Source organism: Spinacia oleracea, chromosome 4, assembly GCF_020520425.1.
Source record: "Spinacia oleracea cultivar Varoflay chromosome 4, BTI_SOV_V1, whole genome shotgun sequence".
NCBI lineage: Eukaryota > Viridiplantae > Streptophyta > Magnoliopsida > Caryophyllales > Amaranthaceae > Spinacia > Spinacia oleracea.
Window position 1 is genome coordinate 146,655,921 of NC_079490.1, and position 71,777 is coordinate 146,727,697.

The following is a 71,777-nucleotide window of genomic DNA, read 5'->3' on the forward strand; positions in this document are numbered from 1 at the left end:
ATCCAGTTCAGAGGTCTTTAATGTACGTCCAGTTTTGAAGTGTCAAGCACATAAACAAATCCTGGTAAAAGTAGCATTGAAATTAAATGATCCGTAGACACAAAAATTATATATAGTCCATAACTAGGCCCTTACCATCAAGGTGACCCTTCTGGCTCAGCCTATATTTATTTTATAACTTGAGACAGATTAAGCACATTTAAAACTCATGTAAAGGTATGCATTTGAGGCAATTCCTTTCCAAAAAGCCTTTCATGACCTATGCAGCAGCAAAGGTACAAGCTATGCAAGCCACAACACTATCATTGAGTTAATAACAGCATTTTGGAAAGTTTTACTAAAAGGGAGTTAAGATTTTACTAACCTAAATATCTTAATGATAAAGTTGATTTCTATAAAGAAGTACACATACATACGGAGTACATGAAAATGAAGATCCACGTTCTTTTTCACAGCTTGGGTCATGACTAGAGCACTAGACCCTTGAAGGCCTTGATCCAACATTGGGGCGTCGTTAGTTAAACATCCAAGGCAAGCTTAACTGAGCAAAATAAACAATTCAATTGGATTTTGTTTTAAATTGGATTGCACTTGCGCCTGTTTTTTGTCTTAAATAGTGAGACTTTAAATTTGGCCAATATGAAAGTTTTTACTTTAGATGGCCCAGAACACATGTTTTATTTTAGACTTGGAGAATTAATGAGTTTTTTCTATGCAGTGTAATAATATAGACAATTTTTTTTGTAATTGGATTGAAAACGGGGTTTTGCAGAACAATATTAGTAATGAGTATTCAGATTGGATTATGCAAGACTTTGTAAAAAGGTCTGGATTTGGATTCTGAATCTAAGACCAATTGTTTTGGTTTTCATTTGGACTTGGAGCATGTACAACACATATCCAGACCAAGTAGTCCAAATTACACCCTTCGTTCAAGCTCAATACAAAACCATGTCAGGCAGTGAGGCCGGGTTAGTCAAAATATGCATCTTATAGAAACATTACAGTTGAATGGCTTCTCCTTTTTAGTTAACATTGTTCCCAATATCTCCCGGCTTTATTTCTACCCCAAATGTAAAAAGACAAAACTATCTACCCACTCGATACTATTCTTATAAAGTGAAATGAGGGAATAGAGAAATCTACAAGACTATATTTGGATTGCATTCTACCAGAAAGCAGAGAGAAAGAGGCCTGCTGTGGAGGAGAAGGGGATGCCTGTGATCCTGGTTGGTGGTTGTTACCTTGTTATCAGGTCACAGTGGAGCGGTAGGCTGATGTGGTTTTGGGATTGGTGGTTGGTGATTGAAAGCAGTGGTTTGAGCTTCAACCCTCACCCCTGATGGGAGCCCACCATCTTTGCTCCAATACTGTAGGCGTTTACGTTGAAGTACTTGATTTATAGGGGTACTGAAAAATTTGGAAATCCTTTAATAGATTTGTGGAAGTGTTAGAGTTCTGGACGATGGCTTTTCTCTCTCTCCTGTTTTCTCAAATTATAATCTTCTATCTTCGCATTTTCCTAAATCCTAACTTTTCTCTTCTTTTTTGTCCAAATATATTCAATTTTAACCTTTGGCAGATCTTATGCCAAAATTCAGTGGCTAAGATTAAAACGCTACAACGGTTGTCTTTGTAAGGAACCCACTTTAGACCCTTCATCAAAATTCTTTGTATAACATGTTTCCTTTTATATTTTCTTTAATATTTATAATTGTAGAAGTATACAGGGAAATGGGCATGCACTATATGCTGAGGTGTAAATTGTAAATATTCCATTTTCCAAGATAATTACACCTCTTATTATTCAGGTATGATCCTAAGTTTTAGGAGTACCTTCTCAAAGTGATCCAAAGTGCTATTTTTCTTAATAAACAACAATCATCAACAACCAATTAAGAAAAAGAAGAAACACTTGGGATTATTTTAAAAGCTGCTCCAAAAACCTGACACTATTACTGAACGATCAAAAGACAAAAGGTACTACAATTCTTAGAAGTTGGGTGAAACTTGAATTTTAATACAATGTTTTTCCTAATTTGAGAAGATCACGCTAGCTAGGCAGTTCAGCGATATAAATAAATAACTATTTTTTTTTTTTGGACAAAAAAAACCTTGTCCAAATGGAAACAAAGCATTAAATTTAACCCCTTGCAATCATTAAGCTAAATATTATTCAACTTAAGGTGCTTAAGATGACGTATTACCTGGCTGGCAGAGAATAAGTATACTTCATGTGCTATCCTGAGGTTGGCGTTTTATCCGTGAGCGTAACTGATCTTTGGAGGCCAGGGAAACTACTGTAATCTTCACTGGCTTTTCTTTCAGAGGTCTCTGTTGGCCTTCAAATTTTCCCTGTTTCTCCTCATTTTCAAGACAGTGCTGCTCTTCTTCCTGTTGATTAGGCTGGTTGTCTGAGGCAGCAGTCATTGCTCTTGTTTTAGGACGCTGAACTCCACTGTGCAATTTTTGCTTCTTTGGCAATTGATGAATATCTTCATCTGAGGGTGGCATAGCCTGTCCAGTTTCAGGTGTCCCGTGAACTTCACTTTGCGATTTATCAGGTTCAGATGACTCAACTTGTTGCTGAAGATGCAAATTTGATAAAACTGCAGCATCTTCCTTGGAAACTTCTATTTGTTTCCGTGTCCTTCCTCGGCTAACCGTTTCAGGCAGTTTAATTTTCTGCTGAGAATGTTCCCCAATCGCTGATTCAGACAACCATTCTTGTTGAGGAGCATGTAAATTCAAAGAGGCCACTTCATCTTCATTGGTTGGCATGGTTGCTTTTCGTTGTTTCCGAGGCCTCTCAAGGCTTATATTTTTCACCTGTTCGGTATGTTTCTCAGATTGCAGACCAGTTGATGGTTCACATGAATCTTGCGGCTGAAAATGAAGTTTTAAAGAGACTGGTTTATCTTCCTTCGTAGCTTCTATTTTATTCCGTTGCCTTCTTGTGCCACCTTTCTTTGGTTGTTTGATTTTCCATTGAGAATTCTCATCAACTAATTTCTCAGACATCCCTAGTTGCTGAAGATTCACATTTGATAAAGCTACTGCACTTCCCTTGGTTTCTTCTGTATACTTCAGAGGTCTTCCTCGTTTCTTTGGTTGTTCCCTTTGCTGCTGAGAATGTTGACCAGTTGCGAGTTCAGACAATCCTTGTAACTGAGGTTGCAAGTTCAGTGAATCAACAACCTCCCCTGTGGTTCTCTTTTTGGTACGAGGCACTCCCCGGACTTTCTGCTGTTTGTTTTGTCGCTTCAGATTCTGGTAAGATGCAGGTTTAGACATCCCTTCTTGCTGCTGAAGATGCTCATTTGATGAAGATACTACATCTTCCTTGCTTAGTTCTAACTGTTTCAAAGGCCTTTGTCTAATTTCTCTCTCCTCCAGTTTGATCTGCTGCTCAACATTTTGATAGGAAGTACGAACATTTTCCTCAACAACAGTAGCCATAGTTGCTTCTAGATCCTGAAGTCTATCAGTTTGACTTTTGTCTTCTTGGTCTTCTATTTGATGCTGCAAGGGTGGTACAGAGAAAGGTGATTTGGTTATGGGCTGCTTTTGGTGTTTTTCTTGCTCCCTTTGCAAAATTTCTGATGCCACATGTTCTGTAACAACAAATCCTGATTGCATAACCTGTGGAAGAACACTCCGGCAATCAGTTACCAGTTCATGGCTGCTGATCTTATCAACCTGGCAAAGCACGGAGGATGTCTCTTTAATAATCAAATTGGTTGCTGATTCTGATGGTCCTTCAACAATCAAATTGGATGCTGATCCAGATGGCCCTACCTGTTGTTGAACATATTGAGGCTGCAAAAGGAAATAAGTGGCAGTTGTTACCTCTTTTGCCTCCTTTTGTTGGTCAATGAACTTCTGATAATCATGATCCTGTGTTGACACTTTTTCCTCCATTAAAGCAGTTGTTACCATTTCACCTATATATACTTCGTCTTCCTTTCCATTCAGATGCTGAATTGGAGAAGACTCTACTGTAGTTACTTCAATTGATTGTTCTGATTCACAAGGAAGATCATGGTCGCTCCTTGTCTGTTTGTTTTCTTCCCAACTACGACCTTCATCACAGAAAGCAAAAGTTTCAGCAGTTAGTTTGAGATGTAGAGAGCTTTCTTGATCCTGACCTTGACCTTTCTGTTGGTGCTGATGCACCATATCAACATTTTCTTCTGCAGAATCTACAGGAAACTTAGGCTCATGTTCTATGCGCCTCTGCCTGTTTCTCCGTTTTTCCATTTTAAGCAATGGTGATGTCTTGCTTCCAGTTGCAGCAGCAGTATCTGCCTCAAAACTACAATGCTTTAGATCTTGTGGCTTAAGCTCCTGCCGCCACTGTTGTGGTGGTTGTTTTTCTTTGTTCTTAGCCACAGATTTTACTGAAGTCGATAGGTTTAATTGTAATTTTGAAGCTGATATTAATGATGCCTCAGTCGGTAAAGGAGTATTTGCTGTCAGTAATTGTCCTGCATGCTTTTTTCGCTTACCACACTTCTCCAATACCTGTTGAAGGGGTAAATTCTCTTCATCTGCAACTGTTATAAGGTCTTCGAGGCTCCTTGGGTAGTGTAGAGGGTCCAGAGACTTCCGTCTTTCCAGCTGTTTTATGGAACCATCTTCAAGCAAAGAAGTACAAGCATGTTGACTTTGACCAGAAGGTAATTCCTTGACCTTTGGAGACTCCAACAGGGTTGCACAAAGCTGTAATATAAAAACAAAATATAAAGCATCAGCCATAAATAAAAGGAAATTGGGGGGGGGGGGGTGTGGAATCGGCACTCAGCAGTGTCAACAGCTATTTTTCCTCTAATTGACACCATCATTATCTTTACCATATTTTATAATCACCCTTTATTCCATTTAATATTTGTATATTTCATAGCACAGCATACGTATTTTTTTCCTTTAATAGTATTTTTTTTATCAGAATGGACGTAGTATCTTCTGGTTTGATTGGTGACAATGACGATCTCCTACGACGATTCATGTTAGCCGACCCCAAATCATTTTGGGACTAAGGCTTTGTTGTTGAATGGACGTAGTATCTTGTTGCCTGGAAACATAAAGGTACATTTTACATGATGCTCCTATACATAAATTTATGCAGAGGACATAATTTTTTGAATCCACTAAATATCCTAGAGTTTAGGAGCGAACTTGATGTTTTACATTACTTTGACCATCAAGTGATGAGGTGGCATTTTCCCCTTGAACATCAATTTTTAAGTGTTAGCAATAACTTCCCAAAATTAGCTAAATGCCTTTCCCACTAACAAAGCAATAAAGTAATTTCTGACATATAACTAACTCAGCTGATGAGGTGTATTAAATGCAATACCAGAGTTACCCTCCTCCTAACATAAGTGATCCACTCACCTTCTTTGGCCTGATTCTTTGCACAGATTTGTAACACAGTATGAATCAGTATCACGAGTCAAGAATAAAGATTCATTCCAGTCACACATGCACGTGAATAACAGAGGAAGGGCTGACAAACACATACAAACCATGTAACATAGAATGACAAAATCACGTGTTCAGTCTAAAAGGAAGTATCAAATGTGCAGAACAGGAACCTTAAATAAAATGAAGTGTACTAGAAGTGCTAACATAGCACAACCGCCCAAATAAAATGACAAAAAGAAACACTTTTACAAATTTCCCTGCAACGAATCACTAAAATCAATTAAAAGGCTGATTACACCATTATTAATTTATTAGCCCAATGTCTTACTCAGCATTTTTTTCCCTTGCCTAAACTCTCTCTCCTTCCATCCATTTTCTTTATCATCATCGGACATTTTGTTCTCCACTATTCTCACCTCTCTTTATTTTTTCAAGGCAGAGAACACCTCTCCCTTTGAACTGAAAAGTGAAAACCACCACAAACCTCCTTTTTTCAGAAGAGATGTCAAATCAGTAATGCATCACCTATACCACAGTGGCCCGTTTTCAACTGTCATCTTATAGATCTAGTTATCACCGCCACATCAGACTTCTTCTCTCCGTGGCTCCTCCACAAGTTCACATTTGACCACCAGTCCCATTCTATAAGCAATGATGCTTGCACTGTTACTAGATCAACCAAATTCTCTTCTACCACCACTACCTTAGTCTGTTTTCAGCATTGCTGCATGCCTGCATTTTGGCTGTTTCCATTTTATTTTGGAGAAGTCATAACGAAATCTGTTCAACTCTTCATGTTGCGCAAAACAATTTTGAGTGCAACACTGTGTTATTACCAAAACTGAAAGAGAAAACCACAAAATGATGTTTTCTCTTACGTTATTTTTAGGAAGCACAGAGAAGCTAAACTGCTACAGTAGCCGCCAACTGCCATTCCTTTTTTATGTGTGGCAACAATCCAACTGCCATACCTATTTTCTGGACTCTTTGATGCCCATTAAATCGTAATCAAAATCTAGATTCAAAATAAACGAGTTAACATGTAGGAGACTTCACTATTTTACTTTTAACAGGTAGGGGTTTTCTTTTCAAATTTAGATTTTAAAAGGCACTTTCATTGTATATTATATAACCATTTCTTAAATTTTAACTCGATTTCTTTTTTATTTTAGAGTTTTCATTAATTTATTTTTAGGGGATCTGGGCGTACGAGGATTTTTATTCAGGATTCCCTTCACACTTGGATGACCCTCTTAAGATTATTCCTCTCTTCATTTATCTATTTGGTTTATGAGCTTTTTAATAGGATCCTGAATTCTAAGGTTACAGTGTTACACTGCTTTTTAATTTTGATAACCCTGTGAATACGATCAAGCTCCTATTCATGGTGTGCTGAAGATTTCAATAGCAGACAAAGAAGAATTGAAAAAAGAGAATGGAACAGAGAAATTTTCGGTACAGGATATGTGACATTTAAGAACGTAAATAGTTGTTTACAATATGGGGTAGCTTCATCAAACTGTCAGTAGTTGCTCCAGGAGTAAAAGCCTTTTTTATTTTAACTAGATCACATCAAAATAAAATACAAGTACAAAGGCGTAATATTGATTTAGTAAAAGCAATAAAACTAAATCAGTTTTCTGTTTTAAAAACTGAACCTGAAAACTAAAAATGATTCTGGACAGGAACGTAGAATTTGGTTTGTGATCTAGGGAGGGTTTGACCCATGGCATCACAATAATACCCTAGAATGTTTTAACAGATAAGGTTCATTGATACAAATAGTACTATGAACTCAGATTTTGAAAGGTCTATGTCCACTTTGCTTCAGAGGATTTTTCAGCATTAAATTCCAGTAAGCTACAATAGTTGTACAGGAGTCGAGTAATGTGATTGAGCAGCAAAAATGAAGTGGGGTAATTTTGAATTAAATATAATACAGTTTAGGGAACAAGATTAAGTAATTAATTAGTGAAAGTTAACAACAATTGGTTATGGTATGTTTTAGACCAATAGAAGCAAATGACATTACTAGTTAGTTCCAGAAGAAAAAATACGACTATGACTTCATCTGTTCCGTAATCAGTTATCGTGAATCGTGATACATTTGCAGACATCTAAAAAGCTTTGTCAAATTTTCTTCATTAGGAAACAAAAGCACTGAAAAACAGTCAAGACAGGAAAAGCACTGAAAGTCTGAAACGCAAAAGCAGTAAACAAGCCGGATGAGGATCCCTTTGAAGTTCCCATACACCCCAAAAAATAACAAAATTTATAGAAAAAGGCAGCATACGGTTAATAAGAAAATTTTAATGCCAGTTAAAATTGTACCAAACTAATAAAATCACAATAACTAACCTTCGGCCCTCGTATTCATGCCTAGTCTAGATATCCTATCATAAGTCTTCTTTGTTTTACTTTTGTTAATTTTTTGTTTTCTTCTTATTTTAGCTTCCTTCTTCCCCAGATTTCTGATGCTACTTTTTAATATTTATCCTGTATCCAGGTTCTCAGAAAGTAACAATGAGTGTAGTCATTTATGTATATGAAATCGCACATCTGTAATCACCAATTCACATGGATACGCCCCCACAAATAAAAAGGTGCATAAGGGTTAACGGAATAGATCATGGGACGATACTTCTAAACAACGGAAACAACTCAGGCAACTCTTCCAGCCAATACTGACTACTGCTAAGTTCAAAGATATGAAAATAACATCTACAGTGTGGTTGGATAGCAAGATAGAAGGGAAAGGAAGGAAAGAGAAAGAGGAGAGAAAGAGGAGGAAGGGGAGGGTTAAGAAAGAGAGCGAGAAGGTGAGCTCCATTTTCCCTTCAAATCTCTCCAATTTTGGAGGGATGGTGTTTATTAAATAGGGAGAGAAAATGGATCCCTCCCTTTCCTTTCCCGAATCTTTTATCCAAACAAGGGAGCTTGTTCCCCTCCCTTTCCCTTCCGTCCCTTTGCATTTTTGCTTATCCGAATAGAATGCTAAAGTTAACCCAAAAAAATGCGGAGTAGCATCTAAAGTTACCAAGTTCTGACAAAAAAAAAAACAAGCAGAGGGTTTTTGAACAATATCCACCATGGCATGCGCTGGTATTATATGGGATGCCAAACTAATAGGTAATCCAAAATAACCAAAGCATTAATGAGCAACAATAAACATATCATCTAGGGACAGTAAATCAGCTGCTAACCCAAATATTAAGCAATCCTCATCCTGGTTCTGCTTAATGGAAACATTAAATAAAAGGAGGTGATTGCAAATTGATCCAACAGATTTCAAAATTTTGAACTTACCTTAGGCTCCACACCTCTCCGAGAAGAAAGTTCATGAAGAGGGAAATGATCAAGCAGATTACGACCCACAGCTAAAGCTGGTTTAGATGGCATTGATTTTGAAGCGACTTTCATCTTTCTTTGGCAAGCTTTGAACCTCTTTTTGGAGGAATAGACCTGCTTTTTCCTTTTTGGTTGGTCTAGATCTGGGATTGACAAACCACATACAATTATGTTATCCCCTCTCTCTGTATTTATTTCAGCATTAACAGCAGATATTGGAGTATTGTCCACAATAGGTACAATCATAAGCTCATTTCCTTTCAAGAAAGATTCTTCTACAGCCGCCTTAGGTCCATCAACCCTAACATTCGACACCGTATTAGTGTTTAAGGAAGACTTCATGACATACTCAACAGGCACATGCACCGGTTCAGCAGCAGACTTATCATCAAGCATGCTCACCAAATCATTTTTATCTTCACCCTCAGGTTCAGCATGCAATAACGGAGTATTGTCCACAAAAGGTACAATCATAAGCTCATTTTCCTTCAAGAAAGATTCTTTTACAACCGCCTCAGGACCATCAACCCTAATATTCAACACCATATTACTGTCCACGGATGACTTCTTGACACACTCAAGAGGTAAATGCACCGATTTAGCAGCAGTCTTATCATCAGCCATGCTCACCATTTTATTTTTATCTTCACCCTCAGTTTCAGCATGCAATACTCCCACAGATAATGGAGCCAATAACTCTGGTTCAGTTTTTTCTGCACACTCGTCATCATCTAATGAAAGGACTTGACTGTTAACTTGACATTGGAATTCTGTCTGTGGCTCCTCAAGCACGTCATCTTCACCAACTGTGCCAATACCACCCAATTCATCAGATATCTCACTAGCTTTCCCAGTTACATCATCTCCATCTTTTACCCCTAACGCCTCATTACACTTCACAACCACCAAGTTTTGGCTACTTCTATGATCTCCTCTAATAACTGTAGCTCCGCCACCTACATCATCGTCTTCAACAACCATGCAACTCCACCTTTTCCGCTTTGGCCTGCTCCCTCCAGTTACTTCATCTCCATATTCTACAGCCACCGCCTCATTACACTTGTCAACCATCAAGTTTTGGCTACTGCCAACAATATTATGCTCTCCTCCAACAACCGCAGCTCCCCCAATTTCATCATCTTCTTCAAGAACCGCGCATTTCAGCCTTAACCGCTTTAACCTCCTCCTTCCAGTTACATCACCTCCATCTTCTACCGCCACTTCCTTGTTGCACTTATCAACCCCCAGGTTTTGGCTACTGCAAGTGCTGGTAACAGTATTGTCTCCTCCAACAACCCAAGCTCCCCCAACTTCATCATCTTCCTTGACAACCATACGACTCCCCCTTCTCCTCTTCATCCTGCTCCTCCCAAACACCTTTTCCTCTTGAAACCCCTTCACATCTCCACTCTCTTCAACCTCAATTTCTTCAACTGAATTCCCCTCTTTAATCACAAACTCTTTTCTTTTCCTTCCCAATCTTCGCCTCGCCTGTTTACTTTTCATATTACGCTTTTCTATTAACCCCGGTGTAGTATACAATTTACTAGAAGTACATACAACCTCACCGTTTTCACACATTTTCCTCAAATGATGACTTACATATATACTATGTGCCCATGGCAGACTATCATACTTTTCTTTAATTTTCTTCGTAATAGACTCCACATTTGACCCATCTTCTTTCTTCAATTCCTCAATAGCACTTTCTATCATCTACATCACGATAAATAATTTTTTCAATAACAAATCCTACAAAATAATCAAAAAATTAAACTACAAAAACCCTATTACATTTTCAGAAAATTAGTAACCAAAAACTTGGGTGTACTGATTAATTTGATATTGGAATTCATTAGTGTGTTATCGGTCTACTAATACACTGCTAATTAGCACCGATAAGGGTCACAATGCGTTAAGCCACGTTTAGAAACCCTCAACAAAAGTAGGCAGCAGCAATAACAAACAACAACATCGAAGCCTTAGTCACAAAATGGGGGCACCTACATGGCTACATCTATATGAACCATGATCTCATCTCCGGTGATCATCAACCCGAATCCAGAAAGGCAAAATTACATAATTAAGAACAAACACCAACAAAAATAAACCGAAAAGTAAACTGCAAACCCCAATGAAAGATGATAAAAAAAAAACAGAGATTAAAAATCCTACAAAAGAGATAAACATATATAATGCACATAAATCCATAAAAAGTTGCAAAATTAACACTACAAAAATCCAATAAAACGACAAAAAAAATTAGCAAAATTAAACATGAAACTTACAGAAGAATAAGGGGGGTGATTAGGAGTGTGAAAAGCAGGGAAAGTTAAGCGAATTTTCTGTTCAATGAAGGCAATTTGAGAAGGAGGTAAGGGATTGTTTGGGTCAGAATTAGCGAGTCTGAAAACTGAATGTTTAAAATTTTCCGAAATTCGACTGTATTTTGAGGAGCGAAGACAATGAGTAGAAGGAGGAAGTTGAAATTTATGATCCTCCATTGTTGACATTGCTAAGGTCTGCTGTTGAGTTGCATGAGAAAGGAGAGAGAGAGAGAAAGAAGTAGGGGTAGTGTTGAATTTAACGTTTTTTTTTTTTTTTTGACGGGGAATTTAACTACTTAACCGAAGTTTTTACTCGTATACTCCACAATCTAATCTAATATACATGTATAAAGAAGGCATATTTGCTAAAATATTAGAGCGCCACCTAGGATTACTAATGGTTTCGGTCAATGAAAAATAAGATTTCTAATTAATTTTTGAATTAAAAAAAATCAAGTGCCACATAGATAAATAATTAGGTGTCAAGTAGATATTTTAATTAATTAATAATATATACAATTCCATCCAAAATCAAATATTCTAATAATTAAAATAAATCTATAATAAAATTTAATCCAAAATCTACAATAAAAATTTGTCCAAAGTAAACACTAAATAATAATAAAATGAAAATTACATTATAATTAATAGTAATACTTATATAATAAATAAAATAGATCATTAAAGAATAAAAATGAACACAATGTCGTTCTTGTGAATTGAACTGAATGGAGCTGGAAAACTTTTGGTTCGGGTTTGGTCATACCAACTATCGGGATCTATACGTACTTAGGCTATACGAAGGGGAAAAGTACCCAAAGCAAAGAACTTAAACCCAATATATTAAGGTTATAAATAAGTGGGAGTATCTCATTATTGTTATTCACATCAAATAAAATCATGACAAATATCTCAATAATAACTAGAGTTATACTTTTCTAATATTGTCTATTTTCTAATACGAAGTATACTATACATGCTATAGTGTTTACAATATAATATAACGCTCTAAATAAAGCGTTAATTAAGCACACCAATAATAATAGTACTCCGTAGTTGATTAAAACTTCACTGAATAAGTAAAAATCAATCATGATAAATAATTGACTATGATATGCTAAAGTACAAACAGACTTCCCAATTTTTATCTTATTACTGGCTAATTGCATAGTAAATAAGCCGTAGGAGATTTTACTAATTACTCTACTACTAGAATTATGAATAGATACATTCTTCATAGTTACATTCCTTTTCATACTAAAATACATACTCTACTAATAAACAATCATCTCCGATTGTAATTATTAGGAAAATTTGTAAATATTAATCCAACCTTTGCCCGATTTTCTTTAATTAAGCCAACCTATGCAATATTTCTGAATAATCCAACATTTATGACCCAAGTACTATTATTAAGCTTGTGTGACCGGTTACCTGTTACAAAGTCAACATTAAAAACGTTGACAACCTGAAGTTGATTTTCCTCCTAAAATTTTGGACACGTCACATCACGTGCCACCTAAACAGGATTTTCTATTTTTTTTTTTCCAAAAAACCCTTAACCCTTCTGTAATCCCCCGTAAATTTATAATTTTTATTAATATATTTTAGCGTATATTATTTATATTTAAATAGAATTTATGAATTTTAAGTAATGAATATATAATTAACGTATATTCATTTTATCTTAAGTATGTTCTAAATATTTAACGATTTTTGAACTTTATTATATTTATATATTTAATGTATATTTAAATTCTTTTAAATATATTCCAAATATTTTAACGGTTTGCGCAATCAAGATTTATTTTAGAATTTTATGTTGAAAATAATTTGAATTAGGAAAACTCGTTGAATTCGAAAAAAAAAAAAAACAATTCTATTCGGTTTTGACTCAAACACTAAAATCCAAATCTTAATCCTAGCCCACATGGGAAAAGCCCAAAATAAAAAAAAAAAAAAAAAAAAAAAAAAAAAAACAAAAAAAAAACCCATACCCCTCTTTTCTAATTCACGTGAAACCAACCTCACCCAAAACCCCTTCCTTCCTCTCTTTCACGTAAAAAGGAAAACTCAACCCTCAACCTCCATTGCTTGCTTGTTGCCCAGCCGCCACCACCCTGCCTGACCGCCGCCTGTTCCTCCGCCGTAGTCCCTCTCCGTCGCCGCACGGTAACATCTCATTCTCTCACTCGTTCGTTCTCCTTCCCCTTCGTTTTCTTGCCTTACTTGTTTCGGTTTCTCGCAGCAACCATAGCAACCACCGCAGCCCGCCACCGTACCCACCACCAGTCGCACAACCACCTTCGTCGTTCCCTCCACGCTGCGCCGCCACCTGCAGCGCCGCTGCTGCACTGCACACACCAATTCTCTCCTTCCTCTTTCGTTGCTTGCAACCACCCGCAACAACCAGGTGCGCCCACCGCAGTCACCACCTCCAGCCGCGTCGCCCGTTCTCCGCGACCACCTCCCTTGCTGCCGCGCCGTGCACCACCGCCCAGCCTCTCCTCTCCTCTTTAGTTTGGTTGATTTTCTTAAACCCTAAGTTATTTAAATGTTTTAATTAAGTTTATTAATTTAATTTATGTTCCTTGAATTGAATTAAATTTATGATTTTTATGATTAAGTTATGAAATTTCAGATTATATGTTGTTGAAATTAATTTAATTATTTTCAGATTATATATTATGCTTAATTAATAATTTAATTTTCAGATTACATAATTGAATTGAAATAAGATTTTTTTAATTATTAAAGCATGGATTTTTAAGGTTTTAATATTCCAAAATCATAATAGAATGATTATATATTATTAAAGCTATTATTTTTATGATTTTAAGAACGTTTGATTATGTTTTGTGGACGTTTGAAATTATTCTATATTGCTGGAAATTTTAAAAGGGATGTTTTATTGGAGTTTAGAACGTTTTGGGATCATTAGTTTAATAGTTATTATGCTTGGAGGTTATTTAGTTAAGTTTCGATATTTGGGATGGTTCAAAATATGTTTAGGATGTATTTAGAATACTTTAGTACTGCTGTAAATTGTTGGATATTGATTGGGGAATTTTATTGGTTGTTTTTAGGCGGAGAATTCTTTGTGGGCGATTTTTGAATTCGTTAAAGTGGCCTATCAGTTTGTTTACACAAGGTACGTACATACCTGTGTGCTTGGAATGAGTGTGATTTGTGGAAACCATGTTGAAATGATTCATGAACTTCGTTATGTTGAAATGATTAAGGAACTTGGTTATGTTGAAATTGTTGATGAACTAGATTATGTTGAAAGTGCATGTTTAATATTGTTGGATGGACATGTTAAGCATATATATTTCGTTATGAGAATTATAGCATGTTGGTATGGATGATTGATGCGAACATGTTGGTTGGGAACATTAAATTATCATATATGTTGATTCAGATCGATTGTTCAGTGTTCCCTTTTAGCTTTTCACTACTTTATAAGGGCCGAGGACCTTGTTTAGTAAGTTGAAACCTTATACCCATATAGAGGGGTTTATCAGTATTAAAGGAAAGGTTGAATTAATTGGAATAAGTCTTGTGTGACGTCTCTGTGATCACTTGTTTAATTCAAAGATAAAAGAAGTTGCGTTTACTTGTTGAATATAATATTTATGTTTGATGAGTCATAACCAAGTATTAAAAGTTAAGTCATGTAAAGTGAACATGAGTAGCAATAGCTTTAGACTGTGCACGTCTAAAGTGTCGGACAATCAGGAGTTGGGGTCATGGGTCGCCTATGGCTTTTTCTGGGGCCGGATTGATCACCGGTTCTATTTCATTCAAAAGTCCCTCGATATCGCAGGTCATTGGGGTTTACGGAGTCGCGCCCGTACCTCGTCTTCCTTAGTGAAGAAGAAGAAGTTTCTAGTAGACAACTCAGTCCATTGACTATTTCAATTAAAATAATGTTAATGATACAAAGGTCTAGTTCAGTCAAATATAGTTTTCAAGTCAATATATCTTGATTATCCTTGCTTATGTTTTATTGAGTACCATGTTAGGTTGTTCGTTTAATAGAATCATGTTAGGATTATTATTGATTTAGTATGTAGTACTCAGCTTTGCTGATTACGTGCTTTTGCTTGTGCATGTTGATCATGGCTATGCCTTATTGATCCTGTGATGACCCAATCTTTGGTGAGCAGTCTCTAAGGATCAATAAGCATTGTCCATCTGCAGGTTTGAAGATGTTGCATCATTGGGATCGGGAATAGAGAGCTTGTATTTAGTTTTGATTTGCTAAGTTGACTTGGGTTTGTTTAAATGGACTTTAAACTTGTCATACTATTTATATTTCCTTATTTTCGTTGGTTGATTTTTGAGACTAAACCTGTAATCGATTATTTATAAACCTAAAGTTAGTTTTATGTTTTCCGCTGCAAAATTCTGAATAAGCCGTTACGTTTTCACACGGGCGATAACGCCTTGATAATTCTCTATGTTTTATATTAAAAGGTTATTTTAGAAAAGAGAGAATTGTCGGGGTGTTACAAAGTGGTATCAGAGCCAGGTTTTACTTTAATAAATTTTTAGGCGCCTAACTATCTAGTTATTTAAAATAAATTTCTTAAAAATCGAGATTCTACGTATTATAGTGTTCAAAAATTGGTACTTTTTTTTTTGGGGGGGCAGATCTCCTTTTATCTTGTTTGAAAGTATATAATATTTCTTATTTAAGTTCGAAATCAAATTATTTATTCGAATTAAATTGACTTTCGAAATTTTTATTCTTTTTCTTATTAATTATTATTCAAAAAAAGGAGTACAATTTTTTTTTTTAGAAGTTCAATTTTTTTTAAATTGTTTCAAGAGTTAGAATTCGTTATTTAAAAAAATATATATATATAAATCTTCTTCGAATTAATAACTTTATTTTCGAATTTATTCGCTACGCATTTCCTTAATTTATTTTACTTTATTTATTTTATATTTTTATTCTATGTTATAATTTTATTATATTATCGTCCTTTTAATTTGTTATTTAAACTATTTCAATGCTTTAGTTTATGAGAGATGGGTAGTATAAGAAGGGCATATAAGATAGAATTATATGTGCATTAGTAGCTAGTCAATGCTAGCATAAGAAATTGATTGTTATGTACGTGCGTATGCTAATTGTTTAATGTTACATTTAAATGTGCATAAAGAATTGTTTGCTTCCACCAAACTTATTGCATTATTGAACTTTGTTTATGATTTGGCTGGAAAATCGTTAGTGAGACCTTGAATTGTTTATTTCAGGAATAAAATGTTTCTTTCCAAGTATACCAATATAGGATCCTTCGAGAAACTTGATATAGAAACCCCAGATATTTATGTGAAGAAAATTGTGTTTGGATGTGAATATTATGCTAAGGTTCAAGGGCAACCTATCTTAATGAGAAAGGATATCATAGCAGCCACTATCATTAATTGCTTACCTAACAAATTTCCGTACCTAGAACTCAAGGAAAAGTTTAAAGACATGCATTCTGATAATGGAACTCCAAACTTGGTTAAGTATGGAACTTGGGATGGTAGATGGAAATATGATTCAGAAATTCTGACCACCATTATTGAAGCAGCAGAAAGTGGATTTAGAGACGGTAAAATCGTAGGGAGTCATGTTGGGGATTCAGTTACAGAAGAACCTATGGGAATAAGTGTAAATAATAACCTAGAGGAAAATGATGTAACTGTGGAGAATGAGAATGTAGGTGTTGAGGCAGAGAATCCTAACCTAGTGGCCCATGAGCCAACCATTGAAATTTCTAGTGATTCAGATGTAGAGCTCGAAAGTGAACAGACGGCAAATGAGCCTAATCAAGATGAAGATATGGAAGAAGATGAAGACCCTGAGGAAGAATTTGATGATCTTGAGATCTAAATTTCACTCCGCAAGTCTCAAGAGCAATGGATAGGCAAGAGGCCACAAATATTTTGAAGTCATAAATAGTTAATTAGCTCTTTTATGTTTTAAAGAATAAGTAGCAAAGCTACAACTGTTTAAGGTTTAAGTTTATTGAAGTTTGAAATGTTCTTTATTATTTTCAAGGATGTAATAAACCTCTATGGAGTTAGCAATAAAAGTTAAAGTTTTCAAGGAAGTGTTCTTTATTCTATTTTGAGGATTCCATAATACTCCAACCTCTAGGTAGTACGTCATGGATTAATTGTTTGCATACTCAATGTGAATTGTGAATCAATTTAATTGCCACAATAATATTAAATGATGAGTACATAAAGGAAGTGAGGGCCAATCTAGACCCTCATGACCAATATAATTCAAAATGTTATGCCTTACGTGCAGTGTGAATGTCTTTCGTGAACTATTGAGGATGAGTATTTTTTTTAATGATTATTGCATCTTGTAGACGATCGTTGCACATTTGTAAACGATTGTCGTGCCTTCGTAAATGATGTGTATTAATGTGAACATTGTTGGTTGAGGCGATCTTTATGGCCAATTCAAGTATTAAATTGTATGGGATAATGTATAGGTGATGTTTCAAACCTAAAGTAGAGTATACTAATTGCAGGTCGCGTTCTAGAATGGCCAACAACAATGATCTAGCTGCTGCGATTCGCCTCTTGGCGGAAAAGCTAACCCAGGAGAGAACTGAGCACCCCGATTCTGCAGGGGAAATGTTTGAAAGACTTTCTAAGGTTAAGCCACCGTATTTCAAGGGACAAGCAGACCCTACCTTCCTGGAAAACTGGATTAGGGAGTTTGAGAAACTATTTGAGGCTGTGAGTTGCCCTGGGAGTATGAGAGTAAGTCAAGCTGTCCTATATCTAAAAGATGAAGCCGATTTGTGGTGGAAAGAAAATGGAAATAGACTAAATGCTGTTGAGGGATTCAATTGGGATTCATTCATAGTTGCCTTAAGGGGGAAGTTTTATCCTCCTTTTATGAGAAAGCAGAAAGCGCAGGAGTTTATCAACCTTAGGATGGGGAATATGACTATTGCTGAATACTATAGCAAGTTTATAGCTTTATCGAGGTTTGCACCTGAGGTGGTAGCTACTGAGGAGCTAAAGGCTCAAAGGTTTGAGCAAGGGCTGACTGATGAAATTCAATTGGGATTAGGTGGAGAAACCTTTACTTCCTTAGACATAGTGTATGGGAGAGCTGCTCATATTTATGGGCTACAGTCTAGAAGGGAAAAGAAAACTGTGGTAATTGGGGAAAAGAGAAAAGATTTTAATGCTGGGGGTAACCAAGAAAACTTTAAAAGGAATAGAAACGGAAATGGGAATGGAAATGGAAATTTCCAAGGAGGAAACAATCAGGGGCACCACAACAACTCGAACCCATCTGAGAGAGTGCATCATTGCAAGATGTGCAGTAACAATCACCCTGGTAAGAACTGCAAAGGAGAATTAGTGACCTGCAACTATTGTCAAAAAAGGGGACATAGGGAGTATGAGTGCTTCACTAAGCACAGAAAGGAACAAAATAGTAATGGAGGTGGAAACCAAGTGAGGTATAACCAGTCTGGAGGTCAAAATTCAAAGCCTGGAGGGGCACAAAACAACCAAGAGAACTATAATAAGCCTGCAAATGATAACAACAACCCGAATAAGGCTCCAGGAAAGTTGTACATGATGAATCAGAATGAGGATGAACGATCTGCCGATATAGATTCTGGTACTTTTCTATTAACTCTGCGCAAGTTAAGCATTATTTAATTCGTGGCGACTTGTCCTTTTGTTTCGTCGTCTGTTGTGAAAAGTTTAAAGTTAGTAGTTTTAGTAAAATAGGAATTTTGAGAATAGAATTCGTCGAAAGAGAATTTTGGTTAGCTATTCCCTAAGGTGAGTTACGAGGGCGTAACTCGTTTTCTTTAAGGGGGGTAGAATGCGATAGAAATTCGCGCTTTTTACTTATTTTATGGTATTTTTATGAATTTTATGCTTATTTTTTAGCAACCTTTAGAAGTTGATGCAAAGCAAATAGATTCTCCGCAAAAGAAAAGGTGTCCATGAGTAACACAAACAGCTTTGAGTTGGCAAAATAGTGCACCTAGGTGGCACAAATACTTCTCTAAGAGAATAAGTTAAAAGCTTTTGGGGAAAATGTTGGAAATTTCGTGTCAAGTTTCGGGACGAAACTTCTTTTAAGAGGGGTAGATTGTAATCCCCCGTAAATTTATAATTTTTATTAATATATTTTAGCGTATATTATTTATATTTAAATAGAATTTATGAATTTTAAGTAATGAATATATAATTAACGTATATTCATTTTATCTTAAGTATGTTCTAAATATTTAACGATTTTTGAACTTTATTATATTTATATATTTAATGTATATTTAAATTCTTTTAAATATATTCCAAATATTTTAACGGTTTGCGCAATCAAGATTTATTTTAGAATTTTATGTTGAAAATAATTTGAATTAGGAAAACTCGTTGAATTCGAAAAAAAAAAAAACAATTCTATTCGGTTTTGACTCAAACACTAAAATCCAAATCTTAATCCTAGCCCACATGGGAAAAGCCCAAAATAAAAAAAAAAAAAAAAAACAAAAAAAAAACAAAAAAAAAACCCATACCCCTCTTTTCTAATTCACGTGAAACCAACCTCACCCAAAACCCCTTCCTTCCTCTCTTTCACGTAAAAAGGAAAACTCAACCCTCAACCTCCATTGCTTGCTTGTTGCCCAGCCGCCACCACCCTGCCTGACCGCCGCCTGTTCCTCCGCCGTAGTCCCTCTCCGTCGCCGCACGGTAACATCTCATTCTCTCACTCGTTCGTTCTCCTTCCCCTTCGTTTTCTTGCCTTACTTGTTTCGGTTTCTCGCAGCAACCATAGCAACCACCGCAGCCCGCCACCGTACCCACCACCAGTCGCACAACCACCTTCGTCGTTCCCTCCACGCTGCGCCGCCACCTGCAGCGCCGCTGCTGCACTGCACACACCAATTCTCTCCTTCCTCTTTCGTTGCTTGCAACCACCCGCAACAACCAGGTGCGCCCACCGCAGTCACCACCTCCAGCCGCGTCGCCCGTTCTCCGCGACCACCTCCCTTGCTGCCGCGCCGTGCACCACCGCCCAGCCTCTCCTCTCCTCTTTAGTTTGGTTGATTTTCTTAAACCCTAAGTTATTTAAATGTTTTAATTAAGTTTATTAATTTAATTTATGTTCCTTGAATTGAATTAAATTTATGATTTTTATGATTAAGTTATGAAATTTCAGATTATATGTTGTTGAAATTAATTTAATTATTTTCAGATTATATATTATGCTTAATTAATAATTTAATTTTCAGATTACATAATTGAATTGAAATAAGATTTTTTTAATTATTAAAGCATGGATTTTTAAGGTTTTAATATTCCAAAATCATAATAGAATGATTATATATTATTAAAGCTATTATTTTTATGATTTTAAGAACGTTTGATTATGTTTTGTGGACGTTTGAAATTATTCTATATTGCTGGAAATTTTAAAAGGGATGTTTTATTGGAGTTTAGAACGTTTTGGGATCATTAGTTTAATAGTTATTATGCTTGGAGGTTATTTAGTTAAGTTTCGATATTTGGGATGGTTCAAAATATGTTTAGGATGTATTTAGAATACTTTAGTACTGCTGTAAATTGTTGGATATTGATTGGGGAATTTTATTGGTTGTTTTTAGGCGGAGAATTCTTTGTGGGCGATTTTTGAATTCGTTAAAGTGGCCTATCAGTTTGTTTACACAAGGTACGTACATACCTGTGTGCTTGGAATGAGTGTGATTTGTGGAAACCATGTTGAAATGATTCATGAACTTCGTTATGTTGAAATGATTAAGGAACTTGGTTATGTTGAAATTGTTGATGAACTAGATTATGTTGAAAGTGCATGTTTAATATTGTTGGATGGACATGTTAAGCATATATATTTCGTTATGAGAATTATAGCATGTTGGTATGGATGATTGATGCGAACATGTTGGTTGGGAACATTAAATTATCATATATGTTGATTCAGATCGATTGTTCAGTGTTCCCTTTTAGCTTTTCACTACTTTATAAGGGCCGAGGACCTTGTTTAGTAAGTTGAAACCTTATACCCATATAGAGGGGTTTATCAGTATTAAAGGAAAGGTTGAATTAATTGGAATAAGTCTTGTGTGACGTCTCTGTGATCACTTGTTTAATTCAAAGATAAAAGAAGTTGCGTTTACTTGTTGAATATAATATTTATGTTTGATGAGTCATAACCAAGTATTAAAAGTTAAGTCATGTAAAGTGAACATGAGTAGCAATAGCTTTAGACTGTGCACGTCTAAAGTGTCGGACAATCAGGAGTTGGGGTCATGGGTCGCCTATGGCTTTTTCTGGGGCCGGATTGATCACCGGTTCTATTTCATTCAAAAGTCCCTCGATATCGCAGGTCATTGGGGTTTACGGAGTCGCGCCCGTACCTCGTCTTCCTTAGTGAAGAAGAAGAAGTTTCTAGTAGACAACTCAGTCCATTGACTATTTCAATTAAAATAATGTTAATGATACAAAGGTCTAGTTCAGTCAAATATAGTTTTCAAGTCAATATATCTTGATTATCCTTGCTTATGTTTTATTGAGTACCATGTTAGGTTGTTCGTTTAATAGAATCATGTTAGGATTATTATTGATTTAGTATGTAGTACTCAGCTTTGCTGATTACGTGCTTTTGCTTGTGCATGTTGATCATGGCTATGCCTTATTGATCCTGTGATGACCCAATCTTTGGTGAGCAGTCTCTAAGGATCAATAAGCATTGTCCATCTGCAGGTTTGAAGATGTTGCATCATTGGGATCGGGAATAGAGAGCTTGTATTTAGTTTTGATTTGCTAAGTTGACTTGGGTTTGTTTAAATGGACTTTAAACTTGTCATACTATTTATATTTCCTTATTTTCGTTGGTTGATTTTTGAGACTAAACCTGTAATCGATTATTTATAAACCTAAAGTTAGTTTTATGTTTTCCGCTGCAAAATTCTGAATAAGCCGTTACGTTTTCACACGGGCGATAACGCCTTGATAATTCTCTATGTTTTATATTAAAAGGTTATTTTAGAAAAGAGAGAATTGTCGGGGTGTTACACCTTCTCTCCTCTTAACCCTTAACCCTTAACCCAGATCCAACAGTTGATTGGTTTAACCCAGTCATAGCAATTGCTGATTATTTTTGACGAACTTCGAATGGAAAGGTATGAGGGATCAACAATGGTGGAGAAGAGGTAGAAGAGAAATGATGAACAGAGGAGAGAGGAACGAAAATCGCAGAGATGAAGCAATTAAATCGCAGAGGAGAGAGGAACGAACATTAGAATAACAATTAAAAGAGAGGAGGGGGAAAAAATTGTAACGGTTATATTGCCACGTAAGGGTGAATACCGGTTACAGCAGGTTATTAACTTGCTAGGCTTAATAATAGTAGTTGGGTCATAAAGGTTGGATTATTTAGAAATATTGCATAGGTAGGCTTAATTAAAGAAAATAGGGCAAATATTGGATTAATAATTACAAATTTTCCTAATTATTATAAGTTACCAAATATTTAAATAATAAATCAGTCTTATATTAGAAAATATGTTTCCAATTTAAAATATATTATAATTTAATATTTTACCTTTTAAGTAAAATTCCTCACCGACGGCGTAGAGTTTTCCTAGAACTCAACCTCTCATTCCAACCTAAATACTAATTTAATCTATTATATAAAATATAGCAGTTATAATAGGAGTTTTATTTTAACTTAACGATTTAACATCCGTGCATCGCACGGGCTAAAATCTAGTTTACAACAAAAGGAAGTGGATCGCTATTCGACGCCCTCATACGTTAAAAACGCCCGTATTTTTTACGTAAAAAGACAATTTTACCCTTATAAAATTTATCCCATGATAATAATAATAATAATAATAATAATAATAATAATAATAATTAAAAAAAATGTATGCCCTTATAAGCGCCATGTTCTGCTTGCTCCAGGGTCTTTGCGGGAGACGTCTTTGGTGATCATGCGGTGCCATGTGCTGGCATCGTGAGTATTAAACATCGGCATAATGTGGTTCGGGATACCGTTGTTGATGTTTGTTATCGGTCTAGGATTTCGGGCCGGAAAGAGGTGGATATTGGCCTATCTGGAGGGAACGATGGAGCTCTTCGTCCAGCAGACGTGTTGCTCTACTCTTGGGATCGGGGATGTGATGTGTGTGTTGACTTGACGGGATCTTCTCCTATGACACAATCTGGGTTGTCTGGCTTTGTTCCGGGCCGTGTGGTGACTGATGCAGCTATTCGTAAGCGGGTCAAGTACGAAGCGCGTTGCAGGGCCATTGGTTATGGATTTCTTCCGTTCTCTTTCTCTTCTTTGGGGGAGCTGGATAAGGATGTTGTTGCGTTGTTGAAGCGGATTCAGAAGTTTTCTAGGACTCAGGATATTGGGGCTCGTGCTGCTGCTCATATTTTCACCAGGATAGGTTTTGCTATAGCCAGAGGAATGGGGGGCCAGATTGTATCTCAGCTTCCCACTAATTTTTTGTAGATTAATAACTTTGTTAGCATTTGAATAATAATAATAATAATAATAATAATAAATAAATAAATAAAAATAATAATAATAATAATAATAATAATAATACATTGGGGCACGGGAAGCTGCCCACATTTTCAGCAGGATCGGGTTCGCTATAGCTAGAGGTGTGGGGGCCCAGATTGTATCTCGGCTCCCCTCCAACTTCTTGTAGTTCACTTGATCTTTGTAGCTTGTTAAGCTTGTAACGTTTTGGTGTTTTCCCATAATAATAATAATAATAATAATAATAATATTAGGTCTATCTCTTCAGGCATGGTACTTGGACGATGGCATTATTGTTGGTGACACTTTGGTGGTTGGGCAGGTCTTGGAGTTGATTTTGGAGGAGGGGCCTCGTTTAGGTCTCCATGTTAATGTTGGGAAGACGGAGGTTTTCTGGCCTTCGGAGGACCCACGCTGTCGTCTAGAGGGTGTCTTTCCTACGGATATTGCTCGTCCTGAGCTTGGTGTTAAGTTGCTTGGTGGCCCAGTCAGTACGGATTCTTCTTTTTGTAAGGAGGTTGTTTCGCAGCGTGTGTCGAAGACTGTTGTGTTGATGGATGCTGTAGCCAAGCTTAATGATCCCCAGTGTGAGTTGTTGCTTCTTCGTGCGTGTACTGGAGTTTCTAAACTCTACTTTGCTATGCGCACTTGTCCGCCTCATCTTTTCGAAGCGGCCCAATTATCTTTTGATGTGGCTCTGCGGGCTTCTTTAGAGCGCATCGTGGTTGCTTCGGGACCTGGGTTCGGTGACTGGCAATGGCGCCTTGCCACCTTGCCTTATTCTTATGGAGGATTGGGTGTTTATTCAGCTGGTGATGTTCGACATTATGCTTTTCTTGCATCCCGTTTGCAGTCTTCTGGTTTGCAGGATTCGCTTCTTCGGCTTTCAGGTGTTGAAGGTCCGGGACCGGCCTTTGATGATGCTCTTGGTCTTTTCAACAGGACCGTGGAGACCGACCTTATGCGTAGCCCTAGTGAGATCGCTGCCCCCAGACTCATGAAGAAATTGGCAGACATATATTTCACGAAGGTTATTGCTGATGCGGAATCCGCCTACTCCTTATCTTCACGTCTTGTTGCCCTATGGAAATCTCAGCAGGGGGATCACTCCTCAGCTTGGTTGCGGGCAGTCCCCATCTCGGGGTTAGGCCAGACTATGAACGGTAAGACTTATCGTTCGGTTCTTTGCTATCGGTTGGGTATTCCGTTGTTCTCTGATTCGACGCCGTGCTCTGCTTGCTCTCGGGTTTTCGACGGGGACATTTATGGGGATCATGCCGTGTCTTGTGCTGGGATTGTGGGTATCAAACATCGTCATAATGTTGTTCGTGATACCCTTTTGGATATTTTCTATCGGTCGGGGATTTCTGCTCGCAAGGAGGTTGATGTTGGGCTGACTAGTGAGAGCGATGGAGCTCTTCGTCCTGCAGATATATTGCTTTACTCATGGGATGGCGGTCTAGATGTGTGTGTTGACTTGACTGGGTCTTCCCCTATGACGCAATCTGGGTTGTCAGGCTTCATTCCGGGTCGGGTTGTGGCGGTTGCAGCTCAGCGGAAGCAGGATAAGTATGCGGCACGTTGTAGGGCTTTGGGTTACGGTTTCTTTCCTTTTTCCTTCTCTTCTTTTGGGGAATTAGAGAAAGGGGCTGTTTCTTTGCTGAAGCGGGTTCAGGCGTACTCCAGGGCTCAGGACATTGGGGCACGGGCAGCTGCCCACATTTTCAGCAGGATCGGGTTCGCCATAGCTAGAGGAGTGGGGGCCCAGATTGTATCTCGGCTCCCCTCCAACTTCTTGTAGTTCACTTGATCTTTATAGCTTGTTAAGCTTGTAACGTTATAATAATAATAATAATAATAATAATAATAAACACAAAGGTTCGGCGATTATTATGGCGATTAGGGCCGATTAGGGCACGTCCATATTCCGGCAGTGGGTGCGGCGCAGGTCCGACGTGGGGTGCGAAGGTTCGGCGGTTTCAGGCGTCTTTCCAGGCGGTTACACGGTGGTTTCTAGGCGGTTTCAGGCGTCTTTCCAGGCGGTTTCTTGTGCGGTTTCAGGGCATTTTTGGGTCAGGGGCCGCGGCATTCTCGGTTCAGTTTTCCGGCGTGTTATATTGGGGTTCAGGCGGCAGAATTAGACGGCGGTATTGGAAGGTTTCAGGCGGGATTGAAACCAGTTTCAGGCGACATTTTTGGCGGTGGTTCTGAAGTTTGGTGGTGCTGTGTTTGTCGTTATTCGTCAGTCACGGTTATTCTGCTCTTGTGGGTGGTTCTCTCTAGTCAGCGCCGTTCAGTGGTGTTCGCGAGTTCTGAAGCGCCGTTCAGTGGTGTCCGGCAGCGGTGTACGGTGTGCGTTGTTGTGCTTGAGAGGCTGTCTTGTTTGCTTTGTTTTTGTGGCAGTGTAGGTGTTGGGTGTTTGGAACTTTGCGGCTCAGTTGCAGTGTTTGGTGTTAGGAAGTTGCGTGTCAGTTGTGGTGGTCATTGCGTGGTGGTCAGTGGTGTTTGTAGTTTGGAAGTTACCAGCAGTGGCAGTGGCAGTTTCGGTGAGTTCCGTTTCAGTTTTCAGTGCGGTTGAAGTGCTTTGATATGGCAGCTTCCGTGGAGAAGTTTCATTGCCCTTTTGTGGGTCTTAGCGGGTGCCAGGATGGAGGTGGGCGTGGTTTGGTGAGGAGTTCTCTGATCACTCACTTACGTGATCGTCATTGTTGCACTGATGTGCGGGATGTAACCCGTCATTCCCTTACTACCAATTTGCAGGTTTTTACTACGGCTGAGGTGACCTTTCGTCGTATGGGAATTTGGCTATGTGGAGATTGTTTCAAGACGCATACTCATCGTATTAGGTGTCGACATGGCAGTGGTTCTAGTTCGGTTTTTGTGGACCCACCTGATTCTGGGGATGGTACTATTCGTTTTACTCTCTACGGTATTCAAAAACCACAGGCTCCTTCTTCCGAGCTGTCTACTTCTGATGCGCCTCGAGAACATCATTTTTCTTTTGATGTTGCTCTTCTAAACACTTTATGGTCTAAGCGGCTGCGTTCTGTGAAATCCATCCCTCCCAAATGTCGTTTGGGTTTTTCGCGAGTTCTGAAAGGGGCGCTTGATAAGGTGATTTGCAGACCAGATGACATCGCTTGTTGGGTTCAGTTGCTCGTGTTACCTCTTTGTGTCCTCAAGACTTTTTCTCCACGAAGTAATCGTGAGTGTTCCTCCGGTGTTAGGCGGCGTCAACAGGAAGAGAGTATCACCTCTGCTATTCGTTCTTGGGGTGTGCCTGGTGGTTCTGAGCAACTTGTCATAGACACATTGGCTAGCGTGTCTCCCCCTCTATTGGATGTTGACGACGACCATGATTTGGCGGAGCGTAATATTAAGCAATGCAAGAGAAAGATTTCTGACGGTCACTACACTGCTGCCGTTAGGGTTCTTTCTTCCTCAGGTCTTGCCCCTTACAATGATGCTACTCTTGCAGATTTGCAAGCAAAGCACCCTTCCGTTCCGGTCCCTACCTTACCGGATATCCCTGTTGATCATCACCTTATTGCTTCCTCCGCTGTTGTTTTGGAGCAGATTAAGGGCTTTCCGCGTGGTACTTCGTGCGGTAGAGATGGCTTGCGTGCTCAACACCTTTTGGATTGCTTGGGTGGTGCTGCTGTAGCTGTTTCTGATGAGTTGGTGGATGCTATCACTCAGGTAGTTAATCTCTTTCTTGCTGGAAAGTGTCCTGCTGAGCTTGGAGGATACATTGCTAGTGCTCCTCTTACGCCACTTATTAAGCCTGGTGGGGGTATTCGGCCTATTGCCGTGGGCACTATTTGGAGGCGCCTTGTTTCTAAGGTCGGGGCTGCTTTGATTGGTCCGCGTTTAGGAAACTACTTTGGAGGTCTTCAGTTTGGAGTTGGGGTTCCAGCAGGTGGTGAGGCCATTCTCCATGCTGTCAATCGGTTGGTTGAGGCTCGTGGGGCTGATGTTGGCCTCTCTATGTTATTGGTGGATTTTCGGAATGCGTTCAATTTAGTTGATCGATCGGCTTTGTTGCGTGAGGTACGGCTACATTGTCCTGCTCTTTCGCGTTGGGTTGAATTCTGCTACTCTTCTCCAGCGCGGCTGTATTATGGGGAGCATACCTTGTGGTCTTGTCAGGGTGTGCAGCAAGGGGATCCTCTCGGCCCTTTGCTTTTTTCTCTGGTTCTACATCCATTGGTGTGTCGAATCAGAGACTCATTTGATCTATCTCTTCAGGCGTGGTACTTGGACGATGGCACTATCGTTGGTGACACTTTGGTGGTTGGACAGGTCTTGGGGTTGATTTTGGAGGAGGGTCCTCATTTAGGTCTCCATGTTAATGTTGCGAAGACGGAGGTTTTCTGGCCTTCGGAGGACCCCCGCAGTCGTCTAGAGGGTGTCTTTCCTACGGATATTGCTCGTCCTGCGCTTGGTGTTAAGTTGCTTGGTGGCCCAGTCAGTACGGATTCCTCTTTTTGTAAGGAGTTGGTTTCGCAGCGTGTGTCGAAGACTGTTGTGTTGATGAATGCTGTAGCCAAGCTTAATGATCCCCAGTGTGAGTTGTTGCTTCTTCGTGCGTGTACTGGAGTTTCTAAACTCTACTTTGCTATGCGCACTTGTCCGCCTCATCTTTTCGAAGCGGCCCAATTATCTTTTGATGTGGCTCTGCGGGCTTCTTTAGAGCGCATCGTGACTGCTTCGGGACCTGGGTTCGGTGACTGGCAATGGCGCCTTTCCACCTTGCCTTATTCTTATGGAGGATTGGGTGTTTATTCAGCTGGTGATGTTCGGCATTATGCTTTTCTTGCATCCCGTTTGCAGTCTTCTGGTTTGCAGGATTCGCTTCTTCGGCTTTCAGGTGTTGATGGTCCGGGACCGGCCTTTGATGATGCTCTTGGTCTTTTCAATAGGACCGTGGAGACCGACCTTATGCGTAGCCCTAGTGAGATCGCTGCCCCCAGACTCATGAAGAAATTGGCAGACTTATATTTCACGAAGGTTACTGCTGATGCGGAATCCGCCTACTCCTTATCTTCACGTCTTGTTGCCCTTTGGAAATCACAGCAGGGGGATCACTCCTCAGCTTGGTTGCGGGCAGTCCCCATCTCGGGGTTAGGCCAGACTATGAACGGTAAGACTTATCGTTCGGTTCTTTGCTATCGGTTGGGTATTCCGTTGTTCTCTTATTCGACGCCGTGTTCTGCTTGCTCTCGGGTTTTCGACGGGGACATTTATGGGGATCATGCCGTGTCTTGTGCTGGGATTGTGGGTATCAAACATCGACATAATGTTGTTCGTGATACCCTTTTGGATATTTGCTATCGGTCGGGGATCTCTGCTCGCAAGGAGGTTGATGTTGGGCTGACTAGTGAGAGTGATGGAGCTCTTCGTCCTGCAGATATATTGCTTTACTCATGGGATGGCGGTCTAGATGTGTGTGTTGACTTGACTGGGTCTTCCCCTATGACGCAATCTGGGTTGTCAGGCTTCGTTCCGGGTCGGGTTGTGGCGGTTGCAGCGCAGCGGAAGCAGGATAAGTATGGGGCACGTTGTAGGGCTTTGGGTTACGGTTTCTTTCCTTTTTCCTTCTCTTCTTTTGGGGAATTAGAGAAAGGGGCTGTTTCTTTGCTGAAGCGGGTCCAGACGTACTCCAGGACTCAAGACATTGGGGCGCGGGCAGCTGCCCACATTTTCAGCAGGATCGGGTTCGCCATAGCTAGAGGAGTGGGGGCCCAGATTGTATCTCGGCTCCCCTCCAACTTCTTGTAGTTCATTTGATCTTTGTAGCTTGTTAAGCTTGTAAAAAAAAAAAAAAAAAAAAAAAAAAAAATAATAATAATAATAATAATAATAATAATAATAATAATAATAATAATATGTGAATTCATGATTCACGTTATAGTAATCTACTCCTACATTTATGGAGTTAGTTGACTATAAGGATTCTAATTGTGCTATAATTATGCTAATTAAGTTATACTCCTACATTTACGCTTTTACTAAAGAATAATTAAGTCATATTTACGTTAATTATACTAGGGAATATCAACTTATTTGCTCCATCTTCTTCTTCACGTTTGCTCCTCCACCCGTTCAAAGATAAATCAATTTTTTTTAAAATGAACATTGCCGCCCACCATTGGTGGCCATGACTATGGTCCAGCCGCCCATAAACAGTGGTGGCGACCATGGCTCAGCCGCCTTTCTTGGGTGGCTGGACCATGTTTTTGACCGCCATTCCTGGGCAGCACTGCGGTAAATAGGTAATTAAAAAAAATGAAAATGTAGAGGTGCCTCCAGAAGAAGAAGGCCCAAGCCAAGGTAGAGCCGCTCAAAATTAGTGGTTGCGACCATGGCATAGCCGCGTCAGATCTGCGGCTGGGCCATGGTCATAGCCGCTAATTCTGAGCGGCTTTACCTAACGGCGGCGGCATGTCATCTCTCCTCCTCCTCTCTGTTTTCGGGTGGCATCTCTCCTTCTCCTCTCTGTATTGGCGGCATCGAAAACCTCCTTTCTGGTTTTGCGAAGGCGACAGCCGGTTGTCATGGGGAGCAGCGAACGGTGATTTTGGAAGGGGGAGGGGCTGAGGCCATGGCTCAAAGGGGGAGGGGCGGCGGCTATGGCACAAAGGGGGAGGGTGAACCGATGAAGGGGGTGAATGGGAGAGGGGAGGTTTTTTATATATTAAAGGGTAAGATTGTCCATTCATGTAAAATACGCGGGCGTTTTTAGCGAACGAGGACGTCGAATAAAAACCCCCCAAAAGTAATATGTATTTAAAATATACTCCCTCCATCCCGAAATCAAAAGCAGGGAATTCGCTGGAGAAGATGATACTGCCGCAACTTTATTGGTAAGTCCGTATGAAATACTGCTACAGAAAAGGTAATAGAGAAGCAGATAAGCTAGCAAATATAGGTGTAGTTGAAGTAGAAAATGTAATGTTTTTTTATAGACCCTTTAGAGAAGTAGCTAGTCTCCTTAGGGAAGACTATATAGGTGTCATGAGACGTCGCTTTATTGCTTAATTTTAATTTAATTGTTCAGGCACCCTGTCTCTCTTTTGCACCAAAAAAAAATCTTATTATTTAATTAGATGGTAGTTGATAGTGTGATGTTTTTTTAATATAGATAAGGGATATATGTCAACTTTCAAAGGAGTATGGGGTAGGGGGGAAGGTGCATGAGATCACAAAATGACATATGAATGGGTAGTTGATATAATATTAATAAAAAATTGTCATTTATAGAAATGGCACAAGTATTCCGGGACAGCTTTATAAATAAAGCGGTGCAAGTATTCCGGGACGGAGCGAGTACTAGTTTTAATATCGTGCTATGCACGGATAAATATTTTAGCCAAATAAAAAAAATTTAATTTGATATACAAGTTGAAGGGATAATAAACTAATCAATTTATTCAACTAATGATGAAATAGGATGTTATGAATGTAAATAAATAACATTAATGAAAAACATATGGAGAGTCATGCGTATTTTTATTTTTTTTAAAAAAAAAATTAGGGTTTCAAGAGTAAATCAATTACAGAAAAAGAAAATTTCAAGAAATGGACACGTGGCAAGTAAAATATTGTGTTTTCAAATATTAGTATAGATTTTCCATTATTCGTCAAAATAAAACTTATTTATCAAACTACCATTCACGTAGGATCGGAGCTACGTTTGTTTTTATTTATTTTTCTATACCAAGACCGATATCTCATATAGCGGTTACACCAGTAAAACCGCTATCTGAGGTTTTACTGATATAACAGCTATCTCAAAGGGTAGTTATTTTTGTCCAAAACCGCTTTCTGAGATCCCGGTTATACCAGTAAAACTGCAATCTGAGATTACGATTTTAGGACAAAATAACTATATTTTTTTTGTTAATACTAATATAATCACTATCATCAGATAGTATAACCGCTATCTCAGATAGTGGTTTTGGTCTTAATTTTTTTTTTCAAAAAACGGAATAACTTACCCAAGTCTACGTGGACGGTAGTTTGGTAAATAAGTTTAATTACGATTCAAAATGGGAAATAAGTTTCAAATGGGCATTAGTTTGGTAAATATATTTTTTTTGGTGCGAATGAGCCACAAAAGTGGGGATGAGAATCAATCTCAGGATCACCTGAAACCGGATGGAAGCTCCAAATCGTTCCTATATACTCCCTCCGTATTTTAAAAAGAGATACACTTTCCTTAAACGGCCGTATTTTAAAAAGAGATACATTTTCCTTTTTTGACATGTCTTGGTCCCCACTTCCAATTATATTACTACTTCCGTCCCAAACTTATAGTCCTGTTGTCTAAATTGGGCGTCCCAAAATTATAGTCATTTTTCTAATTTTGACTATTAAGGTCCCACTTTCTAATGTACTATACTTCCTCCGTCCCTTAATACTCGCACTGGTTTGAGCGGTTCGGAGTTTAAGACACTTGAATTGACTTATTAATTTAATGGGTGTTAGTTGATAGTGTGGGCCTTTTTTAATATAATTAGGGGGAAATGTGTAAGAGGTGCTGAGGTAGGGAGTGGCGAGTGGGGGGTGTGAATTTTTAAATAATTTTTTGTAAGAAGTAAGGGTGTAGGTGAGTTAGTAGGTAAGTGTGAGAAATAATATAATATTAATAAATATTTCCATTTACCTTCAAAAAAAAAAATCCATTTATAGAAGCGGTGCAAGTATTAAGGGACGACCCAAAACGGAAAGCGATGCGAGTATTAAGGGACGGATGGAGTATTTATTAAAAATACATTTAAAACCCCACTCATGTACTATATTCCACTTTTATATGTACTATATTTTTTTTCTCATGTACTTTATTCCACTTCTTCATGCAACTCAATCATCATTTGTAATTTATTTCACTTTTCCAGGTACTACATTCTATTTTTCTTAAAACCCGTGTTTTTTATCAAATGGGACTATAAATATGGGACGGAGGGAATAATTAGTATTTTCTCTCTTTCTTGTGGTCCCTATACTTACTCACATCATATTTTTACTATATTAAATAATTCACTCATTACCCCACTTTCATCTTATTTTAATAAATTCAACTCACTATTCTAAAGCTACGTGTAGGTCAAAGTATACCTCTTTTTAAAATACGGAGGGAGTAAACAAGGATGGGTTTGAGAAACTTCTAAACCATCTATTTTAACCTTTTATGGGAGAAATATGTCAATTAAGTGGCATTATTATATACGAAATATAATAAAATAGTATACGAAGTACAACCTAAAAATTGCAAACAGTCTAATTGATATTTTTAAAAATAATTAAAATAGGGGTGCATTTTGAAATTTTTGACTATCTTTAGCAATTTTGCCGTAAATTACTCACACTTGTGTTGTTACATATGAAAGTATTTTACGACTAAAATATTTAAAATTTCCGAGTTAAATAAGATTATTGTTAATTAAAGTTAACGTTCGGAATTATGATTTAAAATGATCTTAAGAAAATTAAAATTAAAATTATTAAGCATAATAAACCGTGTTTTAGAAATTCGGGGTATTACACATAGGCTTATGGAATAAAGCAACAGTCAATTCTTTACAAAATATTATTCAGTCTCTTCATATTTTGCTTTCATAGTATGAAGGCACTTATTGTTTATAAACTTGGTTATGTAGTAGGTTATTTCTAAATTCGAATTCATACAACTAAAGAGATGAATCCCACAATTGAGTATCCTTTGATTAATTTTTTAGTTTCGTTTTCGGCTTTCGGCTTAGATTTGAAGGTTGATAATAATTAAAGTTCGCTGTGATTGCGAGGATAAGGCTTTTCAAGAAGGGGAGAGAAAGAAGGGAAATTAATTGTACATGTTTTTGCTAATATACAAGATGATGAAGTGTGTAGGTTAGGAGGTGGAGTGATATGTTGACTTGCTGAGTGTTTAATTTCTAGCATGGTTAAGCATTTTTTTAGTAACGTATGTTAGTTTATTACATGGGAAGCAATATTTCTTTTACTTGAAATAACCTCTAATCACGAAATCTGATTATAGTATTATATCTGCCTTAATGTTTAGTGTTTCAAGTCTTGTATCGTTTACAATTGTATTTCTTATCTATTCCTCTGATGAAGGCAAAGGAAGAGAGGGTGGGGGTTGAGTTTAAACTTTACACATCCGAGTATACTTTCACAATTGGTAATAGTCTTCGTAATCTTTTGAGTAACTATAATATATTTTCACGGTCGCTGACTTGCTGGTAGTTCTTGATCTCTGTGGTTTTCAAATCTACAGGAAGAATTGCGTCCTTATTTGTCATCGCCACAAGTTACGAATGGCCTTTGCTCCCTGGCAAAAATGCTCTTTGATGTCGATATTCATCTGGGGCAAGCTCCTGTAATAGCTTCTTTCAATACAATTAATTATTGGTTTGATTTTTTGTTCTTTTGTGTAGATATGATTCTTCAGACGATCTTACATCCAAACTTATGGTTCTAGCAGATTGGCCATTGTGAAAGTGGTGTGTATACATAGCAATATCTCACACTATTTGTTTTATACTATATCATTACATTTTCAATACAGATTTCCATACCTATAATTTATGCAAACCATTTTATGTAACGGATTATTATATCTTGGGGGACTGTACGCGCTAGTATCAATCAAGTATCCCAAAACATACGTGAGCTACACTAGAAAAATCAAATCATAATTGAAAAAAAGCAATCAGATTTCAACCCTTTGCCCACTAATCAGTTTTATTTCCCTAATTTTATTTATTTTTCTGAATATTTTTAATAAATCACAAATTAAAAAAAATGAAAAGATAAAATCACTTGAGGTTTTCATGCTCACCACAATCTGCCGAAAATTTGAGGAAAAATAAAATCTAAATAGAAAATTACATCAGTTAGCTTGTACAAAAGATAATTACACTCAATTTTTATTCAAACAGAAGATAATTAAACTCAATTTTTATTCAAAAAAAAGATAATTAAACTCATTTTATATGAAAAAAATCACATACCTAGAAGATCTAGAGAGGTTTGATGAATGATGAGAGAGGTAATTGACGAGAGCAAAGTAGAAATGGCAACTGGTGAGAAGGGAATAACTGTAGAGTTGCAACAAGTATAGTTGTATAATTAATGAAGGACAAAATTGTCTTTTACATTGAAATGAGAAATCCTCAATTCAATACCTGCTCCTCCCTGGTACAGAATAATGGGGGTAAAGCCTTCATTAGTCCCTATCCCTACCCCCCCCCCCCAAAAAAAAAAAATAGAATTCCTTATAAACAAACAAGGGATAAGAGAGCAAAGTAGAAATGGCAACTGGTGAGAAGGGAATAACTGTAGAGTTGCAACAAGTATAGTTGTATAATTAATGAAGGACAAAATTGTCTTTTACATTGAAATGAGAAATCCTCAATTCAATACCTGCTCCTCCCTGGTACAGAATAATGGGGGTAAAGCTTTCATTAGTCCCTATCCCTACCCCCCCCCCCCAAAAAAAATAGAATTCCTTATAAACAAACAAGGGATAAGAGCGTAAAAGGATAAAATATCCTTGTCCCCACTCCTTGTCCCTCATACCAAACGAGCCGGGTATGTATAGATTAGTGGAAAATGTGTCAAACAAAGGGGTGGGGATTGGTGGGGGTAGGGGGTGAATTTTTTTAATTTTTTTTTTAGGAAGTAGGAATATATATGGGTCCATGGTTAAGTGATTATTATTATTATTATTATTATTATTATTATTATTATTATTATTATTATTATTATTATTATTATTATAAATGTGTAAATTTTTTACATAAAGTTCGATGGGAGTCTAGAAAGAATTTGTGCTCCCACCCCCTTCTTAATGCAAAAGCTTAATCTGTTAAAAGTAAATACACCACTCTTATCATTGTTATAGCGACTAATAGAGAGAGACTTGATACATGAAAGCGTGTCCAAAGCCTCCTTATCGAATTCCCCGAACATAGAGGAAGCAAATGAGATGAACATGTATCTGTTCTCCTCACATTTGGATGCATACTTCTGTTTTTTTTTCTCCGCGACATTGTGCAAGGCCATCCCAGGATCCCAAGAACTCACGCCCATGCCAGCAAAGAGAGAGGTCGGTCACATCTAAACAAGCATCTTTACCCTAGAACCAATTAAATAGTAAAAGGTGTGTAGGCCTAAGATCCTTCCCAGCCTCTAAAAGGAAATCCATTGGATCCTCCTTACGCATCACAATCCCAACTTTGGAGCAAATATCAACAAGAATATCACGCACCAAATTATGCCTGAACTTCACACCCACTTCACCACAACAGTGGACAACATGATCACCCTATTGGTCCATCATGGGAGAAATACAAATCGGGCAGATGCTACCTTTAGAGAACAGAGGTACCGTGAGCCTATAACGCAACACAGAGCATAACTAACGACGATTCATCCTTTTCCCTAAGCCATTAATAGGGATGGTGAACAAAATCTTGGCCCGCAGTGTCCTTGTTTGCAGGTGAGAAGTAAGAAAATATTAACGGATTACACCCCCTGCAGAAAGGATCCAAACTGCTCAGCTTGATTGGGAGAGTGGTGAGATGCCATTGCCAGTCACCGAACCCCGACCCTGAAGAAGTAACAATATTATCCAAGGAGATACGTAAAGCTTGATCAAACTGAACTTGGGCATCCAAGAAAGACAAGGAGGAACAGTTCTCAACGCATAGGACAATTTTGCAACCCCAACACAATTGTGAAGAAGAAGGAGCTCACATTGGGGAGCATTAAGTTTGGTAACTGCCTCCATTAAGGAGATGCTTTTAGAGACCCTTTTCAAAGCCAGATCCCGACATGAACTCACATCCAAACTGATATAACCACCAAGAAGTTTGACACCATTAAGCGGGCGAGAGATATTTATTGGAAAAACACCCTCCACCCTACCTCTAGGATCCTCCACGGGCCATAAAAGTTCAGTCTTGTCCACATTCAGGAACAAATTGGTAGAAGTAGAATGATGAAGATGACATTTAAATGGATGGTTAGATCATTGAAGAAATAAAAGAAGATAAAGACGAGTATTGTACGGAGTAAGGTATTTATTTTTTATGTTTTTATTTTTATTTTGGGGGAGGTAAATTATGTAATTAATTGGTTGAACTTTTTACGTTTCTATATAAAACATTAAATTTATATTGTAAATACAAATTAATAGATTAGGTTGGTTTTTAGATTTGAACACTTGAGATCGGTAGCTAATGAAAATCTTTCTACTCCGTATAATTTAAATAAAAATAAAAGAATTAATTTACTGGTACAGGTACAGGTACCGATCGTTTACTAAATTAGTGGTAAATAGCACTACTTACCGTAGAATTTTCGCTCTCGTACTTCCTCGCTCTCGCTCTCGTTCTCTCCCCAATCCGAATTCTCCTTTTGTTACAGGAGGAGTATTTCTAACTGTTGATTAATAGAAAGTAGGAAGATAGAAGATGATTTGGGAAAGACCAGAGAATATAATAGAGAGAGAAAGAGAAACTGAGATTGAGATTAAGAAAAATTGTAATTGTAATTGAATGAATGTCACAATCTGATATCAAGCTTATTTATACAACCACCAAACTAAACAGACCACTCTAACTTTGCTAACAACCTATGTAACTACTTTAGACTAGCTGACTAATATATCAGGTATCAAGTTAGCTCCCCTAACATTCCCCCCTCCTTATGATAGACTTGTCCTCAAGTCTGCATCAGGATGAAAGTTTACATGTCATACCAAACAAGCATCCCTTGTACACATTTACAGTAAGACCAGGCAAGAATTTCTGTAGCCTAAACTGAACCAAAGAGTTACACAAAACCACTGCTAATTACCACCAATAATACGTGTAGCCTCCAAAGACAAGGCAAGACAAGGTCAACAAGCCCAAAAGATGAAATTCACGTAGCCATCTATGTATTTGCTTCACTACAGTTTCAAGACTTCTGTCACCATCAAATCACTATTGAAGAAGATGTAGAGGAGGAGGCCAAGGAAGAGGCCTCGTGTTGACTAGTAATACCACTGATTCCAAAGAAACTATGTAGTCAAAACACCTCCCATGAAGAGATAATGCAGCATCATCCTCAAAGAGTATGATAAATTGATCCTTAAACATCACTCTTGTAAGAGATGAAAGATCCTCATTATTACACTTATGACCCAAATCACCTAGTTAACCACCATAGTAATGCAACCTTGTTTCAGTTTGAAGACAAAATGAAACATTGCCACTTTTCCAAGACAACTTGGTTCACGTTCGGCCAAGATTGCTTATTGATTAACATGTGATGGTGTATCTTGGAAAAATGGCTTAGGATTAGTGAGCATAACATCAACTTGTACCAATTCTGGAGAAGGACTTGACAAAGAGGATTGAGTACTCAGCATTGAACATGTTATCCCCATAAATTTATAAAGTTATTAATATATTTTAACGTATAATTAATTATATTTAAATGCAATTTGTGAATTTTAGTAATAAATATATATTGAATGTATATTTATTTTATTTAAATGCATTTCAAATATTTTAATGATTTACGAAATCAAACATTTTTAGAATCATATTTCGAAAACGATTTAAAACATAGAAACAATTCGGTTTTAGAAAAGTATTTCTATTTGGGTTTGGACTCGAACACTTTTTAAATTAGAAAAGGAATCCTAATACTAGCCTAATTAAAATACCTAAGCCCAAATAAACCCCAAACCCAAAAGTTTACCCACACAATTTCTCTCTCCTCTCAAACCCACAAGAAATCACGTACACCATATTTTTCCTCCCTTCCTTTCACGTGAAAAACTCAAACCCTCCCCCTTGCTTCTTTCGCACATCACCACCACAACCGTGGCACCACCGCCGGCCAATTCCTCCGTCGCGCCGCCCTGCCACCGGCGAGCCTCACCTTCCTCCTCCCCCTCTCGTTCGTGCCTTCTTCTCCCCTCTTTGCTTCGTGCTTTTATTCTTGCTCCTTCGCACCACTTGCAGCCAACCTTCACCGAGCACCGCCAACCACCACTTTACCGGCGACGCTGCCCCAACCGTCGTCGTCCCTGCTACCAGCCGCCAAGCCGGTTCTCGTTCTCTCGTTCCTCTCCATTTTCCTTCGTGCCTTGCTTTCCCTTTCCACGTTGATACACCGCCTGCCGACCACCACCATCAGAGCGCGCCACCAGCCGCCGACTGGTCTGCTACAGCCCCACCCTGCCGGCCGCCAGCAACCCCTTCTCTCCTTATTGGTAAATTAAATATTTTAATTATATGTTATTAATTTAATTTATGTTTGGATTGAATTAAATTTATGACTTTTATGATTTATTTATGAATTTCAGATTTTAATGTTGAATAATTGAATTATTAATTTTCAGATTTCATAAATTGTTTGAAACGAGAATTTGAATTATTTAAACCATGTATTTTAAGGTTTTAATATTTTAAATTCATGGTAGGTTGATTATAAGTTATTAAATTATTATTTTTATGATTTTAAATATATTGGATATATTTTGGAGTAGTTTGGAATTAATGTATATTGCTGGAAATTGTGAATGGGCATGTTTATTGGAGTTTATGATAATTGGTGATCATTAGTGTAGTAATCACTATGTTAGGAGGTTTAGTAATTAAGTTTTGACATTGGGGAATGTTCTAATTATGTTCAGGAAGGATTAGAAGCACCCTAATGTTGCTGAAAATTCAGTGTGAGTTGATATGAATCTATATTGGTTGTTTTTAGGTGGAGAATTCTCTGTAGGCGACTCTTGAGATTGTTAAAGTAGCCTATCAATTTGTTTACCCAATGTACGTACATACCTGTGTGCTTGGAGATGTGTGTTATTATTGAAACCATGTTGAATTGTCGATGAACTTGGTTGTGTTGAAATTTACATGTTTAATATTGTTGGATGAACATGTTGAACATATATTTCGTTATGAGAATTATAACATGTTAGTATGGATGATTGATGCAAATATGTTGGTTGGGAACACTAGATTATTTTTTATATATATTGGTTTAGATCGATTGATCGTTGTTCCCTTTTAGCTTTTCACTACTTTATGAGGGCCGAGGGCCTTGTTTAGTAAGTTGAAACCTTATACCCATGTACAGGGGTTGATCATTGTTAAAAGAAAGGTTGAATTAATTGGCCGGAATGAGTCTTGATTGATACCTTTGTGATCACTTGCTTAATTCCAAGATAAAAACAGTTGTGAATAATCGTTGATTGTATGACTTATGTGATTGTTGAGTCATAACAGAGTCTTAAATCTGTAAATCATGTAAAGTGAAACTGAGCAGCAATAGCTTTAGACTGTGCACGTCTGAAGTGATGGACAAACAGGAATTGGGGTTCATGGTGGTAGCCCATGGCCTTTTCTTGGACCGGATTGATCACCGTGTTCTATTTTTATTCAAAAGTTTCCTCGATATCGCAGGTCACTGAGTTTATGGAGTCGCGCCCGTACCTCGTCTTCCTTATTGAAGCTTCCAGTTAGACAACTCGGTCCATTGAATATTTGAATTAAAATAATATAATTGTTATAAAAGTTCTAGTCCAGTCTAGCCTAGTCTAGTCAAGTGTGGTCTTCAGATTAATATGTTTTGTTTTCCCTTACTTAGGTTTTATTAGTATCATGTTAGGATTGTTCGTTTAATAGAATCTTGTTAGGATTATTATTGATTTAGTATGTAGTACTCAGCTTTGCTGATTACGTGCTTTGTTTGTGTGTGTTGATCATGGCTATGCCTTATTGATCCTGTGATGACCCATTTTGGTGACCAGTCTCTAAGGATCAATAAGCGTTGCCCATCTACAGGTTTGAAGATGATGCATCATTGGGATCGGGATTAGAGAGCTTGTATTTATTTTGTTTTGCTAAGTGACTTGGGTTTGTTAAATTGGACTTTAAACTTGTCGTACTATTTACATTTCCTTATTTTCGCTGATTGGTTTTTGGGATTAATTCTATAATTGATTATTTATAAACCTAAAGTTAGTTTTATGTTTTCCGCTGCAAAATTCTGAATAAGCCGTTACGTTTTCACACGGGCGATAATACTTTGATGATTCTCTATAGTTATATTTATAAAAAGGGTATTTTTGAAAAAGGAGAATTGTCGGGGTGTTACAGAACAACAGTTCTTGGCTACTGTTGAGTTTACTTCTTCTTGAACGGCAATTCTGCTTGACATTTTATCAAACACCTTTGGTGCATCCTTATTATTGAACTCCAATGCAAACACATAATCACCTTCTTCATCATATACCATCACAAAACCCCAATTATCACCACTAAGGCTGCACTCATGTACCGGAAGTAATGGTACCATTCACAACATCCTTTATTCCAACTATCAAAACATTCACTCTTCAAAAGCTTTTTGAATGATTTTATTACCTTTTTCTGTTGAGCAGCTTCAAGTTGTGGAATGATTGGTTCTTCTTGTTGAAGATTGTTGTAAAAATCGTCAACCCCCATTTTGTAATGTGATAGAACAAACACCTTCAAGATTTTGGTTCGAATTTGATTGGAAAAAGGTCAGAAAACGGGTTATGTGCAAAGAATAATTTCTCCAAGAATCGTGTTCGAAGGTTCAGGACTACAAATTGTAAGATTAAGCAAACAATCATGTGATTTTCTTCCTGATTTTCAACCTAGATTCGATAGAAATTACCCAATCTCAAGCGAGTGAACTTTAACCTTCAAGATTGCTATGCCCAGGATAATAGGAGATTATCAATAATCTGTGTCTGATCAATTGAAATCAGTAGTGGCTCTAATACCCAATCATTACAAGATTCAATTTTCTTAATTTCCATACCATTTTTCAAACGGGAAGAATATAAAGGAACAGAGGGAGTATCAAGTTACTCCCCTAACACCTTTCCCTGTGCAGTAAAAGTAATCAAATTTCCAATTCATCCTCTCTTGTCCCCCCCGCATCAAGCTTAATCGATTCACGATAATGTATCTGAATACCCTAATTTCATATCAGAACTCCATGAATTTTGTTAATAACCACTTCAACAACAAGCTTTTTGGCGATCTCTTATGGCGACTGAAGTTCCAATTTCGGAACTCCGTTTTCCATATTCGGCCCTCAATGGTTATTCCAGTAAAGCGTTTTAGCAGCTCGACGTTATGACCAAAGTAGAGGTAACTAATTCTGGACACATTCTCGTAATGTCCTATAACTTCTGGATTTCTTCATTTGTCTTTGAACAATTACAGACATTTCTATTCGTAAATTAGCAATTTAATTGCCTAATCTTGTATTCTAGGCAGCAATAATTTTCGACTCAATTGATTATGGATAGAGTTTTAAAGAGGGGTTTCAGTTAATTAGCCAAGTCATGAAGGGTGGGATGAAGACATGTCGATATCAATAATTAAAAATACACTACTAATTTATTGCTATTAATTTTTAGGAACCACTACAATGAATCCTTAATCTGAGCAGTATGCTGAAATATGTGTGTGAGAGGTATATTCCTTTGTATTTCCATAAAATTATATAGCCATAGGTGAATATTGTAGTACAAATGTACAATGGATGCATATAGAATTTGGATATTCTGAAGAATGTTTCAATTTCTATCACTTACCAGTTACACGCAGGCACGCAGCATAACGTGCGCTGAACTTGTTAACCAAGTGACTGAAAAAAAAGAGCTTAATGAAAAGACTTGGCAAAAAAAAAAAGATTTCAAAGGAAATGTTGGACATAATAAGAATTAAGAGTAGAGTTTATCCCATAGAATCAACCAATTCACTAATTCAGTGAAAATTTGATAAGATCATAATATCCCTTATTCTAGCCTCAGAGGAGTCGAGGGAAGGTGATCTAACTCGTAATGAGAATACCAACTACGTTAATGGAAGAGGCGTTATTCAGAGCAGCTGTAAGTGGAGACCTCAGGGTCTTGAGTGAGAGAAACATTTCTAGGTATGGTCACTCATATTTTACAGATCAAATAACACCGGTTAAAAACAATATAATTCATGTTGCTGCTGAATATGACCAATATAAGTTCATAGAGAAGGCTCTCAATATATTCCCACAGCTCATCTCAAAAAAGAATATCAATGAGGACACCTCTCTTCATGTTGCAGCGAGGAAGGGAAATAAGAATACGGTGGATGTACTCATTTCGTACAGTGGTTGTGCAACCAAAGAGCAAAGCGAAGCCGAGGAAGATTGGTTTTGGATGGCCAAGAACTCACAAGGTGATACACCTCTTCACTTGGCATTAAGCAGTAACAAGTTGAATGTAGCTATGGATCTACTAAAAGTGGGTTCGGTCAACGTGCTTTCATTGGTCAATAATTCACAGGAAAGTCCTCTACACATTTTCCTCAGATATTGCGCTGGTAAATTTGCTATTACTACTTTAGATTTTGTTTTTTTTCTCCTGTCACTACCTATTTGATCATACATAGTATATGCAATTTGTTATTTTATGGGTTGACACAATCATATTCATGCTAATCTGATGGTGCATCTGTAGTAGCTAGCTGTATTGTTTTTAAGATATGATAATCAAGTTTTAGATTTTGGAGGTTAAAGAATCCTTACGCCAACATAGATGGTGGCATGGTGCATATCGTATTAGGTAGAGTTAGTTCGGATAGGGTTTGGGTCGAGTCAGTTCAGGTCCTTTTTGCTTTTAGGTCCACTCATGGTAAAGTTCCATTTTGTGGCTTTTGGTTAGTATTGATTTGAGTCAAATTGGATTTTGTTGTTGTCATCATCATCTTAAAACATAATATAACTATCATTATCAATCAATATTATTAACATTATCCCTACTCTATCTCAGAAATCTAAAATTTCTTCTAATATTTTCTATATATATATATATATATATATATATATATATATAAGTTAAATGAATTCTTGAATAAAGAGTTATACGCCATATACAAGAGAAATCTAAATCTAACAAATACATAACAAATTGAATCAAATAAACTTCATCTAAACTAAGAAAATTGAGTAGATCTTGTTATGTCGAATATCTCCCTTATGCAACCTTATAGGAGAGGGGGTCTAACAATTTGTTGTAGCTGCGTGATTTTCAGTTGATTCATCTAAGAGTTTTTGTTTCAACTTAAATAAGTTCAGATTAGCTCATACTAGTTCAACAAAAATAAGTTATTTTCACACAACTTTAACTCAAAATTAAGTTCTTTTCGGCAAAAGTAAGTTTTTTCAGCAAAAATAAGTTTGGACAAGTTAACCAAAGAGAGCCTAAGTGTATTTAAAAAATTGATATCTGTTGCGATTCGCACAAATCTTTCTCAACAAACCAATATTATAGTAACCCAACAAAGGGGAGCAAACAACCAGACATAATAAAACTAACTCTACTATATGGAGACGAAGTACATCCACGAACTAACTCATAACGTGTAGATTTATTGAGTTTAAGTGACAAAAGTTGAATTAAACTAACACTGTTTTTGGTAATTCAACTTTGGAGGAAAACTAAGTAAAAGCGTGGATTTATATGAATTTTTGTTTATTGGGAGAAAAAACAATAGAAAAGTAAATCTGTGGAAATATGTGGAAATCTTTATAGTTATAATTGAGTCATTTAATTTTGCATAGGTTTTTCTTTCAAAGTCAATGGAAGATCAAGGCAAAGACTGTAGAAAACTATGAAAATCTGAAGTTCTCTTATTAATTTCAATACTTTTCCTCATTAAACTTACCAAACAATGGAAAAGTAGGTAAATTCTTTACTTTTCAGTAGTTTACTAACTGATTAAATAATCAAAGAAGGTGTAAACTATTCCCTCCGTATTTAATTAAAAAATACAGTTTGATCGGCACGTAATTTTAGGAGGGTGAGTTGAATTTAGTAAAGTTAGATGAAAGTGGGGTATTGAGTTATTATTTATTGATAGGGGTGAATTATTTAATATCGTGAAAAGAAGATGTGAGTGGTGACCACAAGAGGGAGAGAATGATTAATATAATTAGAAGTGGTGACCATTACATGCCAAAAATAGGAAATGTATCTTTTAATTAAATACGGCCGATTATGGGAAGTGTATCTTTTAATTAAATACGGCCAATTATGGGAAGTGTTTCTTTTATAGGAAGTGTATCTTTTAATTAAATACGGCCGATTTTGTACGGAGGGAGTATTAATTTACATAGTTTTGTTTTTCCACATATTCCATAGTTTTAATTATCCATAGATATGTTATCTAATCGAATTCCCGAACACACTAAATAACTCTACCAAGATAACGGAAATACTAGTTTTATTTATTATTTATTATTTTTAATTTTTTTCCGGTAGAATCGGAAATACTGGTTTTGAAACTTAAGATTTCCTACTAATAAAATCTACAATATATAGACTTGTCTTTTCTAAGATGTACATAAATATTTGACCTATGATTATTTTTCTAAAATGTATTGTATACACATGCATTCAAGATCTTCGTCATCTGAATTTCATTACATTATTAATAGTATAAAGTTTGCAATTAAGACATGTTCATCGTACTTCAGTTATTCGGATTACAACAAAGGAAATCTTAAACAAAAAAATTCTAATGCACTGAACGTGTTGTAAAACTAGTGTACAATAAATTTCAGAATCTTATCAGTTACTTATCTGATATACCAAACTAAATCTTTCTCCCAGAAATCTAATCTAATCTAATTTAGTCTTATTTTCTTATACTACAATTTATTTCAAGGGGTTCCAGCGATTTGGTGTAAATAATATAGCCGTAGGCCCCCTCCAAAACACAACTCCCTTCCTATCGTAGCCATTTCCATGCCACCACCTTTAGTTCCATCCTAATGGTTTCCGTCATTCCCACCAATAGCTTCCTCCACCTCAGCCACATCTGCAAAGGAGTCTAGTCCATATTTTATACTATCGAGATTTTTTCGAGATTGAACGAATTTCAAACGAGTTATAACTGGAGATGAGCAAGCCTGCAAATAAACTTAAAGGAGTTGTTCATGAACATTAAGAAGTTGAACATGAATTGTTCAAGTATGGTTCATTTAACAAACAAGCTTAAATGATTATTACCTGTAATCGGCCCATTCTATAGAAAATTGAATCACCCAAAATAATCATCAATGCTTTAATTAAAATATAAATACTATTGTACAAGCACTTTAAATGATATGAACTTTTCTAATGCCAAACATCATCTTTACCATCAAAAGTCAGAAAATTGAACCTAAGGCACGTGGTGTTTGTGGTTTTTGGAAGGTACACACCCTATACCTAATGTGTTATTGGAGGAAGGAGTGCTGAACTTGCAAGGATTGCACATGGCTCAAGGTGACGGGATTGGGGCCAAAAAAAAAGGTGTCCTATTAGAACTTCTGAAATACACACCCACACTCTGCATTCGTGATGTGAATGGGCAAACACCTTTGCTGATAGCTGCTCAGCAGGGGTGCGTTCTGGCTGTACAGCTTATAGTCTCACATTGCCCTCAGTCTGCTGAGATCTGTGACCCTGAAGGTAGAACTGTACTACATCTTTTGAAAAATCTGATGCTAAAAGTAAATACATGGGAGATGGAAGCTGTTGACTTCCCATCCGTCAGATCATACAAGGAGGTCAAGGAGTTGCTCAGCATCCCCGAAATCAATGCTCTCAAGGACAGGAAGGACTGTCATGGGAATACACCTGCTCATGCAGCGCTCGGCTGCCAAGCTTTTGTCTTGGCTAAAGTCTTAATGGAATGCTTGGCTGATTTTACAATCTTGAACAAAAATGGTGACTCGGCATTAACCATCATCGAGTCACTCCCAGATTTCCCCATACAAATGGAGGAACTGAGAGTGACAGAGAAATCGACAAGAAAAGGAATGGACATAGAGCTCCTGCAAGCAGCATTAGAGGAGGATGTGAGTTTGTTCAAGAAAAAAGGAGGACGAGATGTAGAGAGTGGTGAAATCAAATATGATGATGATTATTTTCTGAGTCAAACTCTTGAAGGATCTAGCATCCTTCATTTAGCTGCCAATTCTGGCCACCTGAAGTTCATAGAGGAAGCCGTAAAACATTTTCCAACTCTTGTTCTTACAACTGACTGTAGTGGTGAAACTCCTCTCCACTGTGCTTCTAGGCTCAAGAGCAATCACCTTGTTGCAACAACATTGTTGCGACTCACTAAGGAGACCATTGACAAGTTCAAGGAACAAGCAGGGGGTAAGCTGGTTCATGCCTTGCCTTGGAGACAAAAGAATTCCAAAGGAAACATGCCACTTCATGAAGCAATATGCTCGAGTAATTATGACGCAGCCATAGCTTTGCTGCATGTGGATCCTAAATTGTTTTTATTGCCAAACAGAACTGGCGAAACTCCCCTCCACATTTTGGCAAGATATGGCGCTTATACCAGTAAGTTTCTGGTCCTTTTCACCTCTTCAAATGACCTTACTTTATAGCTACTTACAGTGAAAGATTTCCCTGATTTTCTGAACAATTGCTTTACTACTAGTCTATTATTATCCTATAACGTCCAATGCACTTACTGTCATAAATGACAGCGTATATATACTTCGTCATAATCTCCACCAATTAATTATTTGGTTAGAATACATCTAATATGTTCTTTTTGCTTTGTGAGAAATGCAGCAATGGACAAGCTAGAGAACCTAATTGATCTGCTCATGGGTCAAAATGGCAGTCTAATTGCTTACACACGGGACGCAGATGGGTTCACCCCTTTATTGAGGGCTGCTTACTGTGGACGCTTTCTAGTGGCTTATCATTTAGTCATGCTTTGCCCTGCATCTATAAAATTTAGGGATCCTTATGGTAGGATTTTCTTGCACCATCTAAGGGTTGTATCTAATGCTGAAATTGATGCCACAAATGACATGTTCTATGCTTTCGAAAGCATTCTGCCCCTTCTGACAAAAGACCTAAGGAGTGCTCAGGATTGTGATGGAAACACACCATTGCATTTTGCCTTAATAGAAAGAAACTTCGCTGCAGCAAAATTTCTTTTGCTATGTTGTATTGAAGCGCAAGTGAGGACCGAGTTAACCATTACAAATAACATGGGCCACTCTGTTTTAGATCTTTTGGCAGCACTAGCTGCCGATATTCCTGGTGCGGTATGCATATCGTCTAATCACTTTGTGATTTTTATTTATAGATACTGCCAAGTTTTATCTGAAAATAGCAGCTGAATGTCAAGGAAAATTGTCTGAGTGTGGTATTAAACTAATAGCTTGTTGGGTAAATGCCTAAATGGTAATTAATGTCTAAAGTAAGATTTGTTCCATGGTAATGGATGTCCATTCCCATCTCCCGAATACCGTTTTTTCTTCAATTAATTCCTTTACTTCTTTAGAGGGCAGTATAGTGTAATGGAAAATTTTGAAGAAAACAACATGTTAGAGGATAAAGTTGCATTATTAGACATTGGGATAAAACTTACATAAGTTAACTCAATTCTGTCTTTTTTTTTGAAGGAACATTCCGCCATTTATTATTGTATACCGTATAAGGCATAACCGCATTTAGCTCTAGCTCAAAAATTATTTCCTCAATTATGCACTCTTTTAGACAAACTGATAGGTATCAAGGTTCTTCACTGCTTGTAAGGAGTAGTGCGATTTTATGTACATTTATGTAGTTTCTTGTGTATACAGAACGAGTTGAAAGACCTCGGGTTCCTTGCTCAAAGGAAACTTAAAGAGGCAGCCCGCAGTATAAAGATGATGTCAGCAGAGGTTTACAGGGGTGCAGTAAACGGAAAAGTGGGTTTATTTTACTGGTGTTCAGATATGGATCCGATTAGTGGTGCAGTCAATGACAGTGCATTTCTTTCTCAAGCGCCTGATGGAAGTAATATTCTCCACATAGCCATTCAACATGGCCAGGAGGCCTTTGTGGAGGAAGCAATAAAACGCTATCCAGACTTAATTTTTGAGGTAGATTGTAATGGTAATACCCCATTACACATTGCTTCCATGTTCTATGAGGGTGATTTCAAACACCTACTCGCATGTGTCGAAGATCACTGCGTAAAAAAATTCCAAGAATCTTACCGTGAACCTTTTATGCCCCCCTGGAGAGTGAAAAATTCAAAAGGCAACACCCCACTACATGAGGCAATGCAATCAATTTTAAGTTGTGAGAGCTGTGAAGCTCTTTTACTCACTGGTCCCGAAATGATTCTATCTGTCAATGATGCTGGGGAGACTCCTCTTCATGTATTTGCTAGACATGGCTTATATGACGCTGGTAAGAGCATGTTCTTGCACTTATATATTTCGTAGTATTTGTGCGGTTTTACCTATTTAAACCCCTTTTTTATATTGATTCTCATAAACCAACAGAAGTATATTCTTACACTTATATGGCATTCTGGAATTAGACTTTTTCACACAAAATGGACTTTGAACTTTTCTGAAATAAGTAAACTAAGGTGAAGAGAAAGACCTCTAATAAGTTACTTTGGACAAAACACTAATGAATTACATTTTCTATTCCTTACAAGCGTTTTTTTTTTAGGGAAACACTATACTTACTCCAAATGTGCATTTAACAAATGCAGGTGAGGATAAGATAGATACATTGGAGATGTTACTCTCCCAGAATGGCTCCGCTGCGTACACGAGGGATAAAGAAGGTCTAACTCCTTTGCTAAGAGCAGCCAAGACTGGTCGTCTTCTCGTAGCACTCATCATTCTTAAGTATTACCCTCAGTCAATACAACTTCGAGATCTTAATGGACGTTCATTCTTGCACCTCTTGCATTTTACTGGCTTTGAAGTTGATGAAAGTCTCGATGAAAAGTTGGCGTATGCAGGAATGGCCAAACCATTTTTTAGGATTCCAGAAGTAGATTTCCTCCGAAATGCGGTGGATTTTGACGGGAATACACCTTTGCTTTTTGCCATAAAGGAGGGAAACTCATTCAATGCAAAGTTTATTGCACAAAGATTCATGGAAACTGATGAGGATGACACAATGGGACTGGTAGTAAAGCGTAATAATGAAGGTCAAAACGTCTTAGATTTGCTTGCATTACATGATGATGCCCCAGATGAGGTATGTCTCAATTTTACACCCAGAAATAGAACTCGTGATTTAAGTTGGGTCACTTTGAATTTGCTTTGAATACAATTTGCCATACATTTCATGACCGTAATAGAATAATGGGAAATTCTACATGGTGAGCTCGTGGTTTTGATTTTTTGGGGTATTGAATATATCATTACGTGCCTTTATTGATGTTTTAAATGGAGAACATAACAGATAACCGAACAATTTAATGATTGATTGTTAACCTTAATCCTAAAATTACTAACTATTTCCGCTTAACACCCATATCGACCAAATCTGACCACCACCCCGACCATCTACAACCCTCTGACCAGCACAACCCAACCACCACCCAACCCTAGAAACTGATGCAGTGCTAATAACACTCAATATTATGATAGAAATAGGAGAGAGAGAGATAGAAATCAGAATAGAGAGTGAGGGAACTAGAGAGAAGAGACCAAGATTTTGATTGATTTTCTAAATAAATGTTTACAATGAGAATTAACTCATATTTATACATCTCAAAGTCAACTAAATCATTGAAGAATGAAGATGAGCTATTAAAACAGAGCAAAAATATGCTAAAAAAATGGGAACCAGTTTAACTAACTTTGCCGGCAAAACATGTTTCGCTTATTAAACAGAATTCAGTTGTCTCATCAGAAACCACCACCCAAACCCTCAAAAACCACCAGCCAAAGAAAACCAACACACACAAAAAACTCGAACAACTAACCGATGTTATTATATAAACATTTTAAGGAATGTTTAAAAAGTTACAATAACAAGAAAAGTGAATAAACCCTGTCATTTGATGAACTTGAATAAATTGTTGCCAATTTATTTAAAAAAATATATTTTTTATGATTTGGGCGGAAATAACATTTCTGTCCGGTTCCAGTTTCGGTTCGAAGTTCCGGGTATCCGGTATTGGAAACGGGTGTTGATAGGGTACCCAATAGGTTCTAGTTCCAAAAAAAATGGGAACTAAAACTGTTGCAACAGGTTCACCAATCTTGAAGTGCGGGTTTCGGTTTTGATTCCGGGTACCCTGATTATTTGCCCACCCCTAGGTGGTGTGTGGTTTGGGACTTGGAGCGGGGTGTATTAACTAGATAAGTACGTCAGTAAAATACATCCTTCAATGATGGGTTAGATGCAAAATCTCAGTTGGTGCACCTTAATGATATATGCAATATTTGACTTTAGAAACACATTTTGTTTCCACCCGTTTAATAAATCATACCACAAAACCAGTAGAACATTCCAAGAATAATTATTGCCGAGCATAGGCCTGTAGGAGATACAATCTTGGTTTCATGTAGCCGACACCACAATTGGGGATTAAGGCCTGAATATTCTTCTTGTATTTCATGACTGAATAGAATATTTGTTTTCATGACTGAATAGAATAATTGTTTTCATGACAGGTTCTCCGACTTTTAGAGAAAAAAGGAAGGTTTGAAATGACATTTGTTCGGAGTACGCATGGGATACGCAAGACGCAAATAAAAGAAATGGCCAACACCTTATCAGTGGTTGCAGCACTGTTGGCAACTCTAACATTTGCAGCTGCGTATCAAGTACCCGGTGGATATGATGATGGTGGCACCCCGATTCTTCTTAGAAAAGCGGCATTTCAGGTGTTTATAATTTCCAACACGTGTGCATTGTGTGGATCAATGGCTGTATTATTCTCTCTTCTGTGGGTCATGTCAACCGGAAAAACTGCTGATTCTTTCCTTCTACTGGATCTCTCCATCTCACTTCTCTTAATATCCTTTAATGCGACTTTGGTGGCTTTTATGACTGGGATTTATGTGGCCTTATCTCACAAGACTCTCTGGTTGGCTGTCTTCATCTGCGTAGTATGTTCTACTGTCATCGCTTTGATGAGGAAATCTATCATTCTCCGCATTACTCGATTTCTTAGATTATTTTACATTACTTTCTACCATATCAAGTCTGGGAATTACACTGATGCCAAAGATATAACTGAAGGGATATCACGTCGTGCTCGATTAGTGGAATAACATAATGCTGTGTTTGGATTCAAGGATTTCATTTGAAATCCTGGAATTGGACAAATTCTGTGTTTGGCAAACCAAGAATTTGAAATGCTGAATTTGGCCCAAATCCTTTAACTAATGTTACAGGCCCATATTTGTGTAATTTGAAATGACACAATTTTTGCTGGTATTTGAAATTCTTTTAGCAGCCTCAGCCCACTTTTATTTGTGTTATTCCCCTTCCCACAATGTAACTCACTTTCTCCCTCCTCTCCCAAACCCTCTCCGGCTCTCCCTCCACCAACAAATTAAACCTCACCGTCTCCACCACCACAACTACCTCCACCTCCACCTCCATCTCTATCTCTTGATCTCTTTCTTTCAATTCGCTCTCTCCTCTGTCATATTCATGCATCGAGTGCGACCGGCAACGACCGGCGCCACCCACTCTTTGCCGTTGTAAAAACTACCACCGCCTCAACCAAACACGATTTTCTCTCTCCTCTCCCAAACACACTCGATCTCTCTCCTCCACCGCCTCAACCACCAGTTGAGGTCGCCGTTTCTTCTTCTCAAGATTTTCAATTGATAAAATTTATAGATTTGAGGAAATTGGAAGAAAGATCAGATTGAAGGCGATTGATAAAATCAGATTGAAGGCAATTGATAAAATCAGATTGAAGGAGAAGCAAGCTGGAAGAAAAATCAGATTGAAGGCAATTGATAAAATTTACAGATTGGAGGAAATTGTTTGATTTTTGGTTTGGGGGAATTTTAGGTGTTGAATTGATTGATGGCTAGAAGTTACAGTAAATTAAAGGAAAAAGAAAATTAGTTTCTGGAAATTAAAGTGAATGAGATCTTTTAATTCGAATGAAGAGACACAAAATTTGAGTAAGAATTTCTCTTTGAATCTAGGTTAGAACTGGTTATTGCATTATATTTGCATGATGTTTTGGTAATTTTTGTTTTCTGATGAGATTGGATGAAATTACTTTGTTGATAGATTGTTGTTTATGTTTGAGTTGCAATTGATGTTTTTTTCCCCTTCTACTTTCCATTAATTAGATAATTAAAATTCCAGTTAACCTCCAAACATGGTAGAATTTGAAATACCAGAATTGAATTCTTATATTTCCCAAACATATAATTTGGATTTGAAAGTTGGAATTTGAATTTCTAGATTTAAAATGAAACATTTGAAATCAAAGTATGATATCCAAACACTACCTAACATTACTTTGTTGCTTCTTACATTACATTTGAAAATAAACGTTGTTTGCTTCATTTTTAGCGTGATTTTGCTCATTTTTTTACGAGGTTATCCATGAATTCTGCCGAGTATGTCTAAACCTTATGTTTCCCGTATTTGGAATTTTTCTAGCATATTTCAATTACTCATGGGTCAACAGACAACAAGAAAAAAGACAAGAAGCAAGAACTAAAAATTATAACAAAGAAGCTCCCTCCGATGAGCCCAAGTCATGAGTTGGACCGGAAACCGCAAAATATTCGAATAAGGCCAGGAGATTCCGCAATTGGAGAGAGGTTAAGTCACCAAAATTGGATCAGGGAGAAGATTCCAATGTAACAACTAACAAGGAACAACACTAGATTAGAAGAATCTGAATAAATAAGAAGTTAAGAACTTTAGTGAAACCTCAACGAATCACCATATGAAGGCCCAAATGACAAGCCATCAACTCAACCTAAAGCGCAGAACCAAGAAAACAGGCCCGGGCTCCTCCCCCAGAGATAAAAGTACACATAGGTTGATGCAAACACAAGCTAAGCAAGATTACTTGTACAAGATTTGACAAGCTAAGCAAGAAATTGTAAACAATTGTGCTTTCTTTAAAAATTGTTTTACATGAAAATATTCCTCGTTTAAAATATTATTCCGTCAAAATAAATGAGGCAGGAGGTCATGGTGAAATGTTAGGTGAGCTAACCTGACATAATTCTGAAATCAGTTACCCTTAAGTAGTTAGATATGTTGTTACTTTGATATGTTAGTGTAGTATATAAATACAATGTAATCCATCATTATATTACTCAATCAATAAAATTTACAAAGTTTCCTACTCTTCTCTCTTCTATCTATTGTTTTTTCTCTTCTCTTTCTTTCTTAAGAATTTTGTTTCTCTCTTTCTCTTTTTCTTTCTCTATCTTATATTTTCCTCCATTAACACATCAAGTAGTTGAGAAAGGTATCAGAGCCAACCTACTGCAAATTGAGTGATTCGATTGAATTGTAGTTCTATTCTTCGATATTGGAGTCAGCAGTTCTTGAAGCTGGGAATTAGTGGGGTTAGAAATCGGGACAAATTGTTGAAGAAATCAAGGTAAGAAATCAAGAAGTATAACTGATTGATTGCTCAATTTTCAATCTTCTACACGTTTTTCTGCCATTATTACAACTTGATTTCCTAGTTTTTTAAAGTATTTTTCTTGCATTCAAAGTGTTTGATAAAATGTCAAGCAGAAATCCAACATGAATTTAGCTAAAATCAGTTACAATAAACTTCCATGATAGTTTCCTCTTCACAGTGATCATTTAAACAAACTCAATTTCTGAATTTGGAGTCCAATTCTATATACCCAATTTCTGCAAATCTAAATTACAATTCAAGATCATGGGGAAAATTGAAGAAACATGTGATAAGATTCTACAAATTCTTGTTGAGATGAAGGAATTAACAACATCAAGAAGAGGTGGTAAATCTGTGCAATCTTCTACTGTTTTTGAGATCAATTCAACCGGGTCTCATGAGTATAACCCTGTTTTCCAAAATTTTATGGGTCTCATCCTAGGACATGGATAAAGAATTGCAACAAGAATTCCACTCTTCATGATATTCTTGAAGATGGTGTTAAAGTGGAATTAGCTTCTCAAAACATGTTTGATAAGGCTAAAAAATAGTCTGATTCATACTTGTTTGGGAGGAAGTCTTACATTGATTGGACATACTTCTTTCTTGATGTGTCTGCAAAATTTAGAAATGATGCATCTATAAAAGTGGAAGACTGTAATAGTTATATACCCAAACAAGAATTATTAGTTGAATCAAAGTTATAATTTCATGGTTATGATAATGGGTTACTAGTAACCAAGTCTGGAGGTTTTAGTTATGAACCAATTTCCAATGTTGATAGTCAGTCATGCAAGACTCTTTCAGTTAATAATTCGTGTAGTTACTTGAATTCAAGTTCATGTGTTGTTGCATCCATGATGGATGAAGAGCAAGAGGAAGTAGTGGAATGTGTTGGGCTTGTAGAAGAACAATTGAAATGTTCCCCTGTATCACATTCTTCTCTAGTAGAAGTTGTCACCTCGTCTACAAACACAAAACAACTAATTCTTCCATCACCATCAACTGAAAATAACCTACTGATCTCAACCGAAATCAAGCCAAAATAGTCTGTCAGATTTCAGGATTCTGAGTATGTTTCAGCTAATGTTGAGGTGAAGATGGTTACCAAAACGTTTGGTGATCTTTCTGTTAAGTTCCTAAGCTTAGGTATGTTGCAAGATTTAGGGATTTTCTGGAAAGTGTCTAAACAACAACTATATGATAATACAATGCATGGGGGCTGCAAGGTGTATGATAAGGATAATCGTTTTGTCAATTTAGCACATGAGGATATGTTGCTGGACATATATTGGTTGATCTTAAAGAAGACAAAGCCTTTGCACTATATTCGGATACAAGCTTTGAGAAAACATTCAAAAGTGACGATATATGTTTAGTATTTCATTATGAACTACTTGCTGAAAAGGGGTTGACTTCCTATATGACAGATGAAGGGAAGGGGAAATTATCATGCAGTGATTCTGATGGCATTCCTCTTAAAGATGAACTAACCAACCTGCCGGAATCTAGCAAGGAAGAAGTTGGGATTTCTAAATCATATGTTACAGCAACTCGATGTTTCAATGATCAATTTCGCAAAACAATTGTTGATTAACTGCATGACAACTCTATCAGACCACTTCCTAAGCCACCTCCTTTACATTTTCCAACATGTTTGATGCTAGGAAAATGCATGTTCCAGTTGATAATTAGCAGTGGTTAGTGTACTATTTTGGATTAGTTAGGTCAGTTAGGCTACTTTCATCTTGGCGTAGACTTGAGGGCAAGTCTCTCATAAGGAGGGAGGAATGTTAGGGGAGCTAACTTGACATAATTATGAAATCAGTTTGTCTTAAGTAGTTAATTAGATAAGTTGTTACTTTGATATGTTAGTGTAGTATATAAATACAATGTATTCAGTCATTGTATTACTCAATCAATAAAATTTACAAAGTTTCCTACTCTTCTCTCTTCTATCTAATGTATTCTCTCTTCTCTTACTTTCTTAAGAATTATGTTTCTCTCTTTCTCTATCTTCTATCTTCCTCCATTAACACATCAAGCATTTGAGGATAAGCCCCCCTGCAACAGTTTCATGTTGATCTCTATTCTACAAGGGAATACATAAAGCTATTTGATGTCCCTTGAAAAATACATATATATACTATCCTTAATGTTTTACTACTACCTCCGTTTCAAAATGATATTTACACTTTCCATTTTAGTCTGTTTCATAATGTTCTTTACACTTTGCTTTATTTTATTTTTGGACATGAAAATTTACTATTACCTTACTCTTCTTACGTACCCCATAATATTTAGAATTTTCCACTCGCTTTCTCTTATTTTATTCATTTTTTTTCTTATAACCACTCATCTTTTTACATATTTCTCTTACTTTATCCATATTCTATTATATTCAACCAACTTTTCTACTTTTATCTTAATCTTTGTGCAAATAGTAACTGTAAACATCTTTATGAAACAGAGATAGTAGGTGTTTCCTGAAACTATACTAATTATTTATATTACTCTATTAATTACGGAATACATACAGAGTATTTAAATCGATGAAAAATTCAATGATAATAATCAAATATTAGGGAGTATAACATGGTCAACGGATATTACTAGTATTAGGTGAGAATAAGGGACCCTACTAAACCAACACCTATCACATGTTAGCCAGCTCAGTTACACATGTCTTCATTTGAGTCACTCCCAAACATTTCGCAATTGATGGACTCGACCCTGTGACTTCCAAGTCACAAAGTGAGTTGCCTACCAACTCCACCAACTTGTGTTGGTTGGTTTAAAAGTGTATGTTGGTAATGTTTTTTATTGATTAATAAATTAAAGAGTATTTATAGGAGTTGAGTCGTGAGTAGGGATGACAATGGGTAGGGTCTAGCAATACCGGGACCCTACTTTTTTGACTTGTACCTATACCCTATACGGTCTAGAATTATAAAACACTTACACGTACCCTATTGACCGGTCCTATAGAGTATGGGTAGGGTCTAAAGTTTGGAGCAGGTTGCTGCAATTGACATTTTCACTTGCCGCATTTTATTGTTAAAAGTGCAACAAATGACTTTTTCTTTGCTGCATCTTTTTAGCGCAGAAAATGAGGATTCTCAATTGCAGCCCCCAATGTTGCAGCAGCCCAAAAAACGCGGAAAATGACCATTTTTCACGCGCAACAATTCCACATTATTCTACTAGTGCGTATTGCCTATTTTTCTATAACTTTTATTCGCTTTTTTAATATAGTCCATATACAATTATGTGTAATGGGCGAAAAATAATACAAGACCAACGATTTTTGTTGATTAAAATTTACTCTTTTGTTGATTATTTTGCCAAAAAAATAATATTCTATATTAGGTTAATTTCTCTACATTTTCTTTTAATTTCTTTACACTCTATGTGTGAATAAAAATTACTCTTTTGTTGAATTAAACAAATCAAAAAATAAGTACTCTGATCCCTCTATTTTTTTTAATGTATCACTTACAAGTGCACTAGATTTATGAGATAAGTGCAAAATTATTATTAAAATGATACAAGTGGGCAAGTAAATAATTTATTTATTAAAGAAAAACAACAATGGAAACCATGATACTGATAACATGTTAGATATGGTAGCTTTTATTTAAGTGGAGACCACCAAAGAAAAAAAAATACGGAGTATATTATAAAGTTATCAATTGTATAAGTGATTCATTTAACTATGGAGGCTTCCAACCGAAAGACGATTTGAAATTGAAAGGTAATTTTATAGTAACGCACATCCCATGTTCATGACTACATGCCTCCCATGATCTCAAAGACGTTCTTGATTATATTTACAATTAGGTTTTTTGAAGAAGAAATTTGTTTTAATATTTTAGATATATATAATCGATCTTGTGTAGAGAAAAGTTTGGAGGTGTAGATGCAATATGACTTTATTCTAATGAAATTTTCTCTTTCTTGTCAATAAAAGAAGAAAAGTGACACATTTTTTTTTAAAAAATCATTAAAAGACAAGTGATGCATTTAACAAAAAACGGAAAGAATAAGACCCTGTTCTTCTGAGCTTTTTTCTACTGAATTGAACTGAACTTAACTGAATGGAATTGAAATTAAGCCCAAAAGAACAGGGCATAAGTGAATTAAACTTTTTTTTTTACGCATAGCACACCCGGTTCACCGGAGCTTAGCTCCGACTACATCCGGATCCGACCCGTGTCGCACACCTTGCTTATGGTGGGTGAGTCTCCCAACAAGAGTTTCTGCATACGGCGAGGCTTGAACCCGAAACCTTCCTTAATTAAGCGACATCAAGCTGCTTACCACTTGAGCCAACTCTATGTTGGTAAGTGAATTAAACTCCATGAAAAGAAATGGTTGCACTTATAAACAAAGGGAGTAACATGACCAACCTATCTCACATTATACAAACGGTTTTTTTTCATGAAATGCCACGAGGTTTCACCAAATATCCACCAAGTTTCAAAAATTTTAAGAAATTCATTGAAAGTCCTTAAATATCCTTAATATTAACGAAGAAGTTGACAAATTCTTAAAATTTAGGAGTATTTGGTGGATTATTGGTGAATTTCGTTAAATCTCAAGGCATTTTATGAAAAATCCGTTAAACAAAGCATGGATAAGGTTAAAGTCGCAAACGACGCGTTTTAATAAACATTTCCACTCCATCAACCATAGAAATTTCTCACGCCTGGTAACTTGGTGGAGTAAGTGATAACTGGTTACCAAAACCCTAACTCGAAAACATAAACCTCAAAAATGGGAGAGCCTCCCGAGTTAACTCAGGCAGTCATGGACGAGTCAGAAACTGAAGCGGGAAAGAGTGAAAATACGCAGACGCAATCTCCGCCGGCAAGGTTCAACGGAATGCAACTTTCGACGGAGGAACTGATATCAAAGTCTATAGCCCCTGTGAAGAAGGAATTTCTCCGTCCACCGCCGACTAGCCGGTCCACCACCTCAGATAGTAAAGATGATTATGCTAATTCTGAAGCCCCTAGAAGTAGTGGAATGATCCAGGAAAAGAAGTCGAAGCGTCAGCTCAAGCGTGAACGCCATGAGGTCCTCTTTCTGTCTCTTGAATTTACGAGCTTTATTTTGTTTCATTTAATTGAACATTTTTTATTATTTTTTACGTTACATGAAATTATGAATTATTTTTAGTTGAGTTTGAAATTTGATTTGAGTAGCGCTACTTATTTGGCAAATGACATTGTTTTTGGCTTCTATTTGTTGTAGTTTATGATGTTAGAGGCTGCTAATTGTTGTTCAGTTTTAATGCTCTATTCAAATTTATATTCAGTGATGAATTATTGAGTAATTGTATGCCGGTAGTGGATACGAATTATAGTCAAATTTGGTCATTCCGTCATAAATTCCATTCTGTAATCAACATTCATGAAGAATTGGTGTAATCTGTAGTGTATTATTTCTATCATTGGCTTGTTATTGACTTATAGATTATTCGAGGTTTGATATTTGTGCATTGAAGATTTGAAGCTAATAAGAATAGCAAATGTGACTCTAATTGAGGTTGCATTTATCTTACTGAATATGGTGTTAATCGGAATATTTGTTCTATACTGATTAAGTAATATTCTTCCAGAATAATGTTTTCATTTTATTGACAGAAACTGAAGTCTGCTCTGAATCTTTGTCCATCGGTTGCAAGGACCGGAGAAATCAGTTCATGCATTTATGCAGATAAATGCCGTTTTAGCCATGACTTGGAAGCTTACAAGTCTCAGGTAGTAGTGCAACATAAGAAGATAATTTTCTCAATTTTCTCGTGATCATATGCTACAATTTTTATTGTCATGTAGTATTTTTGTTTGTAGGAATAATAGTGCTAACTATGAATTTTTCCTTGTGGACACAGAGACCAGCTGACCTAGAGGGAGAATGCCCCTTCACCTACGCTCAAAAGCCATGTCCTTATGGGGTGACTTGCAGATTTTATGGTACTCATAAGGATGCGACTAATGAAAATTTGGATGCGTTGAAGGAAGGCTCTGAAATAAATATGTTGAAGAAAGATGTCCAGAGGCTTCTTTGGAAGAATAATATGAAATTTCCAAAGTCCAATGCAGTTCTTAAACAGCTTGGGGTAGAGGTACGCGATACTTATGGAATAGTATTCTTTTGTACAGTACTTGTGTTTCTATGTTGTTAGTATTTAGATGTGAAATGGTGGCTTCCACCACGCAGTCCTCCCTTCCTGTATACGTTGTGATCCTGGAAGAGAGAAAAGTGAATTCAGAGTTTATTAGCGTCTTGGTAATCAAGTTTAACACATTTGATGACCTTAGGACACTGACCAAGCGTCCATTTGATCTCATTGGCAAAATGATGCATGCTCGTTAGTTTTGTTTATGAATAGTTGAATACATCTTTGGACATAATTGCTTTCTATGTACTACGTATTCACATATCGTATTTTCTTTAAACCTTATGTTGATACACTATTGTCTCCTCCCTGGTGTCACTTGTCTTGCCAGGATCCTTGGGGGTTGGTGTTAGCTTTATCCTTCTTACTCACAGGCGTGCAAGCATACATGTATTTTCAGAAGTGCAAATGACAGTTTCGGCTATGCAAGCACACAAGTTACTTTCATTTAGGCAGAACCTAATGATATATGAAGTTCTATTTTACAGACTCTAATTGGGTGCTAGAGGACAGTGATATCTTGATAATGATGTGTCATGTATGTGCTTTTTCTGACCAAGTCCGTTGCTGTTACTACTACAGGGGAGGGGCCACACGAGAGTAAAAGATTCAGAAGAAGAAGAAAGTATTGTTCCCGATGGTTCGCATTGTTCAGAGGATAAAGGTTGTGAAAAGTATGACTCTTCTGATAAACATGGTGCTTCTGCTGTGCTTCCTGAAGAGCCATTGGGCAGTGATGACAGAAGACCCTTGAAGAAATCAAAATCTGATATTGATGAGAGAAATTCTTCAAATGACTTGAATAATGGTTGTCACTGTGAGAATGTTGCTGGTTGACTCTAATATTTCATAGATTTCTGTTTTAAGTACTTATGGCTGATTCTGCTTTGCTAGTGACAGGTACAAGTGTTACAGTAGAAGGTTTAGTGAAGGACTCTACAAAAGACGAGTCACCAATTACAAATGATCAACTGCCTCCTGAAACTGATGCCAGCTTAAAGTTTCACCCACGTGAAAGGAAACTTATTGATTTTCGCGGGAAGCTATATCTTGCACCCCTTACCACTGTTGGGAATCTTCCTTTTCGGAGAGTTTGCAAGGATTTTGGTGCAGACGTGACATGTGGTGAAATGGCAATGTGCACAAATCTTCTTGAGGTAGTGCTGGTATTCTTATACTCTCAAATATGAAGATGGAATGTATACAAAACTTGCTTTGTTCTTCACCCTTTAATTTTTTTGTAATTTACTTTTACATGAAGGGTCAAGCTTCTGAATGGGCATTGCTCAGGCGACATAAATCTGAGAATTTGTTCGGTGTACAAATTTGTGGGGCTTATCCTGATACTGTGGCACGTGCTGTTGAGCTTATCGACCAAGAATGCTCTCTGGATTTTATTGATATTAACATGGGTTGTCCAATTGATATGGTCGTTAATAAAGGAGCTGGGTCTGCTCTTCTTACAAAACCATTGCGGATGAAAAATGCTATACAAGCAGCTTGTGCTTCTGCAGAGAAACCTATAACTGTTAAGGTACTTTCTTGCTGTCTCTTCTCCAGTCCTGCATATATGTGACTTGACTGGCTTTCGTTACTGCTGCCTACTGGATGCAGGAAGAACTCTTTAGTCTTTAATACTATTATTCGAAATGGCTCTGTTATTTGTTTTCATTTGTGATATTTAATATGTTCAGTTGACTCATACGAAGTATTATTCTAGTTCGTTTTTTGGCTTATTTCGTTACGATTGCTTTTGATTTTTGCCTCTTGTTTGATTGTTATAGGATTCATCATACTTATTTATTTCATATTCTATATATATACTTCAGGTTAGAACAGGGTACATTGAAGGAAGGAACCGTGCTGACTCTTTAATATCTCAAATTTATGAGTGGGGAGCTTCTGCTGTAACAGTTCATGGGCGGTCCCGACAGCAAAGATATAGCAAACTTGCTGACTGGGAATACATAAACACCTGTGTCAAAAAAGCCCCGGCCTCGTTACAAGTGCTAGGGAATGGAGATGTCTTTTCATATTTAGACTGGAATAAGCATTTTTCTGACTGCCCTGAGCTGTCCTCGTGCATGATTGCTCGAGGAGCTTTGGTGAAGGTTTGTGTAGACATTCATTTTGTTCCTCCCATAGTCCCATGTAAGTGATACATAAAAGTTGGTACTTGTGTTTGGTTTTGGGGTACTCAACCTCTCTTTTTTTTTACATTGCAGCCGTGGTTATTCACTGAAATTAAGGAACAAAGACATTGGGATATCAGTTCTGGTGAACGACTAGATATACTAAAAGACTATGTGCGCTTTGGCCTTGAGCACTGGGGTTCTGATTCAAAAGGTTGGTATAAGTTACTAAAGTCAGTATTTTTATACAGGATATTCATAGATTTAAGCTGTCATATGTAGCTTAGATTGAGAGTAGGCTGTTTAGAAAGTTTAAGTTCATCTTTCATTCTCCTTGTGCTGGATTGGGGCTATCTCGAGCATAAAATTGAAATATTTATATGGAGTTAGAGTGTTCTTCTCTGTGGAATCCATTGGCTCAGAAAACAAACACTGATTTTAACATGACAACTTGGCTTTGTCACAAAGGGAGAGGGAAAAAGAACACAGAGGCCTTAAATGTATTGTGATTACTTATCATAACTGTTGACAGCACATCTTTAAAATAGATTGTGAGCTGTTATCATCTGGCCTCAAAGAAACAAGGAACAGAATCTTTGTAGCCATTGCGCGAGTTGGGAGTTTGAAGTTCTGTCTGCATAGCGTCCCGTCAACTAAATGCTTGTGAAATTTTGTGTAGGAGTGGAGACTACAAGACACTTCCTGTTGCAATGGCTTAGCTATACATTTAGATACATCCCTGTTGGTTTGCTAGAAGTTGTTCCACAACAAATTAACTGGCGTCCACCTTCGTACTATTGTCGCAACGACCTAGAGACACTAATGGCATCTGAATCTGCAGCTGATTGGGTCAGTGATTTAAGCTACTTGTTGCTGAGTTTGATAATGCTAAAGTAAAAAATCACGATGTATGCTTATTTTTTTGTTCTTGTCTGTTTGTTGCAGATTCGAATCTCTGAGATGTTGCTTGGCAAGGTTCCTCTGGACTTCAAGTTTGCACCAAAACATAAATCTAATGCGTATGATAGTGCAGAAAACGGCTGATATTAGAACACTAGCCAGATTATTTCCTATTCAAGAATTTATAGCCCATCATGTTGTTTACACAATCATCACAGCAACAAATGTTGCAGCTACATTTTATTCATGTATAATTCTGCTGTATTGTTACAGTCGGAATATAACAAGTTTTATGAGGCCTTGTGCAATTGTTCTTTGCTTTTGTTGCTTTGGACCTTTACCCTCCGTAGTTGCTTCGGTTGGGCATTTTAACTCACAAAAAACGTAGTTTTATTTTTTTTTGGTTCTAAACAACATAGTTTGGTACTCACAAATCAAAGATAAATGTTATTTTTCGTGGGCCAGACTTAATTTATTACATGAACTTACCATTTAACCCTTAATATACCACCTGAAGTTATTATTTTGTCCTTAGTATAGAATCAGAAAATCTCCATTCGTATTTTTTTTAATGTTGACCTGCACAAGTATTAAAGAAGAATAGTTTAATTTTGATATAATAATGGTGTAAGTGGGGGTAGTTGACAATAAAAAATATAAAAAAAACGAGTGGGTGAAAGTTGTCAAAAATAGAATTATTTATGATTTAAGTGAGGTCATTGTAAAAATAATCAACAGTTGAAGAATGGACGTAAGAGTTACCAAAAATAAAAGTGTACCTCTTAGAAAAATACGGCCGAAAATAATAAGTGTGACTCCTAAACAGGGAAGGGAGTAGGAGAACTTTTTCATTTGTATAGGGAGACATTTGGGAGAAAGAAGGCCAATTATCACTGTTTTTTGTTGAAGAAGATAAAAACAACCAAAAAGAAAAAGGCTTTCTGTAAGAGTTTCAGAAACTTTTTGATATAGAGGTTTATGTCAGTTGTTTTTGGGGCTCAAGGCTTCAATGCATTCAGGCTTCATGAAAAAATTCAGGATGAAGTAGACGTTTCTCGTTTTGCAGTCACATTAAGTGCAGTTATTAATGTACCCCCTAGTCTAGTCTAGTATAGTCTAGTCTAGTCATAGAGTAAAATTAGTTTCTCATCTCATGTGGTGCTCCTAAGGCACCATTCTCTGTCTAGAAAAGTGTCATAAATAGGGAACATGACTATCTGATGATCACTATCAAAGTGATCAAAACAGATCTCTAATCTCTCCATGCGCTGCTCCAAAGCACCAAGCCCCTCCTATGGAGCTGGGCTAGCACTAGCCCTAGCCCCTCTCTCTCTCGACGCCCTCCCCCACGGAAATAGGCGCGAGGCTCAGGCTCAAGATGTGGCTGGGGCCGGTAGAGGGGGAATGTGGTCACCGACATATAGGTAGTGGGCTTGGCCCCCGCTCAAAACTGGTGCGGCCTTTTGCGTCGGGTAGGGTGAAGATGGCGGATCTCTAAAACATCCAAGACATATAGCCGGGACGAAGAATTTGATGCCCAGAGTGTAATCGGTGTATGGACCCAAAATAGGCCAAGTCAAGCAGATTACATCCTCGAACCGCAGTATGGCCCCGCTCAACAAAGTTGGCCATAACAATAGCAATATGGGTAATCAACCCCCCAAGAGTGATTCTCGTTTTATAATGGGAGGTTGCTACAGCAAGGAAATGACCGGCTAAATGATGGGCCAATCTCATTTTATAACTTTCCTCTCCCTCCAATACATAGCCTCCTATGATCTGTAACTCTGTACTCCTCACATTTTGGGATTCCTCTCTCCCAAAGATAGTGAACCCAAGTGTTATTCCAGTAGGAACACGCACAAGAGGGGGGGGGGGGGGTGAATTGTAATTGGAACTTTGGTAAAGTTTCTTGCGGAACTTAGAAACAATTAAGGAATTGAGAATAGAAAAGACAATAACAATAATTGTGAAAACTTCTTGACACTAATCAAGAAGAGAATTCCTTTTATTATAGTAATACCTCGATTACGATAATCTCTCAAACACAAGTTCCTCTCAAACTTGTGTTCCTCACAGTAATCTACTCTGATTACAACTCTTTTACTTCTCTCTCTCAGACTTAAACTCTAAGTCTAAACAGGATAACTCTATCCTCACTAATACAAAATACAATTCGTGTTTGGATAACTCTAGATATTAATGATGCTTTTGTGTGGATATAGGGCACTTAGGAACTTTGAATTAACTAGGACACAAACTGTTTTTTAGAAAATCTTTGACAATACGTTTTTAGGAAAGCAAGAACTCTTAGAATGTTTGTGTAATTTTCCAGAAAACATACTTGCCCTTTTATAGGTTTATCCCTAGGGTTAGTTCCCTTCAAAGTCTCAACTGCCAACTGCCAGTGCTTTGTTCTTCACGTCCCTTGACTTGAGGAACAAGGGGAAGACCACTTCCCACGTTTCAGCAACAAGGCAGTTAGTGGTTTGACTCAATCAAACCCTAAAAGTTTTTTTTTTCAACAGATTTTATTTGTTTACAAAAACTGTGGCAAATTTTTAGGAAAATAAGTTTTGATAAAATAACATAAAACGTAAATCTATTTTATAATAAAAACTTATTTTTATTTAATTACATGTTTTCATAAAAATTTCTTCCAGTAAAATAAATGTCCTAATTAAATCACAAGTTCCTTGAGTACCCTATATATCTTTTGCAGAATTAATATTTACATAAAATTCTAAGTACAGTAGACTACCTAGACTTTTATGTCTTCCTTTTGTCTGGAACTTGCAACTCAGAAGCTTCAGACGTTCCAGCTCAGGAACAGTGATGAGTTCCTCTGTGTCTATCAAAGGAACTCGTGGCCATGAGTCTGTAATAGTTCTTGTGAGTATTCGGAACTCTTGATATGTAACTGTGTTGCTCCTCTTGTGACTTCAAACTGGAACAAATACAACTTCCAGCTCTGGAACTCCAGTGACTGTTCCAAGTGTACATCAAGAACTTCACCATCTGATTCAAGTTCCTATCCTAATAGAAACTTGGGCATTTACCTGTCCAAAGTCATTTAGCAACCATAATCAGGAAGTTTGCAATATGTGTGTGTCATCAACCAAAACTTAGGAACAACAATATTCCCCCTTTTTGGTGATGACAACACTTGCAAACTTTTTACAAAGAGAGTAAGCACAAACAGGAACTTATACAGACTATTGTGAAACAGAACACAAAAATTGAAAAACAAAAGAGAAAGAAGAAAAACTTACAGAGAGAGTACACACAAGAGATTGATGCAGGAACTGGGATTGAGTGTACCTTGGAAGTTTGCACCTTGACTTCCCCCTGTTGACATCAACAAAAAGCATAGCACGAAATATAGCCATTCCAAACACAGTGCCCCACGATCAACGTTTGGCAAGTTAAGCTAGCCTCAAAGTATTAAACCAACTCACACAATAAAGTAAAAGCAAGCAGTAATGATCAAAACTAGAAAACACAGAGATATGTAACCAAGCAAGTCAAAATAAGATGGAACAAATACCCAAGTTTGAAAATTATACAGACCAAAAGCAAATTAAAAAGATTGTTCCATGGCAAAAGATAATTGAAACATGGGATAGGGTGATTAAGCTTGAGATGGGGAACCAGAACCAGCAGTTTCTTCTATCACAGTCTCCTCAAAAGATTGCAGATTATTGATCTTGGTGAGAATTGTGGCACGAGTTGCATTGGCTTGTTCTGAGTAGTGGTGAAGAGTGGTTTGGAGAGTCTTGACACTGGTAACCAATGCGCCTATGTGAGCCTGCATTGAGCTGATCCTGTGATCTGTTCCCTCCTGCAGTTCCACCAGACGAGCAACTGTTGCCTTCAGCTCCAATATCTGATCATCCCTTGTGTTCCAGGCACCCCCATGATCTTGAACATGTTCCTGTTCAGATGGAACACGACGAGCTTTGGACTTTTTGGAGGATCTGGGTGTCCTGGTCCTTGGCACAACAGTTTCAGGCAGTTCCTCTTGATTGAGTGGAACAGCATCCTCCTCTATGGGCATTTCCTTGACTTCCCCTTCTTCATTTATTTCCATAAAAATAGGTCCTCTTTTCTTGTTTTCCTTCATTGCCACCCTCATGCTCTTTCTTTTTCCTTGAGATCCTACACTCTTCTGTTTCCCTTTTGGAACTCGAGACACAGTGTCCTCCAAGTGTTCGAGTTCCTTCTCTTCTTTAACTACAGTTCCCTCCTGATCTTCCTCATCTTGTTTCTCTTCCTTTCCAGCCCTAATGACTTTGCCCTGAACCACTTTAAGATTTAACAGATTGAGCATTTCAAGTTGAAGGATTTGGGTTGATTTTAAGGGAATCACAAAGTATGGGCTAAGGTCAACTGAGAAGCTTTTGAAGATTTCTGTGAGAAGGGAGGAGTATGAAATTTTGAATTTGGGGATACAGGTGGATAGGTGTTTGATCATGATTGCAGGAAAGTTTATGGGGATTTTCCTTTCAAGACAATACATGAGACATGCATCAAACAGACTGGCTATGTTCCTTTTCTGAGTTCGAGGAACTACACCTCTCCACACAATATTAAACAGTAATTTTTGAAGTGGTGAAAAGCAGTTGTGTGAGGTGGAGGTGGATACTTTGGAATCTCCTCCAATGGAACCAACTATATCTTTCTCATCTACATTATCAATGGTCACTGTAATTTGACCTTTGAGCCACATATCAAAACCCTTATTGGGTGTACCAAACAGCTGTTCCAGATAAGAGGCATCAAATTCGATGCGAGTTCCATTCACTTTACTTGAACATACATTATCAACACATGCAAAGTTCTTGCAGAATTCTTTCATAGCTTCAGGAATTAAGGGTGATTTGGCATAGGTACTCAACAGACTTACCCATTTTTGTTGTTCAAGGATTTCCATCAACTCTTTAAATTTCGTGGCTTCACACCATGTTGAGTTGATTGCAAACCCCTCGACCAGGTTGTTTTCTTTTGCAGTGAGTTTCTTGGACCCTTTTGCTTCCCCCTGAGTTTGAGCATTCTCCTCTGTTTCCTCAATTTGTTCTCCAGAAGCTTCCACTCGACGTTTTTTGGATTTTCTTGTGGAGGATCTAGGGTTTGAAATTGGGGATTTCATTTCGATGTCAGTGTCGATTGGTTCCCCCTGAGTGATTGCGAGTATTGGATTGTGGGATCGAAGAGGAATTGGCGATTGAATGGGTGAGGTATCCATGGGAACTGGGGATGATGGATTTCTTTTTCGTTTGAGGGAAGTGAGATCAGTGTTGTTGCTTGTGAGAACCATGGTGAAGGATTTTATAGGTGGAAGGAGAGGTGGTGTCAGTGGAGAAGGCGTGTGTGAGAGAGAGAAAGGGGGTTGCATGGATTGAATGTAGAAAGTGTAGAGTTTCTCCTATTTATTGCCAATGGAACCGTTTCAAACATTCTTTGAATATGGGTATTCGATTTTTGAATTTTTAAAAAAATTAAAAGAAAAATATAGAAATAGATTAAATTAAAACTGTGTTTGACTTGGTATTGACTTGCTTAATTTTGCATCTCTGAATTAACTAGTTTGAAGGGAACTGCTTACCTTGCACATTTGGAGTGTGAGTGTATTTGCCACGATGGTAAGCTTCAACTATGTTTGCACACAAGATTTTGTGTTTGTAATAGTCTATATGTACTATAATTTTTGCTTTTGCCTTAGAGGAACTTCAATTCAGCAATTACCTTAGCTTGATCATTCCGAGTTCCATTCTCATTTTCTCATGTTTCTCCCTATTCAAAGGTTTAGTTAAAATATCAGCAATTTGGTGATCAGTTTGGCAAAAATCTAATTTGATCAAACCTTTCTCAACATTATCTTTAAGGAAATAGTGTCTAATGTGGATGTGTTTGACCCGGGAATGATGAACCGGATCTTTTGAAATACAAATAGCACTAGTGTTATCACAATAGATAGGAACACAATCATAGATAATACCAAAATCTCTTAACTGTTATTTTATCCATAGAATTTGTGAGCAACAAGCTGCAGCAGCTACATACTCAGCTTCAGCTGTGGATAGAGCAACAGTGTTCTGTTTCTTGGAACCCCAAGAAACCATGCATGGACCTAGGAACTGTACCATACCTGATGTGCCTTTTCTATTCACTAAGTCACTTGCATAATCAGCATCAGCATATCCTTTTAGCTCGAATGATCCACTTCTTGGATAGTATAGGCATAGGTCATCAGTTCCTTTGAGATATCTTAGTATTCTTTTCACAGCAGTTAGATGGGACTCCTTTGGATTGGATTGAAATCTTGCACATAGTCCTACACTAAACGAAATGTCAGGTCTACTGGCTGTTAAATATAATAGTGATCCAATCATACCTCTGTATTTCGTTTGATTCACACTTTTCCCATTTGGATCAGTGTCTAATCTGGTAGCTTTTCCCATGGGAGTGTGGTTTACTTTGGCTGATTCTAGCTCATATTTCTTTAGGAGTTCCTTCACATACTTTTGTTGGTGTATCATGATTCCTTCCTCGGTTTGCTTGATTTGTAAACCAAGGAAGAAGTTGAGTTCCCCCATCATGCTCATTTCAAATTCACTGCTCATCAAGTTTGCAAAATCCTTGCATAAATTCTCATTAGTTGCTCCAAATAATATATCATCAACATAAATTTGAACTACTAACAAGTCAGTTCCTCTAGATTTTAAGAATAAAGTTTTGTCTATTCTACCTCTTTTAAAATCATTTTGAAGGAGGAACTTTGATAATCTCTCGTACCAAGATCTAGGGGCTTGTTTTAGTCCATAGAGAGCCTTATCTAATTTGTAAATATGATTTGGAAATTCGGGATTTTCAAATCCAGGGGGCTGTTCCACATAAACATCTTCCTCTAAGAAACCGTTTAAGAAAGCACATTTAACATCCATTTGATAAAGTTTAAAACCCATGAAAGCAGCAAACACTACTACAAAATGAGGGTTATCTAGACGCCTAGGCCTCGACACCTACCATATAGCGTTAGGCAAAGATTACCGTATCCGTGTTTTCTCGACGTCGTTTGATGTTCACCTAATTGTCGTCTACTTTTGGCGTCGACAATTCAGCCAAATACCACCTGCTTTGCACGTAGCCAAGGAAAAGAAACCCGCCCCACGCTTCTTTCTCTCTCTTAATCATCTTCTACTCTTCTCTTAACCCTAACCCCCAACAACTCTCTCCCTCCTCAGCCTCAAAAGTTCTCGATCTACTCCGCGCTCGAAGAATTGCCGCAATTATAAGAATTACAACAAGCTGTAAACAAAATTCAAACACTTTGAGGTATTAATTGTCTCCCATGTTCTGAATTTTTTGAATATATTAGGTTTTTTCCTCAAGTTAAATTTTTTGTTCCATATCTTGTTCTAGTTAATGAATTTTTGTTCCAGATCGATCTAACAAAATAAAATTCTTTGCCGAAAATTCCATCTCGATTTTAAGGTATGAAATTTCTCTCAAGTTCAGAATTCTTTGGTTTTATGCGTTAGTTTCTATATTCTCTCTTGTGTCAATTGCTGAAATGATAAATCTTTTATACTTTGTCAATTCTCTTTACTTCGCTACCGGTTTGGCCTCTACTTTTAATTGAGTTTCAGATTTTTGAACACCCCTAACTATATGTCAATTGGGAATTTTTGGTCTATAACTTAGATTTTGATTCAGGGTTTTCATAATGGAATTTTATTTTGTTTTTGGTCGAATGTCCATATTTAATTCGTTAGATGATTTGAGCATTGGACATCTGATTTAGGTTTTCGGTGTAATATCTAATGTAGTGAATCCAGTTTAAGGGTATCATGGGAATTGATGGCATCCTTTCTCTTAGATTTTTTGACTATTTTTGCTGGATACAAACTTAATGATGATTTTTCATGTATTTTAGCATACATGTGTGGCTGTGAAGTTATGAAATAAGTTAGGTCATAAAAATATACTTCTCAGGGATCATTTTGACTTTTGAGTACATAAAAATATCAAATGCAGATGTTACATGGAGTATTTTCATTGTATACTTGAATTTTAATATTTTTCGTTTGGGTTTTACATGTTATGCTACAATATCTTTTGTGGCTTGATCCTTCATTTTTTTCTGGGATCACATTCTTTGTTTTACTAGTTAGCTAAATTTCATATTCCCGCTTGAATAATTACATGTCTGTCTTTCTCAATCATATCTCTTAAGCCCTTTATATAGGATTCAAGTGGTCATGTTTATGTGCTTATTGTAGATAGATACAGGCAGACCTGTCATTTGTCATTTTCATTTTGCAAATTTCAGGTATAGCTGGAGATATATGCTTTAACCATCGTATCAAGGGTATTGAGGTTCATGCCCTCTTTTAGACGGTACTTTTGAGTTTTTAGAATTGC

At 37.2% G+C, this 71,777-nt stretch overlaps 3 protein-coding genes and 2 long non-coding RNA genes across 12 annotated transcripts in view; 4 read left to right on the forward strand and 1 right to left on the reverse strand.

Moving 5' to 3' along the window:
• The window catches only part of LOC110787718 (uncharacterized), a 12,784-nt gene extending 1,412 nt beyond the window's left edge, over window positions 1-11,372 (reverse strand). Inside the window, exons 1-4 of one of the 3 annotated variants that reach the window (XM_056827367.1) lie at window positions 11,064-11,372; window positions 8,734-10,491; window positions 3,850-4,722; window positions 2,208-3,642 (exon numbers count right to left, since the gene is read on the reverse strand). In XM_056827367.1, the coding sequence (XP_056683345.1) occupies window positions 2,233-3,642; window positions 3,850-4,722; window positions 8,734-10,491; window positions 11,064-11,288 (4,266 nt within the window). In that variant the 5' untranslated portion in view covers window positions 11,289-11,372 and the 3' untranslated portion in view covers window positions 2,208-2,232. Of the gene's footprint in view, window positions 1-2,207; window positions 4,723-8,733; window positions 10,492-11,063 lie in introns of all 3 variants that reach the window. The other 2 variants (XM_021992357.2, XM_021992356.2) reach the window with 2 other exon arrangements.
• Window positions 11,373-12,738: 1,366 nt separating this feature from the next.
• On the forward strand, window positions 12,739-15,500 carry LOC130459256 (uncharacterized). The gene is made up of 4 exons (XR_008918524.1): window positions 12,739-13,274; window positions 13,351-13,626; window positions 14,189-14,253; window positions 15,272-15,500. It is a non-coding gene; the product is annotated as an uncharacterized lncRNA (long non-coding RNA).
• A 3,779-nt stretch (window positions 15,501-19,279) lies between these two features.
• On the forward strand, window positions 19,280-22,067 carry LOC130459889 (uncharacterized). Its single transcript, XR_008919615.1, has 4 exons — window positions 19,280-19,841; window positions 19,918-20,193; window positions 20,756-20,820; window positions 21,839-22,067. It is a non-coding gene; the product is annotated as an uncharacterized lncRNA (long non-coding RNA).
• A 19,506-nt stretch (window positions 22,068-41,573) lies between these two features.
• LOC110787719 (uncharacterized) lies at window positions 41,574-53,989 on the forward strand. Of its 3 annotated transcripts, XR_008919437.1 has the most exons (9): window positions 41,574-41,858; window positions 42,521-42,648; window positions 42,816-43,073; window positions 45,950-47,092; window positions 47,330-47,814; window positions 48,355-48,949; window positions 49,263-49,759; window positions 51,187-52,659; window positions 53,150-53,989. XR_008919437.1 is itself a non-coding variant. In XM_021992359.2 (7 exons), the coding sequence occupies exons 2-7, from the start codon at window positions 42,911-42,913 to the stop codon at window positions 51,787-51,789; spliced, it is 3,486 nt and encodes a 1,161-aa protein (XP_021848051.1). In that variant the 5' UTR covers window positions 41,574-41,858; window positions 42,816-42,910; the 3' UTR covers window positions 51,790-52,780. The 3 variants fall into 3 exon arrangements, 1 of the variants encoding a protein (XP_021848051.1); XR_008919436.1 differs by lacking the exon at window positions 42,521-42,648; XM_021992359.2 differs by lacking the exons at window positions 42,521-42,648; window positions 53,150-53,989 and having other exon boundaries at window positions 51,187-52,780.
• Window positions 53,990-58,835: 4,846 nt separating this feature from the next.
• LOC110787720 (tRNA-dihydrouridine(47) synthase [NAD(P)(+)]-like) lies at window positions 58,836-63,693 on the forward strand. Of its 4 annotated transcripts, none has more exons than XM_021992360.2 (10): window positions 58,836-59,216; window positions 59,786-59,902; window positions 60,034-60,267; window positions 60,904-61,138; window positions 61,216-61,478; window positions 61,583-61,855; window positions 62,151-62,432; window positions 62,547-62,667; window positions 63,133-63,302; window positions 63,399-63,693. In XM_021992360.2, exons 1-10 carry the CDS (start codon window positions 58,914-58,916, stop codon window positions 63,495-63,497), a joined length of 2,097 nt encoding a protein of 698 aa, XP_021848052.1. In that variant the 5' UTR covers window positions 58,836-58,913; the 3' UTR covers window positions 63,498-63,693. The 4 variants fall into 4 exon arrangements, with proteins under 4 accessions (XP_021848052.1, XP_021848053.1, XP_021848054.1 ...); XM_021992361.2 differs by having other exon boundaries at window positions 61,222-61,478; XM_021992362.2 differs by having other exon boundaries at window positions 60,904-61,129.
• Window positions 63,694-71,777: the final 8,084 nt, after the last annotated feature.

Bases quoted from the DNA above. Each gene is read 5' to 3' on its own strand.
- LOC110787720 (XM_021992360.2), top strand. From the start codon at position 58,914: ATGGGAGAGCCTCCCGAGTTAACTCAGGCAGTCATGGACGAGTCAGAA. The intron at 59,217-59,785 runs GTCCTCTTTCTG...TTTTATTGACAG, and splicing joins TCAAGCGTGAACGCCATGAG to AAACTGAAGTCTGCTCTGAA. The intron at 61,479-61,582 runs GTAGTGCTGGTA...TTTTACATGAAG, and splicing joins TGTGCACAAATCTTCTTGAG to GGTCAAGCTTCTGAATGGGC.
- LOC110787719 (XM_021992359.2), top strand. From the start codon at position 42,911: ATGGCCAAGAACTCACAAGGTGATACACCTCTTCACTTGGCATTAAGC. The intron at 43,074-45,949 runs GTAAATTTGCTA...GGTTTTTGGAAG, and splicing joins TTTCCTCAGATATTGCGCTG to GTACACACCCTATACCTAAT. The intron at 49,760-51,186 runs GTATGTCTCAAT...TTTTCATGACAG, and splicing joins ATGATGATGCCCCAGATGAG to GTTCTCCGACTTTTAGAGAA.